Source organism: Benincasa hispida, chromosome 11 (genome assembly GCF_009727055.1).
Source record: "Benincasa hispida cultivar B227 chromosome 11, ASM972705v1, whole genome shotgun sequence".
NCBI lineage: Eukaryota > Viridiplantae > Streptophyta > Magnoliopsida > Cucurbitales > Cucurbitaceae > Benincasa > Benincasa hispida.
Genome location: NC_052359.1, coordinates 958,809 through 1,030,897, shown reverse-complemented (window position 1 = coordinate 1,030,897; position 72,089 = coordinate 958,809). Strand labels below are relative to the sequence as shown.

At 30.9% G+C, this 72,089-nt stretch overlaps 4 protein-coding genes across 5 annotated transcripts; 2 read left to right on the top strand and 2 right to left on the bottom strand.

Annotated features, from left to right (window-relative positions):
- Positions 1 to 17,937: 17,937 nt before the first annotated feature.
- On the top strand, positions 17,938 to 22,734 carry LOC120090383 (palmitoyl-protein thioesterase 1-like). 2 transcript variants are annotated; one of them, XM_039048007.1, is made up of 12 exons: positions 17,941 to 18,198; positions 19,969 to 20,053; positions 20,571 to 20,622; positions 20,749 to 20,769; positions 20,847 to 20,900; positions 21,064 to 21,114; positions 21,226 to 21,288; positions 21,453 to 21,518; positions 21,620 to 21,658; positions 21,850 to 21,972; positions 22,094 to 22,186; positions 22,362 to 22,734. In XM_039048007.1, exons 1-12 carry the CDS (start codon positions 18,099 to 18,101, stop codon positions 22,503 to 22,505), a joined length of 891 nt encoding a protein of 296 aa, XP_038903935.1. In that variant the 5' UTR covers positions 17,941 to 18,098; the 3' UTR covers positions 22,506 to 22,734. The 2 variants fall into 2 exon arrangements, with proteins under 2 accessions (XP_038903936.1, XP_038903935.1); XM_039048008.1 differs by lacking the exons at positions 21,064 to 21,114; positions 21,226 to 21,288 and having other exon boundaries at positions 17,938 to 18,198.
- Positions 22,735 to 22,766: 32 nt separating this feature from the next.
- On the bottom strand, positions 22,767 to 27,306 carry LOC120090382 (phosphatidylglycerophosphate phosphatase PTPMT1). The gene is made up of 7 exons (XM_039048006.1): positions 27,026 to 27,306; positions 26,540 to 26,780; positions 26,315 to 26,437; positions 24,252 to 24,345; positions 23,991 to 24,073; positions 23,803 to 23,892; positions 22,767 to 23,289 (listed from the first exon to the last, which is right to left on the bottom strand). The coding sequence occupies exons 2-7, from the start codon at positions 26,759 to 26,761 to the stop codon at positions 22,900 to 22,902; spliced, it is 1,002 nt and encodes a 333-aa protein (XP_038903934.1). The 5' UTR covers positions 26,762 to 26,780; positions 27,026 to 27,306; the 3' UTR covers positions 22,767 to 22,899.
- A 19,783-nt stretch (positions 27,307 to 47,089) lies between these two features.
- LOC120091581 (uncharacterized protein DDB_G0284459) lies at positions 47,090 to 49,352 on the top strand. Its single transcript, XM_039049676.1, has 2 exons — positions 47,090 to 48,953; positions 49,076 to 49,352. Exon 1 carries the CDS (start codon positions 47,243 to 47,245, stop codon positions 48,914 to 48,916), a length of 1,674 nt encoding a protein of 557 aa, XP_038905604.1. The 5' UTR covers positions 47,090 to 47,242; the 3' UTR covers positions 48,917 to 48,953; positions 49,076 to 49,352.
- A 4,402-nt stretch (positions 49,353 to 53,754) lies between these two features.
- On the bottom strand, positions 53,755 to 55,792 carry LOC120092042 (homeobox-leucine zipper protein HAT4). Its single transcript, XM_039050232.1, has 4 exons — positions 55,601 to 55,792; positions 55,198 to 55,505; positions 54,996 to 55,075; positions 53,755 to 54,404 (listed from the first exon to the last, which is right to left on the bottom strand). The coding sequence occupies exons 1-4, from the start codon at positions 55,713 to 55,715 to the stop codon at positions 54,068 to 54,070; spliced, it is 840 nt and encodes a 279-aa protein (XP_038906160.1). The 5' UTR covers positions 55,716 to 55,792; the 3' UTR covers positions 53,755 to 54,067.
- Between the last annotated feature and the right edge of the window lie 16,297 nt (positions 55,793 to 72,089).

Sequence of the window (72,089 nt, the reverse complement as noted above, 5' to 3'; positions counted from 1 at the left end):
TTTGTTTTCGAGTCATTTTAAAAATGAAAAAAAAGTGACTTTTGATGATTTTAAAATCACTCCTAAACATGCACGGAAAGTCTAAAATAAAATGGGTTGTAGGTTGGGGTTTTTAAATAGTTGGGCTTAAATTTGAAACAAAAAATTGATTCACGTATCCCCTTTATGTATCTGGAAGCAGATACGCGTATCTAAAAATTTAAAATAAAATAAAAAAAATTAGATACTTCAAATCACGTATTAGACATGTATCTGCCACGTATCTGGTCATATCCGTATCTGATACCGATTCTCTACACAATTAGAAGTATATGTGCTTCCTAGGTCTTACCTGAGTAATCCACTTATAATAACTTCTAACGAGTCACTAACCTAGCATTAGAATATAACTAGTGCATTTAGGCTAAACAAATATTTTAATGCACAATTACCATAAAACTTTTAATTGATAAGACATACCTGGCGATGACGAGGAATTCGTTCATGGGCTATAGGAACAATATATACTTACATAGTAAGTCAGGCTCTGATACCAAGAACCTAAAACATGGGCTCTGATACCAACGGTAACGACTCGACCCCCTAAAACTCAAGTTAGGCCATTACTAAATACATGCATGCATGGACCATAAAACGACACCCTTTTATGGTGAAATAAATGTTAAATAAATAAGGTAAATTCATAAGTCCTTCATTAAATTCAAATATTAAAAACAAATAATAGGCCCATAAATAATAAATGATAATAAATAAGTCTAAAAATATATCTTAATAGTAAGTTTCAAACATCAAAACTGAAAGTTGAAAAAAAAACATGAAAAAAAATATAAATATCATGAGTAGAAGCATAAAACTGGTCCCAGTGGCTCGATCACAAATTCCGCTTGTTAATTTTCAATGCATCTCTACCCTTACCTAAAACAACAACATGAGAAATGATGAATATAAAATACTCAATAACTACTGGGGTTAGGCTAGGCATCTATGTCCTCTAGATGCCTACCTATGGTGTAACATATAAACTGTTCTAGTCCTCATGGGACACATACATACATGAAAAACTAATTTCTATCCTACTGTAGTTAAGTATCCCCACTATCTCTGGTAAGTCCCATGAGACCCACAACCTCTGGTGAATCTCGAAGGACCCACAACCTCTAGTGAATCTCGAAGGAAACACAACCTCTGGTGAATCCTGAAGAAAACACAACCTCTAGTGAAAGTCGAAGAAAACACAACCTCTGGTGAATCCCGAAGGAAACACAACCTCTGGTGAATCTCGAAGGGAACACAACCCCTGGTGAATTCCGAAAGAAACACAACCTCTGGTGAATCCCGATGGAAACACAATCTCTGGTGAATTCCGAAGGAAACACAACATCTAGTGGACATCTAACTAATCAGTAAGGACATTATCACAGTCTCAACATCACACGTATCACAACATGGTTCTATAACATATATATACACCTCAATATCATGGCTCTACAACATACATATATGCTTCAATATCCTCATATCAAATACAACCCCATGGAATCAAGTATCATCTCAGCTAGCATGCAAGTATCTACGTGCACAAATACATCTTTCAGATCCTCATACAAGAATATACATCGGTCATACTACACTATCCGTCTATCATACTATCGTTTTGTCATAATATTCATCTATCATGCTAGCATATATCTAGTGTCTGGCCCGTGGGCAGTTCTAGTAGTAAGATTACTTACCTCGATACTAGATTCAGATATCGATCCAATCAACAGTTTTCAATAATCAATCTTTAAATTCAATTCCCCAACGAAGCCTAAGCAACAACCACTCTTAAGATTTCAATCTCCAAAATCTTCCTTGTTTCCAACTTTTAATCCCTTTCTCCCTTAAAATTTTCAATTCACAAAGAATTTAACTTAGCTCCTTCCACAATGAAATTAATTCTTGACATTAATTTCAAATTAAATGTGTGTGACATAATCTCCTTCCAAAATGAAATTAATTCTTGACATTAATTTCAAACTAAATTTGTGTGACAAAACCCCCTTCCAAAATGAAATTAATTCTTGACATTAATTTCAAACTAAATTTGTGCGACATAATCTCTTCCAAAATGAAATTAATTCTTGACATTAATTTCAAACTAAATTTGTGTGACATAACCCCCTTCCAAAATGAAATTAATTTTTGACATTAATTTCAAATTAACTTTTTGTGACATAATCCCCTTCCAAAATGAAATTAATTCTTGACATTAATTTCAAATTAAATTTTTGTGACATAATCTCCTTCCAAAATGAAATTAATTCTTGACATTAATTTTAAATTAAATTTTTGTGATACTAAAAGTCCAATTTCCATAATTTCCCTCCGATTAAACCATTAAATTGAAATACCTCTTCCTTCCAAAATGAAATTAATTCTTGACATTAATTTCAAATTTAATTTTTGTGACATTAAAAGTCTAATTTCCATGACTTCCCTTCGATTAAAAACACCCCTTTTTTAGCAATTAAATCACAATAATTACATTTTAAATTTCTAAAATTCCAAAAATGCCCTCTAATACTAAAAAATATTGAAATTACATTAAGAATAAAACTCGGGGTGTTACAGTTTAGTTAAGATTTAGCTAGCTATTTTAGGTTTCTTGTATAGCTATTTATACTCTTGTATTTCAACTTTTAATCAATGGAAAATACACACAAAAGTTAACATGGTATCAAAACCCTACTGCCTTCCCCGTCTGTGAATCTGACCCACCTTCAGACCCAGTGCACCTACGTCACTGCTTTGCACCTCCGTCTCATCGTCACCGTCTGTGAATCTGTTTTGTAGTCGTTACACCGTCACCACTGTGCACCTCATGTCGCTTCAGATCCGTGAATCTGGTCCACTTTAGATCCGACAGAGCTGATCGCTTTAGGTCTGTGAAACTCACCAGCCGTCGGCACCTCCGTCTGATTCATATCCAAAAACGGTTCCCAGATCCGTCCAACGAAAGAAGATCTCCTGAAATCAGTCTATTCTGTTTCGTTCCATTTTGTTCGTTCAGATCCAAAAATCAGTCTGTTCCGTTCCGTTCTGTTCAATTTCAGTCGTTCAGATCCAGAAATCATTCCATTCCGTGATACACCTCAGATCTAAAGAAGAGCCATGTAGCCGAGTGAGCCGAGTTGAGCCAAATGAGCTGATCAAGACTAGTCTGCATGTTTCTATCTAATCTATCGGTTTCTGTGATCTGCCTGTTTCTGTCTAATCTATTTGTTTCTGTTTCTCTTTATTATTGTAATGGAAAAAATGGCATATTTCGTCCGATCAGTACTATATTTGATGGCACTGACTACATTACTTGAGCCTGTCAAATGAAGAGCTTCTTGATTGGTTGTAAGTTGTGGCGAGTTGTCACCGGTGATGTCACTAAACCCGTCAAAAGAATACTGAAGAAGATGACAAGTTTGTGGAAAAACTAGAGAACTGGAATAGCAAGAAACATCAAATAATTACCTGGTTGGGTAACATTTCCATCTTGACTATCCACACCCAGTTTGATGCATTTGATACAGCTAAAGCTCCAAACTGTTGGTCTTGCTCACTATTATCAACTTCATATTACTCTGGTTAGCACAAGTATCAGTCCAGATCACCTACGACTTATCAAAGTTCTCATGGGACTTCGCCCAGAGTATAAGTATGTTTATGCTACCTTATTGCATCGCAGTCCTCAGACATCCCTGGATGTTGCAATTCAAGAAATTATATTTGAGGAGAAGGGGCTTAGGCTTGTCTCCTCACCGTCCCCAGATGTTACTCTCGCATTCACCCATTCACGATTTCCAATTGAGTCGGTTTTTTGCAAAAATTGTAAACAGCATGGTCACAAGTTTTCTAATTGCCCCACAATTGAGTGAAGGTACTGCTACAAACGTGGTCATATTCTGGACAACTGTCTCACCAAAAAGAATTATTCTAAGATTGCTGCCACTTATCTAGCATGCTCTTAACAAAACAGATAATTAAAAATAGGGTTTAGAACTCACACCTTTGAAGAATGAATCTTCAACGGAATCCCTTGAAGCGAAGAACATCACCACGATAGTTACTTGGGTATTCTCAGGGTGAGAATCCAGAAGGAGTGGGCTCTGACTATTTTGGTGAAGGAATGTAGAAAATTTGAGAAAACTAGAGCAAGGACAACACACACAGAACCCTTCTGTTTTTCTCTAGATGAAGGAAGAAGATTAACTCTAAACTGCAGCCCCCCCAACGTGATGGAAATAAAGAATGAGGAGGGAGTAACAACTCCCTCCCAAAAAAATAATTTTCAAAATAAATAAACTAATTAAATTAAGTGTTGGGTTTTATGTCTTAAAATTCGCAGTTTGTAAAAGTTAAACATATTCTACTATCAATAAAAGATATTATTCAATGATTCTTCAATAAAGGTATTGAATTTATTAATTGCATTCAAAGAGACTAAATCCAATAAACTAAGATCCATGACTATTATATGAATACTTGAACTGACATAAAGATGGATCAAGTTCGAGTAAATAGCCAAAACGGTCTATAGTACATGATTAAGGTTTGGTACCTTATTCTGGTAATACTATTGGATGTGGCCTACTTGTAGCTGTTACAAGTTGTTGTAAAGATTCTACAAACGAAGTGATCAGGAGTGGGGGCGTCCTATGCAATGAGTTTGCATAATATCGGACCAAGAAATAAGTCACTCTTACTTTATAATGTTGTTTATTGTATAAGACTGACTATTTCACTTAGATGATCTAGGTAACTCGATCTTAATCTTAAGCTAACTATAAACTCCTGTTTATTCGGGATTATCCTTAGATTTGAATAGGTGAGGGTTGGCTCAACAGCGCCAGCTGATAGAAGAAAGGTTGTTCTCTTAAGTACTGAATCTAGGTCTTGAACAAGGGTCCTACCCTCTCATTGGATCGAGAGAGATCTGGTTTAGTGATTGTATCATAAACCAATTGTTCATTAGAGGATCAGTTGGAACTTAAGGAACAAGACGTAATATCGAAGGTAAAATAGCACATTGACCCAGTCGGTATTAGAAACAACCTGTGAAAGGTCGACTTACTGATGATGATTAAAATATGTGGACACAAATATATCTAAAGTGAGGAGACTACAGCTATCGAGCTATACTGGTGTGACTTGATAGTTAACGCATACTAATAATTTGGTCTAAAGAGTTTTAGCCAATTAATCTTATATCATTGAAGCTCATGATCTGTAGGTCCATAAGGCCCCTCTACTAGCTCGTAAAACATAAACACCTTGAATTATTAAATTAAGTGAATTTTTAAATTGAAGGGTTTTAAGTTTGAATTAGTTCAAATTCAAATTAGAGTTTGCATAATTATATTTAATATAATTAATGTTTAATTTGTTGAAATTAAACAAAATTGGAGAGTGTATAATATTTAATTGTTTATTTAAATATTAATTACATGAATTAGATTCATGTTTTTAAATTAAGTGTGTGATTAATTTAATATTTGATATTAAATTAAAATTAATTAATTAAATATGTTTAATTAATTAAAATCAAATTTATTTCCAATTTTAAATTCAATTTGAGAAATTGAATTTTTAGATTTGATTAATTAAGAATTAATTAAATAAAAATTTGATTAATTATAGAATTAATTGAATGAAAAAGTTTGGAAATGGAAAAAATATGAAAGTGGGTTTTTCCCACTTTTATCTTGAAGCTTAAGGTGTCCACTCCAATTTGAAAGCAGTTGTTGGCCTTGATTCAGATGGATAATGCATGCATGCTTAAGAGTGATAAAAACACTCTTAAATGGATGAGAGGTTAGAGGTTGAACTAATTTTTTTTAGGCTGAAAGAGAGTTTTTGTTGGTTCATCTTCTTCACTCTTCAAACCTAGAAAACACTCATCAAATTCACTTAAATCAGAGTTTCACCACTCAAATTCAAGGCTGGAAATAGTAAAGAAGACCTCTTGGTGGTTCACGGACGGATTTAGAGTGGAATTGGAGTGAAGAGTAGCTTGGATTTGAAGATTTCATCACAAATGGTATGTAACTTGAAACCCACTTGAAATTTCATGCTTTAGAACTCAAATTAAATGTAATTAAAGTGCTTAATGATTATGTTTGCTTCCATTGCATGCTTATGTATTGTTTCAGTTGGTATCATAGCGTGATTTAAGCACTCAATTAACGTTAATTTGAGTTTTGGTGGGTGAATTTCTGAAAAATGTATGTTTGGACTGATATGTATGGTTTTTTTAGCTTTGACATTAGTTTTCTCTTTGATTTCGAAGTTAAATTTGTAATTGGCTCTTGATTGATGAGCTTATATGTGTGCTCTAGATCTATAATTTATTTGGAGTCATTAGAGTCAGTTTTAAGCTATAATTTGGAGATTGAAGCAAGCAAGGTCGTGAGAAAGCTGTTGCAGAATTGCCCACTGCCCAAGCAGCGTTGCAACATTGTGACCAAGCGTTGCAATGCTGTTCTTGGTGAAAACTGAAGCATTATAACACTGGGATGAGCGTTGCAACGCTACTAATCCCAGCTGTGCAATGCGCGGTTCAAGCCGGTTCGTGCGAGAGACTCATGGTTCGACCAATTCAGCTCGATTCCAATCCGGTTCAACACATTTTGATGCTTTGGAGGTCCGGTTCAAGTGGTTTGAGTCCAGTTCGGGTGATTCTACACCAAATTGAAGTTGTTTTGGACTTGTTTTTTTGTAATAATTTAGTTATTATGCTTGCTTATGATGCCAAAGTTGAACCATATCAGTGTTTATTTAAATAATTATGCATGTGATGTATGTTATATTTAAATTCAAATATGTTTTTGCATATCGTATGCCATTTAGATTTAAAATCCCACCATAGGAAGCATGTTACATGCATTAAGTATATGTTACAAATTGTTATAATGTATAGAATTCATGTTTAGGGTTTCTTTTTTGATATAATTGTTATATTAAATTTGAATGTCTTTGATGCATGTTGTGGATGTATAAGAATGTCTAAAGTTTTATAAATTATTATAAAATTGAATCAGACATTAAAATCCATAATAAAGATAAGTTGCATGCTCACGTAAGTTAATCACCGATTTTAAATTTGTTAAAATAGGTCGATATTTTGTAAAACATGGTTACAAACTCAACGGGTATATAATCCTGTCTAAGGCTGAAGGTATTTAAGTTGACGGTCTACGGAACACCTCCTATCTGGGGGATTATGGCCGAATAATTGAGTATTGTTAACCGGTTTTATAAGCATACGTGAGCGCTGTGAGGTAATAAAATAGTTTATCACCTAGACATTGTAGGTTAAAATCCAATTATGAACATTATACTTGGATAAACCACATAGACTTAGGGTTGCTTTAATTAGCTGTAAAAAGAACCTAAGTATAAATTTACCCAAATAATTAGAACACTTTAGTGGAAGTTCAATAATTTATATATGATAAAATTATCAGAGCACTTCAATAGGAGATTAATAACCTATACAATACGGTATTTTTAGCTTTCACGTCCCTAAGAGTTCACAATCAAGATTAAGGGGAAGTCGTTCAAACATAAATCAAATATACGATTCTGGTGAATAATGGAAAGCGGTACTTCGTGTCACCCTAGGAGTGATCTCCATTCGGAAAGTATTTGCATAAATCTAGATTCCGGTGAATAAGGGGAAGTCGTTCAAACATAAATCAAATATACAATACAAAGATTCCAAATTCCACGTCCCCACATAGTTCACACCGTGAGATTCATATGACGCTTCATGTCACCCTGGGAGTGACCTCCATTCGGAAAGTGTTTGTATGAGTCAATAACAAGGTGAACGGGGGAAGTAGTTCATAGTAAACGGGTGAAGGATTTGTGTCAATATATCCTACGATCTCTTCCGTTAGTTTGGACCGTGAGATTCCTATGTTGTGCCTGCCAGTTGCTTTAGGAGACCCTTGCTAGTCATTTAACGACGGTTATCCCTTCGAAGGATTGTAACATAGAATTCGGAACAACACAAGCTCCAAAAATAGATAGGATTTCTTAGGTCCATTCCCAACCTTGACTCTCCATTTCGGTAGCATAGTTGGGGCCGACCTTTGACATCTGAAAACGGAGAGTTACACTTACAGAATTACTAAAGTGTTAGTAATTTCTGGAAAAAAAAATGGTAACTAAATGACTATAGGAATAAGAGTTATACTGGAGAAGTGTTTGGTCAAAATTGTTTTCTTTAGAGAAGGAGTATCTGACTGCCCCTCAGTAGTACGTATTCTAACTCACTATAGTATTATCGCAAATAGATAATGGTTATGGATACATTATTACTTGTTTTGCTAAAATTTTACTTTGGATTTAGTTACAATTTGCCAATAAGAATTTGTTTAAAATTTTCAGCATATCGAATTCTTCTAGAATACTCGCTTCTGAATTAGTTAACGATAAAACCGATTCTATATACAAATTATTAGCGGTTAATGATTCTAAAATGGTTTTAACAGAGGATTGTCCTCAATGTCCCAATTCATCTAAAGTTTTGAACTATATAGATAAGAATGTAAAATTCGAAAAACAAAATGAATATGATTTATTTGTTATTAAAACATGTTTAGTGGAAAACAATAAGACCTGGATAATTGATTCAGGTGATGCTAATCATGTTTGTACTTTCTCTCAGGAAACAAGTTCCTGGAGAAAGCTGACAAAAGGCAAAACAATCTTTAAGGTAGGGACCGGGGATGTTGTTTCAGCTAAAGCAGTGGGAGATATGAAGTTATTTGTAGGAGATAGATACATTTTTCTTTAAAATGTTTATTGCATTCCTTCTATGAAAAGGAGTTTGATATTTGTCTCTTATTTGTTGGAACAAAATTATAAAGTTTCTTTCAAAAATGATGAAGTGTTCATCGTCAAGAAATAACAATATTTATTCTGCAAAATTAGAAAATAACTTATATTTGTTAAAACCAACTGAGGCAAATGTCGTTTTGAACATAGAGATGTTTAAAACTGCTAAGACTCATAAGAAAAGTCAAATCTCGCCAAATGCCTATCTTTGGCACTTGAGACTGGGTCATATAAATCTCAACAGAATTGAAAGATTGGTTAAGAATGGTCATCTAAATAAGTTAAAAGACAATTTATTACCGCCATATGAATTCTATCTTGAGGGTAAAATGACGAATAGATCTTTTTCCGGAAAAGGTCTTAGAACCAAAGAACCCTTAGAGCTCATACATTCTGACCTTTGTAGTCTGATGAATGTTAGAGCTAGAGGAGGGTATGAATATTTCATCAGCTTCATTGATTACTATTCAAGGTATGGGCATATTTACCTAATGCATCAAAAGTCTGAAACATTTGAAAAGTTCAAAGAATATAAGGCTAAGGTTGAAAATCAATTAGGTAAAAAAAATTAAAACACTTCGATCAGATCGAGGTGGAGAGTATATGGACTTAGAATTCCAGAACTATTTGATAGAACATGGAATCCAATCTCAACTCACAGCCTCTGGCACACCTCATCAAAACGATATGGCAGAAAGGAGAAACAGAACCTTGTTGAACATGGTTCGTTCCATGATGAATTATACTTAGTTACCAAATTCTTTTTGGGGACACACAGTTAAAACTGCAGTGTATATTTTGAACATAGTTCCCTCGAAAAGTATTTCTGAAACACCTTACGAGCTCTAGAGAGGACGTAAAGAAAATTTACATCACTTCAGAATTTGGGGTTGCTCTGCACATGTGTTGGTGTAAAATCCTAAAAAGCTGGAACACCAATCAAAAGTATGCCTATTTGTAGGCTACCCAAAAGAAACGAAAGGTGGTTTCTTTTACGATCCTCAGGAAGACAAGGTATTTGTATCGACAAACACAACCTTCCTGAAGGAAGACCACATGAAGAATCATCAACTTCGCAATAAGCTAGTAATAGAAGAAATGTCTAGAGAAACGACAAATACATCAACAAGAGTTGTTGACAGAGTAGGTCCATCAATAAGAGTTGTTGATGAAACTGGTATTTCACATCATTCTCAAGAGTTGAGAATGCCTCGTCGTAATGGGAGGGTTATGCAACAGCCTAATCGGTAGATGGGTTTAACTGAAACTCAAGTCATCATACCAGATGATGGCTTAGAGGATCCATTGTCTTTCAAACAAGCAATGAATGATGTGGATAAAAACCAATGGATTAAAACCATGGACCTTTAAATGGAATCTATATATTTCAATTCTGTCTGGGATCTTATAGATCAACCTAAAGGGGTAAAACCCATCAATTCCAAATGGATCTACAACAAAAAAAAAAAAAAAAAAAAAAAAGACCAAGCTGGTAAGGTACAGACCTACAAAGCAAGACTTGTGGCAAAAATCTATATCCAAAGAAAAGGGGTAGATTATGAAGAAACCTTCTCTTCGGTTGCCATGATAAAGTTGATTAGAATACTCTTGTCCATAGCTACAATTGATGATTATGAAATATGGCAAATGGATGTCAAGACAGCCTTTCTAAATGGCTATCTTGAAGAGAGTATCTATATGTCTTAATGAGAAGGGTTTATCAAACAGGGTTAAGAGTAAAAATTTTGCAAACTTAATCAATTTGACACTGCGATCAAATCTTATGGCTTTGAATAAAATGTTGACGAACCTTGTGTTTACAAGAAAATTGTTAACAAAACTGTCGCTTTTCTGGTGTTGTATGTTGATGATATTCTACTCATTGGGAATGAAGTGGAATTTCTTGCTGACGTTCAGAGATGGATAGCTATGCAATTTCAAATGAAGGATTTGGGAGAAGCACAGTATGTTCTTGGGATCCAAATAGTTCGGAATCGCAAGAACAAAACATTAGCACTGTCTCAGACATCTTATATAGACAAGATGTTGTCTAGATATAAAATACAAAATTCTAAGAAAGGAACGTTGCCTTTCAGACATGAAGTTCACCTGTCTAAGGAACAAAGTCCTAAAATGCCTCAAGAGATTGAGGATATGAAACGAATTTCATATGCATCAACGGTGGGGAGCTTGATGTATGCCATGTTGTGTACACGTCTCGATATATGCTATGCAGTTGAAATAGTCAGTAGATTTCAATTCAATCCTGGATATGATCATTGGACTGTCGTTAAGAACATTCTCAAGTATCTTCGGAAAATGAGAAATTACATGCTCATATATGGTACTAAGGATCTGATCCTTATTGGATATACTGATTCTGACTTCCAAACCAATATTGATTCTAGGAAATCAACTTTGGGGTCAGTATTCACTCTGAATGGAGGAGCTGTTGTGTGGAGAAGCATCAAGCATAGTTGTATTGCAGACTCCACAATGGAAGCTGATGTAGCTACAAGTGAAGCAGTAAAAGAAGCAGTATGGCTTAGAAAGTTCCTGACTGACTTATAAGTCATTTCTATTGCAACAACAATGGAGCAATTGAAAATTCAAAGGAACCTCAAAGCCATAAATGTGGAAAGCACATCGAGCGAAAGTTCCATCTCATTAGGGAGATTGTACACAGAGGAGACGTGATCGTCACGCAGATAGCCTCACAAGACAACTTAGTTGGTCTCTCTACAAAGGCCCTCTCGGCTAAAATGTTCGAGGATCATCTAGTAGGACTAGGCCTACGAGATCTTTACTACTAGGGCAAGTGGAAGAATATATGGGTATTTAATGCCCTAGTTTATTATATTTATACTTGTGGTTCTCTCGATGTAACTCAACATTGTATATATTTGTATATAATGAGCCACTGGAGTTTTAGTCTAAATGGGAGTATTGTTGGATTTTATATCCTAAAACTCACAGTTTGTAAAAGCTAAACATATTCTACTATCAATAAAAGATATTATTCAACGTTTCTTCAATAAAGGTATTGAATCTATTAATTGCATTCAAAGAGACTAAATCCAAGAAACTAAGATTCAAGGCTATTACATGAATAATTGAACTTTATGTAGAGACATAAAGATGGATCAAGTTTGAGTAAATAGCCAAAACGGTCTATAGTACATGATTAAGGTTGGGTACCTTATTCTGGTAACACTATTGGATGCGGCCTACTCTGTAGCTGTTACAAGTTATTGTAAAGATACTACAAACAAAGTGATCCAGATTCGTTCATGTATTAACATGAGGAGTGGGGGCGTCCTATGCAATGAGTTTGCATAAGATCGGACCAAGAAATAAGTCACTCTTACTTTATAACATTGTTTACTGTTTAAGTCTGACTATTTCGCTTAGATGATCTAGGTAACTCGATCTTAATCCTGAGCCAACTATAAACTCTTGTTTATTCGGGATTATCATTAGATTTGCATAGGTGAGGGTTGGCTCAACAGCGTCGGCTCAATAAGCCTCTCATTTCAGGAGTAAGACCGGATAAATAGCTGGGGACATAGGATGCAAGATGAAATTCACGCCTACCCAATTTAGGGATAGGAGAAAGGTTGTTCTCTTAAGTACTAAATCTAGGTCTTGAATAAAGGGCCCCATCCTCTCACTGGCTCGAGAGGGATTCTTTAGTGATTGGATCATAAACCAATTGTTCATTAAAGGATCAGTTGGAATTTAAGGAACAAGACCTAATATCAAGGGTAAAATAGAAATTGACTCAGTCGGTATTACGAACAACTTGTGAAGGGTCGACTTACTAATAATGATTAAAACATGTGGACATAAATATATCTATAGTGGGGAGAGTGCAGCTATTGAGCTATAGTGGCGTGACTTGATAGTTAACGAATACTGATAATTCGGTCTAAAGAGTTTTAGCCAATTAATCTTATATCGTTAAAGCTCATGATCTGTAGGTTCATAAGGTCCTTCTACTAGCTCGTAAAATATGAACACCTTGAATTATTAAATTGAGTGAATTTGTATGATATCAATTTGAATTGTTCAAATTGAATTTCAATATGAAAATGTTCAAATTGAAATTAGGGTTTTGAGTTTGAATTAGTTCAAATTCAAATTAAGGTTTGCATAATTATATTTGATATAATTAATGTTTAATTTGTTGAAATTAAACAAAATTGGAGAGTGGATAATATTTAATTGTTTATTTAAATACTAATTACATGAAGTAGATTCATGTTTTTAAATTAAGGGTGTGATTAATTTAATATTTGATATTAAATTAAAATTAATTAAATAAATATTTTTAATTAATTAAAATCAAATTCATTTCCAATTTTAAATTCAATTTGAGAAATTAAATTTTTAGATTTTATTAATTAAGAATTAATTAAATAAAAGTTTGATTAATTATAGAATTAATTGAATGAAAAAAATTGAAAATGGAAAAAATATGAAAGTGGGTTTTTCCCACTTTCATCTTGAAGCTTGAGGTGTCTCTCTTGATTACACACACAATTCCACTCCAATTTGAAAGCAGCTATTAGCCTTGATTCAGATGGATAATGCCTGCATGCTTAAGAGTGATAAAAATACTCTAAAATGGTTGAGAGGTTAGAGGTTGTATTGAATTTTTTGAGACTAAAAGAGAGTTTCTGTTGGTTCATCTTCTTCACTCTTCAAACCCAAAAAACACTCATCAAATTCACTCAAATCAGAGTTCCACCACTCAAATTCAATGTGAGAATAGTAAAGAAGACCTCTTGGTGGTTCACAGACGGATTTGGAGTGGAATTAGAGTGAAGAGCAACTTGGATTTGAAGATTTTATCATAAAAGGTATGTAACTTGAAACCCACTTGAAAATGTATGCTTTAGAATTCAAATTAAATGTAATTAGAGTGCTTAATGATTTTGTTTATTTCCGTTGCATGCTTATGTATTCTTTCAGATTGGGCAGGCGATCCTACGGATAGATGATCCACCACAGGTTACTATTACTTTTTGAGTGATTCTCTCATCTCCTGACGGAGTAAGAAACAAACAGTTATTTCTCGTTCTAGCACTGAGTCGGAATATTGTGCACTTGCTAATGAAACTTCAAAGGTTTTATGGTTATGTTGGCTCTTGGCTGACATGGGGGCTCCTCAAGATTCTGTCACTAATCTTTATTGTGATAATCATGGTGCTATTCAGATAACACATAATGATGTTTTTCATGAACGCACAAAGCACATTGAGACTGACTGTCACTTTGTCCGCCACCGTCTCCAAAGTTCTACCATCATCTTCAATCTATATCTACAACTGAGCAACCGGCAAACATTTTTACCAAAGCCCTCTCATCTATCCATGTTCGTCAGCTACTGTGTAAACTCAAGCTGGTCTCTACTCTATCCTCTTGAGTTTGAGGGAGGATGTTAAATTGTAAATTTGTTAGGTGGTTATATTTGTTAAATTGTAAATTTGTTAAGTGATTATATTTGTTCCTTGTTTTATGGTTTGGTTAAGATTTAGCTAGCTATTTTAGACTTCTTATATAGCTTTTTATACTCTTGTATTTCACACTCTTAATCAATGGAAAATACACACAAAAGTTAACACTAGTTAATAGCTTTTGATATTGTCATCTGATTGTCGTATGATTATCGTATGATTACCTTCTATTCGTTGTTACATAGTTAGTAGTTTCTAATATTGTCATCTGACTTCCATATGTTTACATTTTTTTTTATCAATTAGTTAGTAGTTTCTGATAGCGTTCTAGTTGTCTTCGGATTACCTTCTATTTCTTATCACATATGAGTTTTTTATATTGTCTTCTGATTATCATCTAGTTATCTTCTATTCTTTGTCATATATTAAGTAGTTTCTAATATTGTCATTTGATTGCCTTCTAATTTGTCATCTCACATGTTGTATCAATATACTCTCTTTTATATATACCTTAGCTCACTAATACACTTGGATATTGTATATATCAGCTTACAGATAAATTGTAATTCTCAAATGGAAATTATAGAGATTTTTCATATGAGTTCTTCCTCTTCTCTCTAATGTTCTTATTTCTTTTTGAACTCTTTTAATCTTCCCTTTTATATATTGATAATTTTTTAACTTATTTACTACCGTTAACTGATTTTATTTCAAATGAAAGACATATGTCTCTTCAAAATTAGACAATGAAAGTAAAAGTACACAAAATCTTGTTTACTTGAAATTATAATATTACTTACCATATATCAACCCACCGTCAAATACACAAACCTTGTTTACTTGAAATTATAATATTACTCACCATATATTATCTCACGATTCTCTCCTAATTCATTGTACCATATTTGTATCCAAACATTTGATTTATTGCCAAATATTTCTTCTCCCACGTATGGTAACATAATAAGAAAGAAAATAATATCATAAACAGAAAAGCTTTACGAAACAAAATCTCAAGAAACAACATATAAAAGAAATATCAATGCGTCTTCAACCACCAAACTTTACAATATCAAAGGAAAAAAATATCAAGAAAAGGAAAAATTTGTAATGTCACCGACAATCAAGAAGATAAAATCAATATAGCCAAGAACATTTTGAATGCAATCTTTTGATGAACGGAACGAGACAATGAAGATGATGAATAAATCGATGCAAAAAGGAAAGAGAATAAATCGAAGGAATCGAAGAAATTAGAGGACCTTGCGACAAGATGAATTAATCGAAGAAATTGAAGTAAAAACAAAAGTCGATAAACTTTTAAATGAAGAAATTAATCGATGGAGGGTTTTGCGAGAGGATGAAGAAATTGAATAAAAAAAAAAAAAGAAGAATATCTTAAATCGAATAAAAAACAAAAGGGGAGAAACTTAAGCTGGAAATGCAGGAAAAAAAAAAAAGGAATATGAAACATGGGCAATTTTGGAATAAATAATAAACCAAATTCCATATTTGAAAACCTTGTCATGTTTCCAAAATAACAAACATGGTGACACACTTGTCAAATAATACTTTTAAATTGTTAGCCCATTGTAAGTCCCTTTTTTTTCTAAATGGTAATAAATGTACCTAATTTCATGTTCTAACTTTTAAAAATCATTTGCTAAAAAAAAATATTTGTTACATGACAATTTTTTTATTAAATAACTACTTGAAGTGTACAAAGATAAGAACTAAATTTATAATTTAACCAATAAGAGAAAAGATATATTAAAAAAAAGACTTAAATATCAAATTAAACATAACTCAAGTAGTTAAGATATAATACGATTGACCAAAAGGTTAAATATTCAAATCTTCACTCTAAATGTTATTTAACTTAAAAAAAATAAGAAAAAACTTAAATATAGTTCAACAAATCAAATTATTACAAAGCATTTACGCCTCAACTTGCCTTGGGTTGGAGTTTCCAATTATTATAACTCATACATAATTACTTTAAAACTATTTGAAAACCTTCATTGTCTACCGTGTTTATTATTTGAAAACTTTTCTCATACGTTTATTACATAATGGTCTTCGAGAATCCCCACGCCATTATTGGAATTTCAAGCTCTTATCCATTTCTATAAATTCTCTGTGTTTTCTCTTCTTCTTCCTCGAGAATGCCCATGGCTGTTGTTCCCTCTTTACTGACCTTCTGCTGTTTGGCTTCGGCTTTCGCTGCGATTCCAGTTTCTCTTTCACTGCCTTTTCTTGTACTCCATGGTAAGATCTAATCTAGTATCCTTTTCTTCTTTATTCAGATGGGTTTTTTGAATTCTCTTCTTCATGTTTGATTCTTTTCATTTTAGGGTTGAATCTCGGTGCATCTGTGTCTATATGGGATGTTGGGATGGTTTTGTGGTTGGCTTTACTGTTTGAATGCTTTCTTGGATGGTTCACTCTTGAATTGTGGCATTTTTATGTGTTTTTGGAGTTTCATGTGTTTGAAGTAAGGGCGTTCAAAAAATTCAATAAATTTCCTAAGTTCGCTTAAAATAACTCAAATCAATCTAAATTAATTATTAATTTTAAAAATTATGTTTATGTTTCTTGTACAATTATATGTACATATTTTAATTTTAATTCTTTTTAATTTCATGATTTCTATTGAATAATTTATTCTCCAATGACTCCTAAAAATAATTTTGGACAAATATCAATTTACAACATGAATTTAGGGTTGTACCAATTTAAATCATAAATTCATAAGTGTGCTAATTTAAACCCTAAACTTTCATAAGTGAACCCTAAACTTTCATAAATGTATTAATTTAAATCTTAAAGTCTCATAAGTGTAACAATTTAAACCATTCATTATGGAAGTTTAAGGTTTGAATTAATGGTACCCCAAAGTTCAGAGTTTAAATTGATAATATCTCAATTTATGATTTAAATTGATACAACCCCAAAGTTTGGAGGTATAAATTGATATTTGCCTAATATATTTTTAACACTTTGGAAAGAAAATTAAATTGAGTCGTCAATCTTAATTCAATATATAAAAATAATTAAATAATTTTTTTATATTTTAATATTTTACTTATTTTTAAAACAAAAATTTAAATAAATGACCTAAAAGTTAAATATGCAAATCTCACTCGAAATGTTATTTAACTTAAATAGAGAAAAAAATTTAAATAAAGTTCAACCAATCCATATAGTTTGAGCCAACTTGCCTTGGATAGAGTCTCTTTAGACCTTCAATTATAATAATTGAAGTTTTCAATTGTTAACTCACACTTAGTTACAGTAGAATTATTTGAAAACATCTCTCCAATATTTATTACATAATGTTCCTAACCAACTAGAACAATTAATAATAACATAGAAAGTCAATAAATAGTTATAAATAAATGAATGATAATTAAGTTATTTATTAATTATCTTGTAATCAACATTTTTGTATGGGTTTAAGTGTCAAATCTAATGATTATTATAGGTTTAACAGTGTCAAGTTTAGCAAAAATATGGGCCGCATTGCCATTTGCCATCTGCCAATGCCACCCAATAAATGCCCACACCACACACCGCACCTTTTTAACAATCTTCCCAAATCCCAAGTCTCCTTTTCAGACGATATTGTGTGAAAACTCTTGAACTCTCAAATAATCTTGGGGGAACAACGATGAAATCCACACGCCATTTCTGGAATTTCAAGCTCTTACCCACTTCTATAAATTTCTCTCTGTTTTCTCTTCTTCTTCTTCCTCCACAATCCCCATGGCTGCTCTTCTTCCCTCTTTACTGTCCTTCTCCTGTTTGGTTCTGGTTTTCGCTGCGATTCCGATTTCTCTCTCACTCCCCTTCGTTGTATTCCATGGTAAGATCTAATCTACTGTCTCTTTCTTCTTTATTCAGATGGATTCTTTGAATTTCTAGACTTCTTATTTGATTCTTTTCGTTTCTGGGGTTCTGTATCTATAAGGGATGCTTTTGTGGCAGGCTTTACTGTTTTGAGTGCTAGTTTCATGTGTTTGAAGTAACATTCTGTAATTCAGTGAGATCATTATTGTGTTCAAGGATCTATGTTGTGGAGACGGAGAGACTTCGCAATATTTAAAAGATACTTGAGTTACTTTGTTTCTTGTTGATTTGTTTTGAGGTGCAACCTCATGTGGTATCATAGGTCATAAAGTCCAAATGAATATTCAGTAGAAAGAAAATGTCATCTGACTCGAGAATAGTAAACCTAAAGGGGCACTATCTTCAGGTGGATGATGAGGATGTCATATTGAAAAGATTGGGAGACTTCACAATCTTTAAAAGGGTGTTTGAGCCCCCAACTTGTCTTAGTTAGAGTGGGCTACTCAATATTGGGCCCTTCATTATAATTGAAATTTTCAATTATTATAATTCACCCTTAGGTACGGTAAAACTATTCAAAAACCCAATTGTCTACGATGCTTATTATTTTGTAACCCTCTTCGCCCCTTATTTGTTACCCATACCAAAATAGTCTGCAACCCTACACAGACCATTATAACCCACATAATATAATGAGTAATATTTAGGTGTAACCTCTCATACTTCCCTTTTTCTACATATCAAAAAGATAATATTTAATATTTTTTAAAAAATTAAATTGTCACATGACACCTCTTAATTGAGTGCAACAATGACTGCATAATAGATGAGTGCAATCAAGCTGCACCTAAATTTTTTCCTAATATAATAATCACTGACTACAATAATCAACTCAATACCCCAAATAGCTCCTAAAAGATACATGGGCTACTCTCATTATCAATTAATTTTGATATGAAAATTTATGTTTATCTAATACGTTGGTTTAGTTAAATTACTGGATTGTTTCCTCTATAAGAAGAGCCTTGCAGGGATATGCATCCGTTTGTGGAACTACAGCTCCAGTTTATGTTGTCATAAGTTCCTTGTTCATTGTATACTTGCCTTTTGCTTTTTCTAAGACTGAGAGAGAAAGTTTACCACTAGGTTGACTTTGGAAAAATTTCATGTACTACGAGTTTAGATGTTTCCTCCACTTATCGTTACCACAACGACATCATTCTAAAACTAATGGTGGGGTTCACTTGAAATAAATTTTTTTTTTTTTTTTTTTTTTTTGAAAAGCAAAATCATAGTGTGAACAGACGTAATTCCCGTAGTACTAAAAATTTTTTCGTTGATTATTTACATGTCAGCATTATTGTTCGAGGTTGGATAGATTTACTGTTGTCTAAGCGAGTCTTCTGTAAGTGCAAGCGGTTTAACTTGCCTTCGACCATCATAAATGGTTTAAAAAGTATTGAAGGTCCGAACATAGTTCATAATTTCTATGGGTTAGATGTGAGAAAAAATACACAAGACAATATCTTCATTTTCCATTAGCATGAGACATTTTGTATAACAGTCCGAAGACAAGACTTACATAAACTCAGAGTCCATCATACCATTCTTAAACCATGGCCGAAGGCTTGTTGTCCTTTAAAAAAAAGACACCATAATATCTCATAAGATAGCTCCATTGTTCCTGAATATCAAAGAATAACATAGTTCTCATTTCAGTCATATAAAATACTTGAAGGATTCTACTGTTTTTGTTTGAGATGGACTTCTTTTTTACTCATGGCAGGTATAGGAGATGAATGCTCACATCCTGGGGTTAAAAACTTCACTGAACTACTGAGTAACTATTCTGGTGTTGAAGGATATTGCCTGTATGTTTGCATAATACCCATCTTTCCATTTTTCCTCCTGGCTTTTCAAGTAAATCTTTAAAATAGTTGTTACTTTTGATAATGCATCATGAAGCTAAAATAGAACAAACTTGATTTGTTTAAGATCTTAGATTCTTATTTAGGGTGTAATATAAACTTGGTAACCTTGTAATAGCTCCTAAAAGTGTGGTTGCTACATTCTTCTAATTATTATATTGTCTAAAGTCTTAGGGATCTTGGGTTTGAATTAAATAATGTTTTGAGAGTAATCATTTTAAGTGAAGCAATTTGTGGGAAGTACTAGATTAGCATGTACTTCTTAAAGTAATTAGAGGTATTTTTACCTGTCTATTTACTTTTGACTATGCAACTATGAATCTAATCAATTCAAAGCACTTTTTACGAGCTCAACCTTTAATGAGCTCAAAGAAACTTGACTTTTACTATATTATATTTTGCTGCAAAGTTCATAAATCAAAATTGAAGAATAATGATTTTCAATTGCTAACTCTACCAGTGAAGTTGGAAATGGAGTGTGGGATTCTTGGTTTATGCCCCTTGAGAAACAGGTAAAAATTTATTGAAACTTCTTATTACTGGGGCTCGCCCCACCAACTCGAATTAACTTTTCTTTAACGCTCCATAACTCTTCCTTAATAGTTCTCATTCTAACTTAAGTTTTCTCCTGCTTTCAGGCTGGAATTATTTGTGACAAGGTGCACATGGCTACTTTATTCACTTCATCTCTTAAAAGTTTCTTGATGATTGAATGGTTTGGTACGAAAAAATGCAGGTGAAGAAAATGGAGGAGTTGAAAGAAGGTTACAATATAGTTGGTCTCTCCCAGGTGATTATCAAAATTAGATTTACATATTTAAATACATGAGTCCAATGAGTCAGTCAATTGACAAGACATATTTTGAAGTTATCGAATTAGTGAAGTCTTATACATTATTGCTTTTGCATACTTCTGCAAAAGATTGTTATCATATTTCTGTTTGGCTGATCAGGGAAACTTGGTCGGCCGAGGAGTCATCGAGTTATGTGATGGAGGACCACCAGTGAGAACCTGACTAAAGATCTTTTCTAGTCCTTTGATTCTGTTTGAGAACTCAGTTATTATCTATGTATCTCCTCACTGTTCATGTTCCTGTCCTACTCTGTGTCTAAAGGTTAGGAACTATATATCTTTAGGAGGTCCTCATGCTGGTATTGCTTCCGTTCCTCTTTGTGGTGTAAGTTCTGAATTTTCCTTTCACCTTCAGTTTCTGGATTTTTTGTTTGTGTTCATGTTCAATAAGAGTATGACCAAGAGTACACAAACATATCTAAGTTATGTCACTACTTTGAACTTTCCAATTGGTATGGTCCTTGTTGAAATGCGTTTTGGTTTCTGCAGTCAGCCATTTTCTGTCGCCTTGCAGACGAACTCATCAAGTCAGAGATCTACAGCGATTATGTTCAAGTACAACTCTGCCCACCTATAGCTTTTTCTTTTTCTATGTGTCTTTTTAATTTCAATCCTTCAGCTCTAAACAGGTTTTCCTTCTCTGCTGACCGTTGCAGGATCATCTAGCTCCCAGTGGTTATCTCAAATTACCAAACGTGAGCACTACTTCCTAAAGCTCATTTCTTTTTCCTCGATTGATCCTCCCGATCACAAACCTTCATATTTGCTGCTGAAATTTTGCTTTTTCCCACTTGAAAGTTGTACACACTGTGTTCTTGTTTCCATAAGGACATTGGTTTCTCATCACAACATGAGCTTAAAGTGACTCATTAGCTTTTACTTTCAGGCTATCCCAAAATATTTGGAAAAATGTAAGTTTCTACCAAAGCTCAACAATGAACTCCCACAAGCAAAAAATTCAACGTACAAGGAAAGATTTAGTAGCCTACAAAACTTGGTACTAATTATGGTAGGTTTGAAACGCTTTAGTTTCATGTCAAAGACATCTCTAAACTCTGTTTCCTATGGCTACATGAAAAGTCAGCTAATCTATATCTCCTATCCTAATATAATCTTTTTCTCTTGTCCAGTTTGAGCATGACACTGTTTTGGTCCCCAAGGAAACCTCCTTGTTTGGTTACTACTCGGATGAGGATTTTAATTCAACTATACCTGCACAGCAGGTAAGGGGATAAAACACATACGCATGGTGTTTTCTTTAACAGGCCATGGTTTAGCCAAGCTAGCCTACATGGCAATCATTTGACCTTACAACATCTGGTTTTTATCAACGTCTATAGTACTTACAACGATCTATGTTTATATACACAGTATGATCCCTTCTACTGATTTCTGCAGACAAAACTCTACATTGAGGACTGGATTGGTTTGAAAGCCTTGGATAAAGCTGGAAGAGTGAAATACATAAGTGTTGCTGGAGATCATGTTAAAATTTCTAACAGCGACACAAGAAAGTATGTGATACCATACTTGCAAGGATAAAGGGTCACTCAGATGGATCTGGGAAAGTCAAAGAGCACCATAATATTGATTAAATATGAGCAAAGCAGCAGTAAAAAAAAAGAGCAAGATAGTTAACAAAACAAAGTTCTTTGAATCCTCATGAACTATGCAAAAGCCTATTTTACAAATATATATGGAAAATATAAAAGTATTTATCCTATGTATTCCAAGAGACGAGTCAATGTTCAATGCAAAGAGTCAAATTTATGAAGCATGAGAATTGCATTAACACATTCAGAATGAAAACATATTGGACAGTACAATCTCACTTATAGATACGTATTAACAATTTCAATTCTGCCTGGTACATATTTTGCTATATTTTATCATATATATGAGGTAAGTACAGAAAACTTGTGACCTCTGAGTTGGTTTAATAGACATGGATGTCCACACTGAACCCTTCCAAATGAGTAGCACTAAGTGAACAGCCCTTCCCCACACCTAGATCATCTCCTGAAATCTTCTGGCTATGGTGTTTTGCTCGATAGCTGAGCCACAAACAAGAGATTCTTGTGAGGGCTGCCTGACCAGCAACACGAACCCTGCAGACTACGCTTAAATCTGCCCAGATATCACCCATGTCACTTTGGCTGATGCTTTGGTCATATCCATCAAGATCGGATTCTTTTACAACAACTACAGAACTATCATCAAATGTGATAAGATCATGCGATGATCCTGATACTTTCTTTCCTAGATCATCTATGTGACAGAAGGAAACATCCTTCTGCACAATTAGGTGGTAGAAGTCCAGGACAGCCTGCAATAAGAAACTGTCAATTAACATGCACGTACTAGAATTGTCATCAAATCCAAACTGGGATGAAAGGATTTCCAAGTTGGGTATGAAATATGGCATGCATATGTGCAGCTTGATTTAGGTCACTTTTCAGCTCAAACCAACATCGGTTTTCAAGTACTATCCACAAACCACCCCCCCCCCCCCCCCCCCCCCCCCCCCCCACACCAAACAAAAAAAAAAGGCCAAAACAAATTTTCGAAGTCCAAACTGACTGCCCAATGAAAAATAACCAAACCAAGCAACTAGTTTGGCCAATGTCTTCATTTTTTTCAGTTTCTTTGGTTTCAACTTCCACCCCTATATTTGTCCCCAAAAAAACCAACAAGAAACTTACAGCCGAGTTAGATAACTGTCATCTAAATGGTTCATCATCAGAGTAAATAACAAGTTCACTTATCAAAACGAAGAATTCATCATAATGAAAAGCCTCACAAAGTTAACAAGCCACAAGGTAGAAAGGCCTCAGAATACCTGCCACTGTGATGATGCTAAAAGCACTCTTGGCCTGATTGATTTCACATGTTTATAAGCTTCATCTGGCGTCATTTGCTTGTATTGCACCTGTACACCACCATAAAGACTGATTTATAAATTTAATTTATAAAAAAATTATTTTTTTTTAAAAAAAAAGTTATTTTATTTATGTTCAAAAGACTTACCAAATAGCAAATAACAATGGTTGTGCTACGCCCTCGTCCAGCTTTACAATGAACATATGTAGTCTGTCCATGTGATGCATTTTCTTTGATAGCAGCATAAGATCAAATAACGAAATTGTTCAATCAGGAAAAGTTTGTTTGACCCCATAAACTTAAAGGTTGCACTTATTCACATTTAATGAACATAGACTACCCTTTCACTAAAATAGAAATGAGCAACCTAGAGATGGAAGCAGCATGAGTTTGGTAGAAGATACGTACTGTGGATGAAATTCACAGCAATGCAAATGTCACTCAATAAAGGTGCAAAGCAATAGTCTCTAGTTGGAATGGTCAGATGATCAATTCCATGATCCTGCAATAGTAAAAAGGCAAAAATCATTTTCAAACCAATTTAAGGCACAAGTAGGTTAAGGGAAAAAAACCTAGAATAATCAAATCAAGAAACTGGTCAATAAATGTCAGCTGACACAGCCTCATATCAGATGATATTAACACTTCAATTTTCCAGACCAAATTAAAATGCTTCTTATAATTATAGAAATGGCGTCGGAAGTCACTCAAACGCCTTCTTATAAGTCCTTCTGGCACCTTGTTGGTCTGGTCATGTGGAAGAGAGGCGGAAAGGTTTTAGATTCCTAAAGCAAAGGTGGATTTCATCATTTCGAACAGAGATGCTGAAGAAAATTACTTGCTTACCAAGCTACAGAACAAGGTTAAAGAAGCACAACGTTTGGTTGAAAGATTGAAATAGATGAGTATTTGGGGATTGACACATTTAAAAATAGGAGACTATAAATTAGGTGAGGTTTTTGAATAGTTTGGATGAAAATAAGACTCAAGTTAGTACTAATTAATGATTCAAAGAGTGAAGAATTCCAGGAGACAAACGTCCAGAGCGAACTGGCCTTTGAACATTGTGTTTTTTATTTCCATAGGATGCCCAGTCCGAAAGAAGGATGCTTTCAAGCAACCATTCACACTGGAAGAAATCAAAAGTGTAATATTTTAATTTGATGGTTATAAGACTACTGACCCAGTAATTTTTATACAGCCTTTTATCATGAGAGTTGGGAACGGGATATTACAAGGGTATCATCCAAGTGTAGTTCAATAGAGGCAATTATTGATGTCTCTCTATGGATGAGACATTTTATCTACCTCGTTCCTCAGAAGTCTAATGTGCAAAATTATGGACCTTTGATCCATTAGTTTGGTTACAAGTATCAATGAGATTATTTTAATAACTTAGCAAAGATAATGGAAGAAGTGTTACTAGACACAATCACAAGTTCTTAACATTTCAAGGAGTGTTTGATAAGTGTGCAACCACAAACGAATTTGATTTCTTGAACAAATTTCTTTGAAGAAAAAGAAACTCACATTCACTAAACTTTCCAATTGTAATCAATTGTAGTACAAGAGGATAAAAAAAATCGTTGCTGTTACAGGTGTTATCCAGGGGTAATTTTCATCTCCCTGTCCCTTCTTTTTCAGTAGTCCAACTTCATGGAATATGAAGAGAGGCCTGAGTGAGGGTTTCAAGATTATGAAGGATAATGTTCATCTATCTCATTTTCAATTTACAAATATGTCACTCTCGAATATCTTCCTTCCATTGTTTAGGAAGGAGGCCCTTTCAAATTAAGTCTAACCTTGTAGCATAACATATTACTTTATTATCGAGTTTGAAAGAGAATAGAGACAAGCAATGATAGGTGAAAAATGCAGTGATTATCCAAGGGTCCCAAATGGGCCTGTTGGTGCGTCCTTACCTTGTTTGTATCTCCATGTGTCCTTAGGACACAACCCCATAGCATCCTCTTTCAAGATGCTCTGGTTGATAAGGTCCAAAATAGACTCTCCTACGGGAGGAAATTTTCTTTTGAAGGGAGGAACACTTAACCGTGACTCATTTGGTGTTGAGTGAGATCTCACTTTACTTTCTCTCCCTTGAAGATGCTTGAGACACATTGAGAATTGTGAAGGCATCAAAGAAGGGGGTGGGATGCATTTACTTTGAAAGAGACTATCCATACCCAGCGAGGAAAAGGATTAGAGAATTAGATAGGAAATCTTAACTGTAAGAAGTAGCCTTTTTAGCCAAGTGGCACCAAGTTTTGGCGAATAGAAATAGGCTTATATCCATACAATTATACAAATAGGATCCCATATTAGTTGCTAGCACTTGGCAGCACCATCTGAAATCCATGGAAGGCACTTTCCTTCTGCCTCCCTCACTTTCATAGTTCCACTTAACACAACCCTAGAGAATCTAACAGAATGCATTTAGTACAAGACAAGAAAATTCAAAAGACACTTACACGATATAGAGTTGAAGGAACCAAAGTCTCATATGGCTCATTTAGTGTTATCACTCCTCGAACGCCAACCTCCTTCAAACGGGGAACATCAGCAGGGAATGGAACAGCACCTAACAATATAAACTGAAAGAAAAAATACGATTACAACGTATACTTGCACTCTGATAATAATACATAATTTTGTTTTCTGGTTTGGGAAGAAATTGACAAGATGAAAACACATACCTCGTCAACCTTGTCCCACCAACGAAACTCCGTCTGAAGCTTATTTCTAAAAACATTGTAAAGCAAAGTCGGGTAGAAAAGTACACGAGCCCCAACTCCAACAACGATCCTTTTCACATCAGACCTAAGAATGCTCTGACTCTCCAGATTACTAACAATGACACCTGAATTTCCCTCTTCCCCATTCTCCAACTCCCCTTCATTCAGTTCCTCAATATACATAGCCTCAAATAAAAAGCCCCTAAAATCAAACTACAATAAACAGAATAACCAAAGAACACCAATTATCTCAAATACATAAACAAACCAGCAACCTATACCCGTTTTGCCGCAAATAGACAAATCTTCAACCAATACGCATGATTATACACAAACAATTAACATCCCCCATCGCGAAAACCTAACATTCATTCCTAAACCAAACCCCAGAAATGGAAAAATCGGAGAAGATCTCGACGGAAGAAATACAGAAAACGAAATTCTCACAAAAGTCGCCACCGTCCCGGCAGCCGGAAAAGAAGAAGTTGATGGAAGCTGCGATTGACCAACAGGAACGACGATCGATTTGGGGAAGAACGAAATTGGGAAAAATCGATGAAATATTTCGAATACCGAACCCTAGATTTTGCTTTGGGGATTGAAAAGCTACCATGGATTGGATTCTACTCCAACCATTTGCTTAACATTCTTTGAAACCGATTGATGAGAGAGAGAGAAACAAAGTAGAGAGAGAAGAACTCCGGCAAATGCTCTAAGGACAATCGACGAATTGGTTCGCAATAGTAATGTTAAAGTAACCTGACAGTCAGAAATGTTGTGTCGCAGCGCATTGATTTACGGCCACGTGTATGCAGGTCCTTTTGCCTTCGTGGAATTGTACCTCACAGACTGTCATTTTAAAATTTGAATTGTGAATCCAATCCGATTGAATGACAATTCACAATATTAATAATCGATAATGTACGAACCAATAGAATGGAGTTTTTTTTGTAGGAGACAAATATTTTTTAGTCCAAGTTATTTTTTGGGTGTTTGTCCGGACCTTTAATATTAATATTGTTGTTTTCAAAACTTATTAGAAGAATATTGTTGTTTTGAAATTTATTAGAGAAATATTGTTGTTTTGGGAATTTGAGGCTAGAGGTCGAACGTTGAGAACTCAACTAATGTGGAAGTCGAACGTTGAGAACTCGATAAACAAAAAAAAAAACTTGGAAACAATACATAAGCCGAAACTTCAACCCTCGACAAGAAAAATCTCACTAATCTCGCTTAGGTTGTCGAAGGTTGAAGTTTCGACACACATCCACCCTTGAGATTGCAGGTTTATTACTTTTCTTTTTCCCTCATAAAGGAAATAAAGTAATGAGATGGTATACTATATATATCTGTGTACTCGAGCTGCTTCTAACAACCTATGCATTTTGTTATCATTTCGAATTAGATGGAGGCTTGTGGGATTGACGTGAGGGGGTGGGGATGCTATATTTCTGGGAGCGAACTTCAGGCGAATATGAAGCGCATGGATACAAGTTATGTCTTGGAATGAAAGACAATTCCGAATTAGCTTTGTCTACGAACAAAAAAGTGTTTGTGATTGTTCCAGAAGAAATGAAAGCTAGTTTTACAAATGAAAGCTATCTAGGTCAAATTTTCAACCCTCAACTTATTTAAAACAATAATATTTTTACAAATAGTTTGAAAACAACAATATTTTCCTAAATAGTTTCTAAAAGTACAATATCCTTTTAATTTTCCCGTGTTTGTCCTGAAATTTTAAATTAGTTATTTTAGTCCTCGTATTTTTAATAATAAGTTTAAAAATAGGATTGGCAAAAATTCTCGCGAGTCCCCACCTTTTGGGGCGAGAATCCCTGGTTTGATTGGAGATGGGGATCGAATTGGAGATTTTAAATCGAGTTCCCAACTGGGGACGGGGAGGGTACCCCGGCCCATCCCCGTCCCCGATTAATTTTTTTATTTTTATATATATATATATATATATATATGTATGTATGTATATAAATAAAAATAATAAAAAAATGGGGATGAGTCCCTGCAGGGACCCGTTTCCCTGATGGGGATGGGAAAATACCCCATAGGACGGGGATGGGGAGTCCCCTCGCCCCGCCCCGACCTTATTGTCAACCCTATTTAAAAGGTCATTTCATTAACGGAAAATATATGTCCAAGTAGTTATTTAAATGGTAACGTGCTTTGTTGACTAATTGATGATTTGGATTTAACTTTTTTGAAAAGTAAATAAATAAATTTTAAAAAAAAACCAATTTGAGCCTTAAAACAACTAGCAACATGAACACAAATCTCAGAAAATCTTATTCCCTATTTTGTTCATCGCTCGTTCACTAGTACGGCTATCAGATATGCATACGACACGCAACACGCTTGTTCTTTGTTCATTGCTTGTTCACTGACCATGAATGGCCTAAAATTGAATTCTCTATAGCATGTAAATTTCAATTTGTAAGTTCGAACTATCAAAATACATTTGAGAGACTAAAATTTTGGATTAATGGTAGATTCTTGGTGGATTAAATCTGATTCTAACCACTTAAACTTTATGAATTCGAATTGGGCAACTCCATTTTAAGGGTTGACATTGGGTAAGAGGTAACTTCACACCCATGCAGATTCAATTCAATTGGGTAAGTGTAATTAGTAGTTCTTAACTTCTTACTTGTGAAGTTTGTTTGCTATTGTTGTATAATTTATATGTCTTGCTATTTTTACAATATATAATTTTAATTTGGGTTGCTTTGAATTTGATTCAAATCATAAAACTCCATTTCTAAGGCAAGCTTAAAATATTTTTGCTGTGTTGTTTGACATAGTTTTCTATTATTTGCGGAGAATTGAGTTGCTAGTTTGTGTATTCCTAAGAGGCATTGGAAATAGTTAATATACCACATGAAAATGGAGATTGGTTGAACAACCAATGCCCGAAATGTGCTATTTTTTTTTTATTTGTTTTAGCTTTGAGTTTGTTACTTGCTAAAATTGTATCGTTATTATATGTTTAAATAAGATGTAATTTTTATATTTAGGCTTTAGCATTGTAAGATATATGCAATTGAGATATGGTTTAACTCTCAAGAATGAGATGCATGTCAGTATCAAGTTTCAAGTTCCTTCTAGTTGTGAAGTTTCACATCTGATTACAAATCTTGTATCAAATCTTGGACTAAAAGTTGAAGAGAGTACAAGTTTTACAAAATTTGGAATTTTCTTCTTTTGCAATAAAAGAACAAACTGAATGATCCACAATGAAGGGATTCTTGAGTGGAAGCGGATCTCCTTCAATTCTTTACATAATTACATTTTTTACAGGGAATAAGAAAAGATTATGCATTTAATTTTAAACATACAACATGCTTTTAAGAAATACATGATAAATTAAAGGGTTTTCACGATCTTCAATGGAATCCCCAAACACTACCACGAACGGCGACCTCGGTATCCTCAGATAGGGAACCTAGGAGGAGTGAGCGTTATGGCTATTTTGGATTTTGAGGGAAAGAAGGAGATTGAGAGGAAGAGAGATCTAAGATGTTTTAAAAATACATGACTATTTTGAATCTTTCTGCAGGATTAAGAAGAAGAAGTTGAGTTGAATTCTGTCAACAACCCACATTAAACGTGGATGAAGAGAGAAAAGGGAGGGAAGTTATTTCCCTCCCATTAATTCAAATTAAATAAACAAATTTAAATTAAATTAATATAATATAATTATATATATAATAACTAATTTTATTATACATATAGCTATTTGTTATATCATATATAACATATAACCTATAGTTTCTATATTGTATTAAATACAATATAGTCTATAGTTTCAATTCTTCTCCCATTAATGGCTTTTAATATAAGTCACATTTATATTAAGTTTAACCATACGAATCCAAATCATATAATAATATTTGAATCGCATTCAAATATTTATTTCCTTTCAAATAAACTTCATATTATAATGTATCAAATACATTATAACAATTATATCATATATAATTAATTCCCTCAATTAATTTGAACCATTCAAATTATTCTAAAAACTGATTCTCATTTAGTCCTATTGAGCTACCGATGGGACCTCATGGACCTATAGCTTGAAGCTTCAATGATACGTAAATAATTAATTAAATTATTCACCATCGGTTAACTGTCGGGCACTTCACTAAAAACCAACAGTTGTACTCTTCACACTACATATATATTTTTGTGTCCATTGAATATGACCAATCAGCGATACGATGACCCTTCACAAATTGTTCGTAAGTACAGTTGTGCTAAAATTACCATTTTGTCTCTATAGTTACATCTAACTCCTTAAGTACCACTGATCCCTTTAATTAATAATAAATCATAGTCCAACTATGATCGAATCCCTCTCGGGCCAGGAGAAGGTGTGGCGCCACATTGTTCAGCCCGAAATTAGTCCTAAAGGGAGTAATTTATCTACTTGCCCTGACATTCATGTGAAGTTGTGTTCCCAACTCCCCAATCAGATGAATCCCAAAATGGTAGGCTTGTTGGGTCGGTGATCTGGCCACTCTCACCCATTCAAATCAAAAGACTGCCCTCATAGGCAGGAGTTCACAACTCACTCAGGATTCAGGTTATGTTACCTATGGTCATCCTGGTGAAATGCAAGTCTCTATTATGAACAGTGTTATATAATGAGATTAAAGATTTCATAGTCCGGTTTTATACGAACTCCTTTGTATAGAATATCCCCACTCACATATCCTCACATCAATGATTAAGATCAGATCGTTTGTAGCACTTTACAATAATTGTAACACCTACAAAGCGGGTCGATTTAGGGCATCAACCCCAACAATCTCCCACTTGACCTAAACTAGTGGGGTGTACAATAAAATAATATACAAAGTACAAAAAGCAATAAACTAGGGCATAACACGCGTCCAATACAAATCTTCCACTTGCCCTAATTTAGACGTGGTCTGTCCTATAAACTCATGCTCTACAGGTGATCCTCAAACACCTTAGTCATGAGGGCCTTCGTGTTGGGTTGTATGTCCTAAAACTCACAGTTTATAATGATTAACATATTCTATCATCAATAAAGATGTTATTAACGTTTATTCAATAAAACTTGAATATGTGAATTGCACTTGTAAAGCCTAAATCTAATAAACTAAAGATCCATGGCTATTATATGAATACATGAACTTTATGTGCAGACATAAGAGTGGATCAAGTTCAGTAAATAGCCAAAATAGTTTATAGTATACAAATAAGGTTGGGTACCTTATTCTAGTAACACTGGATGTGGCCTACTTTGTAATTGTTACAATCTGTTGTAACGTGCTATAAACAAAGAGATCCTGATTCGTTCATGTATTGACATGAGCAGTGAAGGCATCCTATGCAATGAATTTGCATAAGATCGTACCAAGAATTAAGTCACTCTTACTTTATAATGCCGTTTACTATTTAAGACTGAATATTTCAAAGCGATGACCTAGGTAACATAACCTTAATTCTGAGCTAACTATGAACTTCTGTTTATTCAGGATTATCCTTAGATTTTCATGGATGAGGGTTGTCTCAACAGTGTTGGCTTAATAAGTATCTCATTTCAAGGGTAAGACCGGGTAGATAGCTAGAAATATAGGGTGCAAGATGGAATTTACTTCTACCCGCTTTTAAGGATAGTAGAGAGGTTGTTCCCTTAAGTGCTGACTCCCGGTCTTGAACAAGGGTCCTCACCCTCTCATTGGCCCGAGAGGGGCTCGGTTTAGTGTTTGGATCACAAATCAATTGTTCATTAGAGGATCAGTGGGATTTAAAGAGCTAGATGTAATCTCGGGGGTAAAATAACTTTTGATCCAGCTGTTATTACGAAAAACTGTGAAGGGTTAACTTACTAATCATGGTTATATCGAGTGGACATAATATATCTATAGTGAGGGGAGTACAACTACTGGGCTTTAGTGGAGTGACCCGGTAGTTAACGAATTGTGGTTAATTAGGTTAAAGAGTTTAGCCGGTTAATCGCGAATTGTTGGAGCCCATGATCTGTAAGTCCATGAGATCCCCCTACTAGCTCATATCGGACTAAACCTTAGAACAGTGTGACGAACGATTTTAAAGTGTTCAAATTCGATTTTTGTAACAAAGCGTTCAATATATACGATATATTTAACCTAATGTTTAATTGTAAATTAAACATAAAGAAAGAGAAAATAAGAGATATTTAAATAAGATTTAAATATCAAGATTATGAATAGAGATTCATATAAATTGGGATTAGTGTTGGATTTAATATTAAACTAAATTAATTAAATTATTTAATTTTAAAATTGATTATTAGAATTAATTTTTGAAATTAAATGGATTTGGTCAAAATTGCATTACAAGTCAAACTGTTGACTAGGTCAAAAATGCAATGTAAGTTAAATTGTTGGCTTTTGATTTTTGAAAGTCAAAAAGTCAAATTTGTTGATTTTGGACTTTAAGAGTCAAACTTTGACCAAGTTAGTGGAAAGATCCAACATTTGTGTGTCGGAAATGCCAACTTTTGCATGGCTAAGTGTTGTCTTCACTTGAAGACACTTGTCCCACTAAATGCCACTTTGAGTTAGTGGAATTTTGAGTGTCAAATTCTCATCAAACTCAAAATTGCATATTTGCATGTAATGGTCTTTAAAAGGAGTATTTTATTGCTTTTGAAGAACTTTTGGCCATTGTGAGTTTTGAAGAGATTATGTGATAATCTCATCCATTTTTTTCTCTCAAAGCTTTAGCTTTTTTTCCTCTTCAAATTAGTCACTCACCGGATTCCACCATCCCGTTCTAAGGCCAGACAATAGTCAGGAAGACTCTCATGGTTGTCTACGAACCGTTCGTGAGGAGATTGGAGTTGTTTGGAGAAGATTCAAAGACTACAAAGGTTGTATTCTATTTCCCCCTTTTTTTTCTTATTTTATTGCATGCATGCTTATCTTTATAATTAATCTAATTAGAGTACTTTAGATCTCTTTTTCTTCCGTTGCGCATGTGTTTGTCCCATCACTTCATAAATGGATCAGCAACATTGTGCTCCAAAGCGATTTGCGTGACGACCATGTCTCCTCGATGCACAATCTCTCAAATGAAATGATACTTTACTTACTGTGCTCCAAAGCGATTTGCGTGACGACCATTTTGGGAATTCGTCTGATTTGAGAGTTGGGAACACAGCTACACAAGACGGAATTCACTCATTCTCTAATATCTAGGTAAGTAGATAAATTGCTCCTTAAGGGCTAATCCTAAGGCTTGAACAATTGTGGTACCACACCCTCTCTTGACCCAAGAGGGGTTTAGTCATAGTTGGACTATGACTTTATGTTCATTAGAGGGACTTGGAGTACTTAAGGAGTTAAATGTAATTAATGAGGCAAAACGGTAATTTTGGTCAACTGTACTTCGACCAATTTGTGAAAGGTCATCGCACTATCGACTAGTTATATCCATAGACACAGAAATATATTTGTAGTGCGAAAGTGCAACTGTCAGTCTTTAGTGGAGTGACCGACAGTTAATGGATGTTGAATTATTTAATTGAAGGAGTTTAATTAATTATTCAAGTACATTGTAGCTTTAATATACAAGTTCATAAGGTCCCTCTGTAGTTCAAAGGCATTTATGAGATCAATTTTTGGATTAATTTGAATTGTTCAAATTAATTGAGGGAATTAATTATAGATGATATAATTAATTTAACTTAATTATACATTATATAATTAATATAATGTATTTGATACATTAATAATATAAAATTTAATTGAAAGGAAATAAATATTTGAATATGATTCAAATATTAATTATGTGAATTGGATTCGTATAATTAATTTAGTATAAATGGGATTTATCATGCATTAATGAAGAGAATTAAAATTATAGGTTATATTGTATTGATACAATATTAAACTATAGGTATGTGTTATAATATATAGTTATATATATATATATATATTTATTTAAATTAAAATTAATTTAATTTAATTTTAAATTAAAATTTAAAGGGAAGGAAATAACTTCCCTCCCCAATTATTTCTTAAACTCACGTAGTGAACGAGGGACAATTGGAGGGTGGTGATAATTTTCTTCATAGAAGATTTTTGTAACAAAGATCTTTCTCTGGGTTTTTTAGATCTTTCTGATCTTTACCAAAAACTTCTCTTCTCCTATCAATTATTTTCCTTTCTTCCAAAAACTCAGAGCCCACACCTCTTGAGGATTCTCTACCTAGAAGAAAATACATAAGGTTCCAATTGGTGGTGTCACTTTTGGGTATTCGTGATTGTACGAATTGTTCGTGATCAGTTTGGAGAGAGGAGTTCGTGAAGGTTTCGGTATCTACAAGGGTAAGTTTCTTGAAACCCTAACCCTAATTTCATTTTTTCCTTCTTCCTTACATGTTGTAATTTATAAAATTTTGCATAATTTTGTTCTATAAAATTTTTGTTATGTGAAAATAAAAATTGGACCAATCCCCACTTCCACTATAGAACTTCATAGTTCCTTCAGTGGTGGTCAACATGCTTTGCCTAGACAATGAATGAAGATGAATATTGATCTGCTTCTACTCGAAATTAGTCAAAGTCAGTTGATGATCACCAATCATTGAAGTTTCAGCATTGGATGAAGCTTCATTGATCGAATGAAGAATATTTTTTTTTTTTTTTTTGGCATGGGATTGGTTTGAACGAGACGGTTCATTATGTCCTAGAATCTCAATTAGGTCATCAAGTATGGGATCTTCTTTAAAATTATTTTTTAATAAAAATTAAAAATAAATAATCCAATCTCAGCAAAGCACGTCAACGATTAATTAGTCTACTTGGACTGATCTGTTAAATTAAATATTTTTGTTGAGGAAGATGACTTTTTAAACCTATTATTGAAAACTAGGGGACTAAAATGGCTAATTTAAAACTTCAAGGATCAAATGCACTTATTCCATAAAACTCGGAGACTGAAAATGTTTTTTTTTTTCATTTTTTTTTTAATTATTAGGTAATAGAGAATTAAGAGTACCTTTACTAATTCTTAGTGAAAAATTGTGTAATCGTCCTTAATAGATTAATCGTAAAGGGCTACATATACAAATATAATTGAATAGTTTTTTTAATCGCGTTTACTTAGAATTATAATATGTCACATTTACTGTTACCATTATTATCATAGTTACCGTTTAAGATCAAACAATAACGGTAACAATAAATGTGGCATATTCATAATTCTTATATTCTGATTGTAACAATATCAGCTAGAGAGTCCTACGTAAGTTTGAAACGTAATCGGATTAATCGTCATCCGCTCCTCAATCAGATTATGTTCTTGGATTACAAATTTCGAAGTGGACCTCGCATTTGCATTACAATTATGAGAGACGGGTAAACAACGACAAAGGTAATTAAATGATATTCACTTTTCAAATTACTATTGATTTATTATGTCTTTCTTCGGATAAATATTGCCTAAATAAAAACTCTAGTGTTAACAAATTACAAGCCATGGTCACAGCAACCCATGAAGGGTGATCTTCGAATCAAAAATTATGTTGATTCTTCAAGCATGAAAAGCTATACCTAAGCAATAATACGTTGTTATCGAATAGCTCAAATTAAAAGTGTTTAAATAACTCAACAACCCAAGAGCTATACCCATAAGGGTTGAGTTGGGTTAGTTTTGTAATTTTTCTATTTTGTTAGGTTGGATTGGGTCCCAAGTTGAATAAAAAAAATTAGGTTGACTCATCCCACCTTGAATTAATCATAAATATACACTATAAGTCTTAATTTTTAGGGTTTGACTCTCGGTTGGATTTTTAATAATGATTTTTTAGGATTATTATGATGTTTTTCTTTATTTAAAGTTTGTAATAGATATTATGGATATTTGGTATATAACCTTTGAGTTTTATAAGATTTTAATGAAGGGAAACCAATGAAGGTTCCAGTACATAAGCGGGGATCGATCTCATTTTTAATTTTCACAGAATACAAAAATTACAGAATAACAAGAAGAAGATTATGCATTAATAAATCTAAAGTTACAACATGCATTTGTATAAGAAATGGGGAAGATATCGCTTACCCTTGAAGCCAATTTCTTCACGTTTCCCTCGATCTAGATCATGGTCTCTTCTCCGATCAGGACACCACCACAAACAAACCTTCTGTATTCTCTAGGGTTGAGAATTGGCAAGAGTTGTGGGCTCTACCTTAAATTTGAAAGAGGGATGAGAGATTGAGAGGGAACAGAAGAACTTTTCTTCTCCGTGAATTTTTTGGAGAGAAACTGAGAGAGTTTTTTCAGTTCCTCAAAATGGTAGAAAAAGACATTTGAATTCCCAACACACACACTGCACGTTTTTCTTGAGAGAATTGGGGGAGGAAGTTGTAACTCCCTCCCTTTAATTAAATTAAATATAAAATTAATTTAATGAAAAACATTATATATATATATAATAACCACCTTATTATATATATATATACTATATGTTATATCAAATACAACATATAACTTATAGTTTTTTATTATATCAAATATAATATAACCTATAGTTTTATTATCTCTCAACAACACGTGGTATTTAATATAAATCATATTTATATCCAAATTAATTATATGAATCTCATTCATATAATTAGTATTTGAATCATATTTAAATTCCTCTCAAAATACTTTATATTATAATGTATCAAATACATTATATTAATTATATCACGTATAATTAATTTCTCTCAATTAATTTGAACAATTCAAATAACCAAAAATTAATTCACAATTAAATCCCTATTGAGCTACAAAAGGGATCTTTTGGATCCGTAGATTAAAGCTTCAATAGTGTTTGGATAATTAATTAACTCTTTAATTAAATTATCAAACTTTCATTAACTACCAGTCACTCCACTAAAGACCGACAGCTGCACTCCTCGCCCTATAGATATAACTAATCGACAGTGCGATAAACTTTCATAAATTACTTATAAGTATAGTTGGATCAAATTACCATTTTGTCCCTATAGTTACATCTAACTCCTTAAGTACCATTGACTCTTCTAATGAACAATAAATCATAGTTCAACTATGACCAAGTCCCTCTTGGGTCAAGAGAGGGTGTGGCCACATTCTCCAAGCTCCGGAATCAACTCTTAAGGGAGCAATTTATCTACTTACCCCGACATTAGAGAATGAGTGAATTTCGTCTTGTGTAGCTTTTGTTCTCAGTTCCTCAATTAGACGAATTCCTAAAATGGTAGGCTTGTTGAGTCGGCGATCCGGTCACTCTCACCCATACAAATCAAAGGACTGCCTTCATGAGTAGGAGTTCACAACTCACTCAGGATTCAGGTCTTATCACCTATGGTCATCCTAGTGAAATGTAAGTCTCTACTATTAACGACGTTATATAATGAGACTAATTATTTCGTGATCTAGTTTTATAAAAACTCTTTGTATAAGATACCCCCGCTCACATGTCTCCACATGAATGATCAAGATCAGATCATTTGTAGCACTTTATAACACCCGTAACAATTACAAAGCAGGCCATATCCGTAGTGTCACCAGAATAAGGTACCCAACCTTATCCATGTATTACTGACCGTTTATGTTATTATTTAAACAAGATCCACATGTATGTCTCTACATACTTATTTAAATTACATAAAATAACCTAAGATATTAGTTTATTGGATTGAGTATATTCTCATAAAATAACAATTATTTTATTAATAACAATTTGTTTATACAATATTTACAAACTATGAGAATATAAGAGATTTAGGACACCAATTCCAACATTTAGTTATTAGTCATGTGTTATTTTAAATTAAATTAATAAGAAAATAATAATAAATCAATAACTCAACTAGAAAAATTGTTTGAGAGGTTGGAATGTAATCAGGATTATTGGAAATTAGATGAGTGTTGAAATGCGTGAGGAATTGAAAGTAAAATGGAAATGGGATCGTGAAACGTAAAAACAATGGAAAAGAGAATTAGGTTAAAAATTATCGGAATGAAATGAGTTGAATATCACAAGACGGACTTAAAACGCTCAATCCAAACATAAATTTTGGATTTCATTACAATCCAAATTCATTCTATTACAGTTCCCCACACAGCTCCTTATTATCTTTTGGTTCTAAGTTACTCATTTTTATATTAATTAGTTTAATCCTTTCAACCTTACACATTATTGAAATATTTAAAATTAAAATATATATATTGACATGGCATGAATGTAGTTAGTAAAATCACATAAAAAAAAATAATGATAAATGGTTAACGTCAAAAATTAATGTATTAGATGATCGTATAATTACAAAATATATTTTGTTCATTCAAACATTCGAGAATCATCTATGAAATTCAATTTACTAATTTTATACATTTTAATACATGGTGACTTACTTGACTCAACGTTACTTGTTATATAAATTTAATCAATTTAAATATATACTATATTCGATGAACGTATAATAGGAGAATTTTTCAATACCCATTTCACTCTCAATTTCAAAGGAAATGTACATTTTACCTTCACACATGGATTCGTTTTCTCCTAAATCTCAAATCGTTGCGTTATGCAAAATACAAGAAATGTCATTATGCATGATTACTTTAATACCCTCGATGTGAAACACATTAATGTTCTTGATCTTTTAATAAATATTGCGATCAACTAGGCCATATGAAGTTTTTGCATAAGATAGTGGAGGAGGTATTGAGAAGCTTGAAGTAATAACTCCTTCGTTGACATAATTTTATTTACATTATTAATATCTAATTAGTTTAAGATTTATAAACAGATAACAATTTAACTTCAAATTTTGATTTATTACATACTTATTTTAATTTTTTTTCTTTTTAAATTGCGAAGTATATGATTATTATGAAATATATTCTTCTTCTTTTTTTCTCCAAAGATTACTTTCTTTCCAGAACCACAAAAGAATTGCCTAGAACAATAAGTTATGTTTTTTTAGGATAATAAATATTATGTTATTATGTCATTTTGTATCATTATTTATTTAAAAAGTTTATTTCAGTTATATATGTATTATATTTTAATTATCCTTCTATTTTTATATTTATTTATTTCTTTTATTACTTCTAAATTTGTTGTCAATCAATTAAAATTTAAAATTAATTATTAGTATATTCATTCAAAAGAAAGGAAAAAAAAAGTCCTTTTTTTATTTTTTATTTTTTTGAAAAATGTGCCTAAATCATTTTCAACCATGATGGCAAATATGGTTGAAAATATTTGAAGCATAATTTTGTCCACAAATTAACGATAACTATAATTAACTTGAAATAATAAATATAAAGTTTTAAACAATATTATTTTAAATTATTTAATCTCATGATAAACATTCAATTAAATTCAATAAATATTTGATTAAAATTAAACGTTATTGTAAATATGTTTAAGCCAGGTACATCACACGTGTATTTCATCTAGTATTACTAAAAAAGACATTCATATTGTCAAACTCATTGAAATCACTATTTAAATCATATATCACCACTCCTTTAATATATTTTTTATTGTAAGGCTTAAATTGAGATTTTTAAATTAAGGGAATGTAAGTTAAACTTCACAACTATTTTAAAAACAACCCCAATATTAAATACTATAAACTATATTTTGCCTAAATTATATTACAATAATATTAAAAAAAAAAAATCAAACGTAAATCAAATTTTCAATTTTAAAAGAGGTAATGCATTTAATTAATGTCGGTCGAATTAATCTCGTCTTGACAATATTTCTATGAATTAATCATACATTGATATTTTTTTAAAAATATGTGGATTTTACAAGATCTAATAGGATCATATATATTCATTAATTCATCTAAAGTCAACATTAATATCACAATATTGACAAAATCATCTGTATCAAAATATTTTGATGACAAAAGGGAAGTAAAGGATGTAGATGAATATTTTTATCGTCTAAATTTCAAACTTTATTGACATTTTATCCTTATATGAAAAAATAATCGTTATTTTATCTTGATTCTTTTAAGATATGAAATCTTAAAATATATGTCTAAATGAATGACTAAATAATTAAAAAGACATGTTAGTTGTGACAAGAAAACATTGTTTAGTTTTGAATGATTGTATAATTAAAAAAAATATTTCAATTCAATTGATTGTCAGTATGATTTTTGTTTGTTTTAATCTCTTCACTTTGTCCGATTTAAATATTGATTATTGTCCGTTTAGCGGTTTATATTGGGTTTTGTATAGATAGTCTTCAATATGTGCTCACATGTAGCTAATTATTGAAATATCGGAATTTTAATTTCTCATATATATCAATATTTTGATGGTCGGTAGATATTTTTGGAGACAATAACATTAAAATCAATAATTATATCGTTTTTACTTCTTAAGTCAGTCATAGATCTTATCATTAGTGAGATTTAGATATAGTGATATTGGGATTAGTACACTAAAATAAAAAATAAAAAAAAAATAACTGACACCTAAAACAATTGTTACTTAAAGGGACATCGGGGGTTATCAACGACTTTTGACGTCGTATGGGTGTCGTCGAGAATTCTTACGAACTCTTGATAGATAAGAAATACGTGTTGGGAGATTCGACCCGTCTCCCGATACATTAATGAAAACGTCAGGAGTTTGGTCCAATCTCCCAACGAATTAATAAACACATCGGAAGTTCGGACCAAATGTTTGACGGTTCATGATAGCCCGTCGAGATATGGATTCTAAAAACCCCAGATTTGCAATTCAGTTTGCAGATCTACTTTCTTCTTCTTTTCAAACCATAGCATACATCATAGTCACCGCCACTAAGAGTGTCATTCGTCCATTCGTTCGTCATACAGTCGTCCATCGTCCGTTCGCACATTTGTTCGTCGCCTTCCTCCCAGCTTGTTTCTTCGTTGACAGCAAGGTAAGTTTCATTTTTTTTCTCCCACATTATTCTTTATTTTCTCATTTACTCATATGTTTTCCTCTTATCAATTTCATGTGTAACTGATGGGTATGTTATCGTTTAATTTTTTTTAATCTTTTTGTTTTAGAGTATTTCGATTATGGTGTGTATTTATGTGATTAGAGCTTGTTTTTGTTTGATTTATGAGAGATTTGTACATGTGTCTCGTTTTAACTTGAAATTTTTGTTTGTTTGATTTGATAATTTTTCTTTCTAAGATTTAAATTTTGACTAGTTACTTAGGTATTGTTACATGGACTAATATTCTCTTCTTTGGCTTCACTTAATTAAATAACAACAAGCCTATATCATTTTCTAATAATGAGTATGATTGATTATAGATCCCTTTACTTCCCAACAACACATTTGTTCCATTAAAATTGTTATTAACAACTTAACTAACATTAATCTCTAATATTTAGTGATTCAATATTTTAATAATGTAAAATGAAAAAGTCAAACAATTGAAGTTTACTAAGTTTAGTGACCCAACAAATCGTATGAGTGGATAAATTTCCAAAGTATAAATAAAATCTGCAAATTGTGCAAAGACGTATTTAATTAAATGTAATGAATGCAATGAGACCAATCAATTTACAATTTACACCCAAATTACAAGAGTGAATCCAAATTATAGTTTGAATGTTGTGAGGGTGGGTTAAGCTTAGTTTTACTTGTTTTGGAGATCTAAATGGAGTTTTTGCGTGTTTGGTTGAAGTCTATGAATTTTGAATGTTGTGTGGGGTGGTTGAGCTTAGTTTTACTCGTGTTGCATCTTATAAATGGATTTTTGTATGGTTCGTTTAAGTCTATGAATTTTGAATGTTGTGTGGGGTGGATTGAGCTTAGTTAAACTTGTTTTGGAGCTCTAAATAGAGTTTTTGCATGTTTTGTTGAAGTTTATGAAGTATGAATGTTGTGTTTGATTGAAGTTTATGAAGTTTGATTGTTATAATAATGTGTTCTAATTAATGTGATTATAGGTAAATTGTTATTTTGGAGATGATGTATGGAGTTGTTGGAGATATCATCACATTTTCTTCTATATATTTTTCAAGGCATATTTGTTTTGGACCGGACATTAGTCCAAAATACAGAAGCAAAGAATCCATATTAGTATTTTGGATAATGTCCAATCCACATGGAAACAATGAAAGCCCATCTCATTTTCTACCTATTTGAAGCCCATTTGAGACTTGCAAGTGAGAATAATCAATTTTCCTTCCTCTAAAAAAAAATCAAGTTGTGTTTAGATTGACTAAAGAAAAAAAAATCTAAAGAGTCGTTTTTATTTCAACTCATAAAAATATATTACTCATAAAAATTATTTAAAATATACTTTGAAAGTATTATCAAAGTTATTTCGACTTTTGAGCGGTTGTCAAACATTTTAATTTTTTATAAAATGATTTATTTCAAAATTAGAAAAAGTTAAACCAAACACATCCAAAATCAACTAGAAAAATTACAATTTTTTAACAGTATGCAGAGTGGGAGAGTTGAATTTATGACCTTAAGTCGGTGAAACAATTTTTATGCTATTTGAACCATACTTTAGTTGGCATTCCATTAAAATATTTTAGTCTCGTAATCATTATTTTTCATTACATTGTAGTTTCTTTTTATCTCTATCAAATCTCTTGAACTTTCCTCTTTATTTTATTTTAGTACTTCAAAATCATGCTTGTTTTCTTATAATGATTTGTATTTTTAAAGATTTGAATTCTTAGTCAAATTTCAAAAGAAGAATCAAATTTTTAGAAACTACTTTTTTTAGGTTTCAAGTCTTTGAATTATTTTTTAAAACACTCATAAAAAGTTGGAAAGAAAAAAAAGTCCAATGAACAGTAGTAATATTTATCAACTTAATTTTTAAAAACAAAAACTCAAAATAACTTTCAAATGAGACTTCACGAAATTTAAATAGAATTTTTGGTACTACAAGCACATGCGAAAAAAAAAAATAATAAACATAAATGTTTATTGAAAAAAAAATAATATCACAGTGGAGTAGAGATTTAAAGTTCTAACATTTTCGTCGAAATTAAAATGTCTAAACTAGTTCATGGAAGAAAAAAAACCTTATAAACCTTTTTAAAAAAATTCAATGTCTTTAAAAAAAAATACTAAATTTTATGAACAAAATACACATTAGAAAACTGATTAGGGATTTAAATTAAAAATATATATCTCAATAGTACCTACAAAGTAAAATTGCTCAATCGTGCATACTTAATCACTGTGGCAAAGATTAACTAATAATTTATTTATCCCTAATCTTCTCAACTATATATTTCTTTTTTAGGAATTATCAATTATACTTGATGACATAATTCATATGAATAAAGTTTGAACAAATGAGATAATGATCAAATTAATTATGCCAATGTCATTATTGAATTGATTGAATAAGTTCCAAACAACCACAAATTTGCATATTTAGATTAGAGGGTTCTCCCTTATCACCAATGACCTATCAAATTCAAATCCAATTGAACTTATAGAATATATTATTCTTTGATTCTTTGTCCATTGAGAGGAGGGATTATTAGAAAGTATTTCAATGGCAAAAATTAACCAGCCATGGAATTTACACACACACACACAAAAATAATAATAATAAATAAATAAAAAGGAACCCTCATTGGCCTAAATTTAAATACAATATTGTGTAAAATAAAAAGAATAAAACCCTAAACTTTATTTCTTTCTTCCTCAGCCAAGGTTGGATTCTCCATATGCATTTTGATGCTTTTCATATAAAAAAGAAATAAATAAATCAAGTGGGTGGAAAAAATCAAATCAAACGAATCAATTCCTTTTATACTCTCTATTAAAACATATATGTTAGACCTCAACATGAACTTGGAAACAATAGGACCTATGCCACCTTGACATTATCAAATTATCCGGATCAATGTTTTTTTTTTTTTTTACATACTTGGTTATGTTCGAGTTTGATCTAACAATATATATGTACTTGAATTGATTCAATAGGATTAAAACATCTATTAGAAAGAATAAATAGTTATAAGGATGTCACTCGCTTATTGTGGATCTTTTTTAAATCAAATTAAACAACGAATCAATCCACCCTAGTGAAACCAAACGCGTTCAATTTATTTCTTAAGTTGATTTAATTTCGTGTTGAATACAAAAACGTATGAAATCAAACCAATTATTAAAAACAACAATTAATTTAAAAGTTGTGCAACGTCTTATTGTATGACTTTTGAAAATAAATAATCGACGAACATTCTAACCAAAGCAAAATCAATTAATAAAGTTACTGTTACGAAATCGACAAATAAAGATAAATAAATAAAGCGTAAAATAAAAAAGAATGTACATAGATTTAGATTTATGTGGTTCACTAACAATGTGTTAGTTATATTCACGAGCAATAGAAGAATAATTTTAGTAGAGAGAAGTATTCAAAAGACATAATAAAGACTCTCTAGAATGAGAGAATTTATATATCGCACTTAGAGATTTTCATTTACCGAGCGGGGATCCACCTCGAAAGAGGCGAGGAATCTCGATTAGAGGAAAAATGGGGGAGGGAAGGGGAAGGGGAAGGGGACGGGAATGGGGATGGAGAAGCCTTTTCTAACCGCACTTCTCTAAATCTTAGGATGATAAATGTAAGTAACACAAAGAAGAGAAAGACACGAATAATTTAGGTTTGGAATTAATATAATAAATCGAAGAGATTTGAACAAACTATGAATTAATGAACCCAAAAAGGGTGAACATAAAAGAAGAAAAGAAAGGAAAAAGAGTGTGGGTGGGGTTTAAGGGGAGGCTAGGTAGAGATCCCAAATGCATCAAGTATTATGCAAAGTTGTCATTTTTATTTTTCTAAAAAACAAAAAGGGAAAATTAGAATAAAACATTTATTTTTATTTTTATTTTTAAAATATGAGCTTCCACTAAAAAGCTAGCGTAAGCAGTCCAAAAGAAGAATCCTGACCATTTCTACGCAACCCATTTGCGATTTGCCCCCTCCCTTTTTCTCTATTGCCATTTCTGTCCCCTTCTTTCATTTCCAATTATACCCTCTCCTTTTTCTATTTTTCATCTTTTTTTCTTTTTCTAATTTCTTTTTTTTTTCTTTCTTTGTCATATTTATATATATATATATATATATATATATATATATATATATATAGATATATGTACTTCGATAATTATATATATATATATACTCGTAATTTTTTAATCCATTGTGGTTCATGTACTTTTAAGTTTCTTCAATTTTAATCCATGTAATTTTTTAAAATATTAAACTTAGTCTATCAAAGTTAACTTTTATCAAAATTGGTTCAATGATAATAATATTTTTATGCAAAAAAAAATATAATACTAAATATATTTGTAAAATTTGTAGTAAAAATGTTAATAGATCATAAAAAGTCTTTAAGAACTTAAAAATAAACTCGTAATATGGAGTATATGGACTAAATTTAAGATTTATTTAAAGTACAAAAATTAAAATTGAACAAACTTCAAAATATAGGGACCAAAATGTTATTTTAACCTAAATAAAAAGGAAAAATATCAATTTATTATATTTGTAAACTTTATAGGTTGAATTAATCTAAACTCTAATAATTATATCAATTTAAACTCTAATGCATTAATTTACCTTCCATTATGTTTTGTTTAGCTAAATTTCATGTGAGACTTATAATTTTATCAATTAAATCCCTAAATTTTCATGAGCGAATCAATTTAGACTCCGAATTGAGTCTTCCTTTGAAAATTGTACATGCATCAATTCTAATTGTCAATTTTATTAATTTGATATTTTAAGAAGTTTATGCACATGTAAAAATGGAATGCACTAGCGAATTTCAAACACATATAATTGTAATAAAGGGTTTAAATTGATTAACTTATAAAAAGCTAAAAGTATAATTGAAACAATCATATCTTTCACATGATATATTTCGAATTAAAGCCACATTTACCTAGGAAACGTAATAAATCAATGGTAAAAAAAAAAAAAAAAAAAAGGTAGGCCCCATTATATTATCTTTGGTATTGTCTACATATATTCATACTCGTATTGACATCTGGAGGCCACTTCCAAATTTGTAATTGAAAAATGAAAATTGATTGACAAGCGGAGGGTGTTAATCCAATTGCGTTTAGAAATTACGTCGATATAGTTACCGTTATGATTACCATTATTGTTACTGTTACAACATGAGAATTATGAGTTGTCATGTTTATTGTTACCATTATCGTTATAGTTATTGTTTGACCCTAAACGATAACAATAATGATAATAGTAAATGTGACCGATTCATAATGTTAAGTAAATATAATTAATTTATCAATGAAATCTGTTAAGCGTATAAATTGATACATTTTTAAACTCGAAAGTTTAGGTTTAAATAGATAGGATATTAATTTAGGTAGTTTGGAGTTATTGGTTGAAATTTTCGTTGATTAGAGAGAAGGGTAGATTAGTAAATTGATAAGGAACCGTTAAAAAGCAGTTCGAAAAGCAAAGCTTCAAATTGTTCTTTGTTCCTTCTCCAAACTCCTTTCTTCTTCTCTACAATTCTCTCTCTCTCTCTCTACTTTTTTCCTTCGCCATTAAGTCTTCACCTTCATCTTCTTCATCCATTTTCCTCTTCTCTGCAACTCCGATTCATTGACATCCTTCTTCAATGGCGGAATCAGAGGTCCTCGCGCCACCGCTAAATCAACCTACTCCAAGTAAGTTCCATACCCATATCTTGTATAAAGTTGTAACCGCTATTTTCTTTCTACTCATTCTCCCTTTAGTCCCTTCCCAAGCCCCTGAGTTTGTTAATCAAACTTTACTCACCAGAAGCTGGGAGCTTCTGCACCTTCTTTTCGTCGGAATCGCTGTTTCTTACGGTCTTTTTAGCCGAAGAAGTGACGAAAAAGAGGATGAAATTAGTGTATCTAAGTTTGATAATGTTCAATCTTATGTTTCTGGATTACTTCATGTTTCGTCTGTTTTTGATGATGAGCCTGAAACTCCGTCTGCTAATGATGAATCCATATCTTCGTCCGATGAAAATAAGGTTCATACATGGAATAGTCGGTATTTTAGGAATGAATCTGTGGTTGTTGCTGAAGAACGTCCTGCTGTTAATGAGCAGAGAGTTAGGAGTGAGAAGCCTTTGCTTCTCCCTGTTCGTAGCTTGAAGTCTCGTGTTGTTGTAGATGATGAGTCTAGATATAAGCCGAGAGTGAGTTCGAGAAGATTATTGAGTAATTTGAAAAGGAGTTCGAATGGTGAGTTTGGGGGAGTGAGTCTTGAAGAAATTGAGGATAAGTTGAATGAAAATGTTGTTCTTCCATCTCCGGTTCCATGGCGGTCGAGATCGGGGAGGATGGAGGTGCAAGAAGAGGCTGATATTCCTTCCATGGAGGATTCTGAATCGAATAGGATCGACTCTAGGTCTCCTAGGCCTCAAGCTTCAAGGTCTTCCCGAGCCAGTGCCATTTCTCAGAAGCCATCTCCTTCTCCATCTCCATCTCCAAGGAAACCATCTCCTTCCCATAATGTGTCACCAGAATCACAGGCCAAGAGTGCTGAGGATTTGGTGAGGAAGAAGAGCTTCTACCGGTCTCCTCCACCTCCGCCGCCACCTCCCCCCCCGCCACATGTTCGACGAATTTCCTCAATGAAACCGAGTTCATGGGTGAACGAGAATAATGTACCTCATCAAAAGGAATTGAAAAGAAGCTTAACTAGCAAGCCCAGAAGCTTAATTCGTGATACAGGAGATGATACTGATGTGATGATTGGTGCTAATTCAAGTGGTGAAGCTCTGTCTAGAAATTATGTTGATAATCTATCAATGGGAAAGTCTGTTAGAACAATCAGACCTGGGGAAGTTGTGAATGAGCCACCAAGAAGAGGGAGAGAATTTGGTGGGAATGATCAATTGAAGGGGAAGATGATGGATCAAAATACCCATGTCCAAGATTTTGAAGAAAACCCCATTGAGTTTCCAGATGAAGATAAAGAAGAATTGGTGGAAAAGCTAACCATGGACACCGACGATGACGACGACGACGACATGGAAAGCGAGGAAGAAAACAATAACATGGTGGGGCGGTTTATTAGGGAAGACAATGGAGAACCTTTTGATGTGAAACTGAGAGATAGAGATGATGGAAGAGTTTCGAGTAATGAAGAAGAAGCAGGAAGCTCTAGTAATATGGCTAATGATGGAGGACCGGATGTAGATAAGAAGGCTGATGAGTTCATTGCCAAATTCAGAGAGCAAATCAGGCTTCAAAGGATTGAATCAATCAAAAGATCAAGTGGACAAATTCGTAGAAACACTGCAAAGCAAACTTGAAGTTGAAAGAGATGTATCATATACGTAACCTTCTTCAGTAAGTTCATCAAAATTTGAACTCCAAATCATTCAACTGACATCTAGAGTCATTTTCTAACACTTCTTTTTTTCTTTCTTTCTTCTCTCTTTTTTACATGATTTTCTTCTTTGATCATCAAGTTCAATTCCTGGAAAGTGTTTCATCTTCTCCAAATATTCATCCTCTGGATTTATATGATAGATGATTATGTATTTCAGCAGACATCTTCTCATTAGTGTGTTTGTTGATCTACAGCAGAAACAAGAAGGCTAATGACTTTAGTGGTGTATGTAATTGTAATGTGCGTGAGAGTTCTATTTTTCTAATTTGCCTGTTAAATTAGATGGAATAGGTTGTTTCACTTAATTAACTATTTCTTCTATATATTTGGATATATAAATCTTTTGGCCTAGAAAATTTAGTGCTCAATGTCAAATATTCTTTATCCATTCCATTTTCTTCGATTTTTTTTTTCTTCTGGTCAAAAACTAATTTTGAATTTAGTAAAGTTAAAATTCGATGCTCCGAATGACTAGTCGAACATTGAACCTTAGCTATAAACACACACACAAAAAAAAAAAGAAAAGAAAGGAACAAAAACTAATACAAATTTATTAAAAGCGTGTGAACAAACCATAGTCAAGGGTTTTTTTTTTTAATTTTTAATAAAGATCATATCATACTAAGGGAAATCCATCACAGCCTTCTCGGTCCCAACAAGATGATTAAGCTAATCAAGGAAAGCAACAGTCCAAATACAGGAAGAAAGAGATGTAAAAGCCTAGTCGGTCAAATTATGGGTCACCCTATTATAGCTTCTTGAGGTAAACCTATAGCCCACAATTCTCCATCTAAGCTTATAAGTCATTTTAGAATTGGGACTTGGTAGGGTTCTACTTCTAATGTTTTAGTCAACTAGAAATCGAGTATGTTTGGAATATCTTCTAATTTAGACACTTCTAAAAAAAAATAAAATTCATAAAAATATAACTATACCCAACATTTTTTTTTTTTTTTTTTTTTGTTCAAAATCGACAGAAAGGAGAAAGTTGAGAAGAACTAACCTTAAGTTGTTATCATTCATCACATTTTAAGATGTATAATATAACTACAAAGAGCACAACTACATCGTGTAAAAAAAGGACTTTTTTCAGTACAACAGCATATAGGTTGAGAGGATTTGAACCTTTAATCCGTATATTGTCGAAAGTCAATTGAATTATGTTAAGTTTGGTGACTTAAGTGGGCTAAGCCCAGTGGCCCAAATCAATTGACCAAAACTTATATGTGGGCCCATCAAACCTGAGAAAGATAAGGCCCATGACCTACCCTAATGGGCTTGGGTTACTGAGCTATAATTTGGAGCAGCCTGCTAGATTGAGACTTTTGGATAGATCCATTATATTAATTTATTTCTTTTAGGAAATCCAATTATATTGATCTCTTTAAAAATTACTTGTAAGCTAAATTTTATTACAACTTAGTGAATTTATATATTTTTTAGCTCAACAAATGTAAAGCTGAAGGATCGGACCTTCAATTAAAAGAAAGGTAATATGGGTATTATCCACTTAGTTGTGCTCAAATTAGGAGATAGATTAAATCTAGAATTTTTTTTTTAAAAAAAACTAAATTATAAATAATACTTTTATTTATGTATCGAACAATTATATTTCATATTTATTTGACAAAAAAAATGTACTCACAACACATATTTTGATGTCATAGCCTAATTCGAGGTCTGAATTTAGGCTAGCCATTTGATTTTTGTTTTTGAAAAGTTAATAAACAACTTTCACATATTGATTTCTTTTTTTAAAAAAATTAGAACTTGACTAAGAATTCAAGTATTTAATAATAATAATTTTTTTTTAAAAAAAGCTCATAAATACTTGGTTGCTCATTGGGCTATCTTTCAGTTGTTCAATTAAAAATTATCATGTGACAAGGAATTTTAATTTTAAAAGAACAATAAATTATTTTTTTACTATGTAATAAATGAGAGAGTCGTGTGGGGATAGGTTGAACTTGGAATCATTACACTTTTCAAAAATTAAATGGACCTTACCAAATTTCAATATTTTGATGAGAATTTTCGACATTATAGGGTTTGAAACATTGCTTCATGTTTCCTTCTAACACTTCAAAAAGGCATATACTAGTTTAATCTTCAAAAACACTGTTCTTCTTCTTCCTCCTCATAGTCAAAAAGTGAATTTTAAAAGATCCCCTAAAATAGGGAAGATTATTCAACAATTAACAATGTTTCGGTTTGGTCTCCCTTTTCATTTTAAATTTTCTAGAGCCAATCACATAAATGTTGAACCTACCACTAATCCCTCAATTTTTGGTTGTTTTGTCCCATCAATACACAATTCAATGATGAGATTCATTCAGAAAACTTTTACAAATCCCCAAAGTGTTTGCTTCATCCACTAGTTTTCTATGAGAATTATAAATATACACTCAAACAAGTTTACCTTTTAGGCTACATAATAATTAACTATATTTAAATCTCTCCATCTTTAGTATTGTTGAATTTTTACAAATTTAATTTTCCCAACATTGAGATTTGAGTCTATTCAATCCACGAAACGTCAAATATCTTATAGATCTCTAAACTTTTAATTTTATGTCTAATAAATTCCTGAACTTTTAGTCTTGTGTCGAATAGTTATTTCACAAATTCAAATTTTTTAAAAAGGTAAGTTGATCCATTAAATATTAAACTGAAATTTATGTCTAAGGAGAATCCTTCAAATTTGTGTCCAATAGATCAATAAACTTTAAAATTTTAAAAATTTAAGGACTAAATTGATGATTTAACCAACTTTTATACAAACTATGAACCATCGAACCAAAATAAATACAATATTGATTTATGAAAAACTTATAGATGAGTCGATCTCTCTCTTGCACGTCTTAGAGAACAAATTATCCAACAATTTTAAATTATTTTAAGGAAAGTTCATTTGTGTTTTTAAAACCATTAAAATATTAATGGAATTTAAACTTATGAACTAAAATTTTTGGGCTAATTCAACAAAAACTTTCAAAATTTAAATATAGAATTAAAAAATCACAAATATAATATAAGGACAAAACTGTCAGTTTAGCACATTGAAGATCCAACACAAATTTGACTATTAAAAGCTATACTTAGATTTGAAAAACACAATAATAATAATAACAATAATAACAATAATGATAATGATAGTAACTATGCCTCAGATTATAATTTGGTCTGTGATTATTTTTATTCTAAACTTTGACTCTTGAATTTTTATTGAAACTTTATATTTGATTTATAATTTAGACAACATGATGGGGCATCATTATAATATATATTAATAACAAAGAACTTTGTGAATAGTGTACGTAATCTATTAAAAATATAGTATTTTATTAATCCAGATAACATCATTAGAATATACATCAGTAAACATGTTTATAAATTGGCTACGTAATGTTCTAAAAGAAATAATTTCGATGATTGGACTCAATATAAAGTTTTAAAATAGTGTAAAAACTTTTCTAAAAAAAAAAAAAAAAAAATCTTTTTTTTTCTTTCTTTAAATATATATAAAAACTATTCCAAAAAAAAAATGCATAAAACATTATTTTAAAAATAGTATACAAAATCAAATCAAAAGTCCAAAAAACTGCCATTCTCGCTCAGACCTTGCACACGTTCATTGTCATCGCAGGGCACTTCTCTTGGTTTGATCTCACTTTCTAGGTCGACCTGTATGAAAGATCCTTGCATCAGTGTGGTGTCGAGCCTACTATACTCTAATACCTACGTTAGTATACAAAGTATATAGTTCATCCAAACACACAAAAATAAGGTCATGACTCTCATTTAGAGATTCCTCACCCTCCCATTTGAGGTTATCGAATGAGATTATTTATAATGTCATTCCTCTAACCGCCGTCTATAGTTACCAGTAACTATGACAATGTCATGGTAGTTTAGGTGCTCGAGGTTGTAGGGCATCAGGCAGAGTACAATTCAGTTATTTGTTGATTGGTATATATTCACCGATTCAGCTTGTCGATTTGGAACTCAAGGCTCTGTCTTTTTCCTTTTGGGACGCGCATTTCCCCATGTCGCCTCCCAATTTCCCTTAAGGTTTGACCCACTTATGAGTTTTAGATTGGCCCGAAGCAATCCTCAACATATGTTAACAAAATACTAGAAGATAAGTAAATTAAAGTACAAGCATGTCGATTCAAGTCTTACCTGATTTTTTTTAATCTCCGTGATTCATGATGTGGCATCATTAAATTATATATTAATTAAAAAAAAAAACACTTCATGAGTGTCTATTAAAAATAGTATAAAAGCTATATATATATATATATAGAACCTACATTAGTAGACATATTTATAAATTGGCTACGTAATGCATTAATACTTTTTAAAAAAATTTGATGATTATACCCCACATAATATTTTTAAAAAATAGTATAAAAACTTTATTTTAAAAAAAAAATAGCATAAAAACTCAAACCGAAATGAGAATTATATAGAATTACTCCTTACTTTTGTTTATCTTGCCTCATCATACATAATTTTTAAGCTCTCCATTTCACTTTATCGTTATTGTCTTAAAAAAATAGTAAAAGTCTTTTTCCAAATCAATGATAGATAAAGTAGAGATCTTTCCCTAATCAATATCGATGATATATAACATGTCCTTTATATATATATATATATATATATATATATATATATAACATTGTAGAATCAACGAGAATTATTTTAGAAATGACAGTATAATAATAAATTGATTTCAATATTAGTTTAAATTTGAAAAAAAAAAAATTAAATTAAATTAGGCATCTCATACTTCACTTTACAACTCAAAACCCCTTTTTCTATCACCTTCCAACCCCATATATATATAATTATTTTTTTTTTCCCCCACTTCATTTTCCCTAAAATATTACAAAGAAAAAGAAAAAAAGGGTATTGCTTGCCGCTAACACAAATTAAACTACTCAACCCTAATTATAATAAGATGGGCCGAACATTACAAAACACAAAGGCCCACCAAATCCTGGCCCAACAACCGGATCCTAACGTAGGTGAAAAGACGGAGTTGCCCTCGTCGGTGGGGAAGGGGTATTTACGAGCGAGGGTGGAGGGCGTTGAAGGGCCGGGCCGGGATGGCGGAGGCCCAGGGGTTGATATGGATGGGCCGAGCGTGGTGGGCCTGAGATTGAGCCTGGCCCATTCGTGTGACTGTAGGCTGGGCTGACGTGGAGGGTGGGACCGCAACTCGCTCACATGAGGGGCACATGGTGAGAGTGGTGGGTGGGGTCATGTGCATGTAGAATTGTGGGGAAAGTTTCAGTGCTCTCAGTTCTTGTACTTCTTTTTGCAACCGCCTATTCTCCTCCGTTAGATTCTCACAACATCTCTTCAGAAACTCGCAATCTACTTCCGTTTGCTTCAATTTTGTCCTGTCAAATCCAAATTAATACCATCAATTATTAGCTCTAGCAAAGACAATTTCTTTTTCTTTTTTTTTTTTAAAAAAAAGGTTATTTGTCTTATTTTACTGATAATTAACCTTAAGATATGCTCGAAATGACATAATCAACTTTTTCATATTATAAATTAAATTCTTTCGTCTTACTCTTATCCCTGGAAATGATTTTAAATTCTAAGATTGATAATCATTTTGATTCTTTTACTTCATAGATGGTAAGAGCAAAAATAAAATTAAGAAATTTATTGTTGAAAATTTCCGAAGTCTCATGAAATCCACTAAAATCCGATCATGTTACGCATTAAAGATCTTTTTTTCGTGAAAACAAGATTTGAAATCATTCTATTTTTATGACGGAATCTATTTAAAAATCCATTATGATTTAAAATCCCTTGAAAATGGATCAATTAGATAATATAACGGCTTAAGTGGGTGAAAGTAGAAAATTTTGAAAATATAGGGGTGATGATGGGAAGATCAAAAAGTTTTTAGGTCCAAAAATGGATATACATAATTATTATGTGGACTAAAATGCCCTTGTAGGTGAAGGAAAATTCCTCACCTTGCCCTTCTGTTTTGGAACCAAACTTCCACTTGTCTCGGCCGGAGACCCAACTGTTTCGCCAACGCCAATTTTTGCTTCTGCATAAATTTACCAAAACACCCCCATAAATTTTCCCATCATAAAAACCGTTTGGTTAACGAGAAAATTCCAAAAAGAAAAACCCGGTTCGGTTCGAACCGGTTTAGGTTTTCTGACTTACAGGATTGAGAGTATTGTGTTCTTTGAAGCTTTCTTCCAAGACGGCGGACTGATCTTTAGTAAGCCGAAGCTTTTTTCTAGAAGTTTCTCCATCTTCTTCATCACTAATTCCTCTAGAACAAGCTCTATCGCCGTCCAGATCCTCACCGTTCATCTCTCGTTCACTCCGTTTCCCACTCACACTCGAAACCGTACTGTTGGGGCTCGACATCGCCGCCTCCTCTTCACAATCCGCTGCCGAAGACGACGGAGGCATCCGGTTCACATCTATGCCTCGGAGAAGCGATCTGCCAGTTTCCGATGTCCGATCTGCAAAAAATGAACATCTAATTTCAAAATCCAAAACAAAAAAAAAAAAAACTAAGGAAATCGTGGAGTGTTACGATGGGAGAATGACATGGAACCTGAAGAAGCGTCGTTATTCCAAGAAGAAGGCATGAGATTGAGCTGTAAATGATGAGAATCGAAGCTCAATCCAAGGCTTAAACCAAGATTATGATCATCTTTTGCAGCCATCATAATTGTTGTTCTATGGAAATTTCTTGAGTTTTTAGAGAGAAGGAAGAAGGAAGAAGAAGAGTTGTGGTCCAAGTAGAAGGGGAGAAGAAAGGATTATATAGAAAGGAAGATTAAAAAAAAAAAAAAGAAAAAGAAAAAAAGAAAAATGGGGAATTTTGTTTTCTAAAAATTAATGATGAAAGGAAACAAGTGAAAGAGTGTCAGAGGAAAGGCCCTCCAATTATCCCCAATCATCACTTTTGCTTCTTCAAAATATGCCCCCCTTCCTTTTTTTTATTTTAAAAAAAAAGTTTTTTCATTTTAATCCTTCTAATTTTGTTTTATTTTAATCATTGTACAGTCAATGGTTTACTTCTATCTACTAAATTTTAAATTTAGTCCATCAAAATTAATATCTTTCAAAATTGATTAAATAATCAAAATATTAGGATTCACAAATGATATAGAAGATGATCAATAAAAAATTTAAATACAAATACTAAAATTAAATAATTAAAATTACAAATAATAAAATCCTATTTTTATAAAAAGAAAAAAAAAAGTTGAAATATCATTTTGATGATATTTCACCTTTAAAAAAAATAAAAAGAAAAATAGGATTTTGATCTCATCAAATTTAGCATGTGTATTTCTAGGAGTCATTTGTATTTTTTTCCTATAAACTTTAGTAAGAGTATAATGATTTTAAGAGTGATTTTGAAAGACTAAAAATCTCTTCTTTTTTTCATGTTTAAAATCTCTCAAAAATCTATTTTTGATAACTCCATAATCAATTCAATACTTAATTTTGTATTTTTAAATACAATTTTTATACTAATAAAATTGATCATGAATGATTCAAAGTATTTTTCGAGTAATTTTGAAAATGACAAATTTAATTTTGACCATTTTGGAAACACTTACATACATGCCATAAATTTGGATATTTGAAAGTATAGATTAAAATGGTATTTCGTTTAAGGGGAAAAAGGAAAGAATAACCATGGTTAGGATTGGGGTACGGGGGGGTTTGGTTTAACTTTTAACTAGGGTTAAAGTCTCTTTCTTATTTCTTTTACTAACTTTTTCACTTTTTGCCTTCACCCTCTTCCCTTTGGGTATCATGTCTTTGGCTTCTTTGCTTTTGGTTCTTTTCATGAGTGCGATGAAAAGCCTCCCATTTCCTATGTTGGTTTTTTTCTTTTCTTTTTCTTTTTATAAATATATTTTACCAAATTACATATTATCACGAAAATGTTCAAATTCATTGGAAAAAAGTTTACATGAAGATGCCTCCTTTCCCTTTTCCTTGAAAAAAAATGCTAAAGTGTGAAAATTTGAAAAACAAATAAAATGGGGATTGTTTTTAAATATAAGAAACTCACTCAACTTATTTATAAATACAACAAAATATCATTGTCCATTGTAAAAATTTGAAAAATAATTAAAACTAAAAATATTTTTAAATATAAGAAATTGTGTCAACTTATTTATAAATGTAGTAAAATATTATTATTTATCAGTATTTATTAGTACCTATCATCCTAAAAATCGTAATTAGTGCTTAATCCAGCTATAGAATGTTTCATTGTCTAATTTATCTAAAATGACATATTACCAAAATTTAGTTAATAACAATTTAGCCATGTATTTCTAATTTTAAAACGATTAAGTTTCTGAACTTTAGTGAATAACAATCTAGTCCATAAAATTTACAACTTGTAACAATTTAGTCCTTCTTATGAAAAATAGTAGTAAAATTTAATGAAATTCTTAGACACATAGGTCAACAAATTGATCAACACATGAAGTTAACACTTAGTTTTGAAGAGATTTTTAATAATCAATAACTAAATTATAATAAATTCGAGAATAGGTAAGTTAAATTGTAACGGATTGAAGTTTAAAGATAAAATTATTACTTTTTTATAAAAATTTAGAGAGTAAAAATATATGTTTAAGACTAGTCAACGGGGTCATTAAAATGATTGATTTTGTCACAACAAAAACAGTAATCCTCATTTAGTATATAGTTTTTTAAATAATAAATAAATGATTTGATCCAGACATTATTGATAATACTTAATATATTGATTAACTCAACCGTTAAAACGTTGATAATTAGAGAAATAAACACATAAATATATTTTCAAATATTAAAAAACCAACAAATAATAGAAGGGGTTGGGGAGATTAAATCCTGATCGTTGAAAAAGGAAGAAATGAAAGTAACGGCTGGGATAAGGGAAAATGAGTGGGGCCCAGTGCATAATTGGTGGATTAAATAAAATTTAAAATAAATAAATAAATAAATAAAACAGCGAAGCTGAGACAACCATCAAACCATGAGTGAATGGCTATGATTGGAATCAGACACTCAAGCTTTTCATTTCGTTCATTCAGTCTCCTTCCACTCTCCCTTGTGGGCCCTACCTTATCTTTCTTTTTCTTTTTTCTTTCTTTCTTTCTTTTTTTTTTTTTTGCTTACACTAAAAAAAATTACCTTTTTAAAAAAAATAATTAAAAAAATTTCTTTTTCTATTATGAGTTTAGAAAAAGGGTTTTAGATAAAATAGTCTCTTTTTTTTTGCTTTTCCCCTATTATATAATTACTTATCTTTATATATGTATTCTTTTTTTTCCTTTTAGGATAAGAGCATTTTTGAATACTTTTAACTTTATTTGAAGTAATATTTTAAGGTATTATTTGAAGTGATCTTATCTTTAATATAATGATTTAGTTTATATATTTTTATAGTTATTGAACTTATTAATTTGTTCTTAAATTATGGCGATATAATTTGAGGCATATAATTATTTAGATGATTATTATTTTTCTAATATAATAAGAGGTGTGAGATACAAACTATAGAGTTCAAAATTGTTATGATTTAATTGGTTTTTTTAATTATTTTTTTGGGGTATTTTCTACCTCTTTTCAGTCTTTAATCTAAAGCTCCTTTGTGGATATTAATTAATAAAAAGAATCAAGTGAAACGATGTAGTGATATTAAAAATACAATTAAAATGTGAATATGTTTCGAAAGTTTGTAGAGGAAAAGGCTAATATAAGTAAAGTAAAATGAAAAGCTTAACTATGACGAGATTTTTTTGGGAGTGCAAAAAGTAAATTTAAAAATTTAATGTTTCATTGGATAATTATTTCGTTTTATATTTTTTATTTTTGAAAATAAAGTATATTTTATCCTCATTTCTTACCATAATGTGCATATTTCTTAAGTATAATGATGAATTCTTAGTTAAATTCTAAAAATAAAACAACTTTTTTTTAAAAAAAAATGTTTTTAAATTTTTGTTTGGTTTTTTAAACCAATTGGTAAAAGCTATGTAACAAATAAAGAAATTTGGAGGTGAAAGTAGTGACTATAAACTTAATTTTCAAAACAAAAAATTAAAAATTAAGACTGCTTGATAACTTTTTTTTTTTAAAATTAAGCCTATGAACATTGTTTCCACCTCTAAATTTTTTCTTTTGTTATCTACTTTTCACCGATAATTTAAAAAATCAAACCAAATTTTGAGAATTAAAAAATAGCTTTCAAAAAATTATTTTTATTCATTGTAGTAAAAAAAAAATACAAATTATTATAAAAATAGTTGATGAGTTAGGTTTAATTTTAAAAAATAAACAAAAAAAAATGAAATGATTATCAAATGGGGTGTAAATAAATATTTAACAACAGACAAAACAATTTTTAGCCCTATTGTAATTTTTTTAAGGAAAATCTTATTGTGATTAGGAAGCTACAAATGAAGCAAAATAATTGAGCTTTGCTTAATTAGTGATTTGGAATGCGTAGGGTACAACTTTCGAAAAAAGAAATAGTGTTTAGGAGAAATTTCTAAATTGAAATTTGAAACAAAATAAAACAATAATTAAATAAATTTAAAAAAAAAAATGGAACTAATTATTGTAAGCGTGGAACTTCAAAGACGGTGAGCCGACAGCATCCTATGGTCGCCATCTAAATCTCAAGACATGTTACCCCTCTATTCAATTTAATTATTCTTCTTTGTTTTTAATCTAAACTTTCTTTCCTTATCCAAATATATTTAAATATATATATTTGAGTTTGACTATTATTTGTGTAATTATTCATACTTTGTGAATTCGAATCCCTAATTATACTATATTTATAGATAAAAATCTATAATGATTGTTATAAAAAAAAGATAATAACTTTGTTTTAATATAAATAAATCAAAAGCATCTAAAAACTAAATTGATTTAAAATTCATGGTTGAAAGAAGTACCTCGGAGATATATTATCTAAAAATGACTTTAAATCGATTGGCAAAAACGAAAAGACCTCTACAAATCATGTAGTTAGAAAATAGAACATAGAGTATTTGTAATTAATAAAAATGTTGCTGATTATAGTGCCAAAAAAATTGTTATCCATTTTTTATAGGACAATTGTTTTAAATGGTAGTACTGCTATATTGTTGAATATAGTAAAATATCATTGTCTTCTAGTGATATACTTTCATGGACTTATATTTTTTTATAAACAATGACATTTTACTATATTTATAAATAAATTAATTAATTTTTTTTATTTGAAAATAATTATTTTTTATATAACCAGGGTACTTATATTGAAATTACCTTTAGAAAAAAAGTGTGCTTAAAATATAATGTATTCTAAAAACTATTAATCATGTATTCACGTTGTTAATGCATAACTTTTTATTTATGTTAAAGTTTGAATACATAAATCTCATACTTCTTTTTTTTCGTAGTTCAACAACATGCATGAATGAATATTTGAGCATCTATTTATTTGATTATTTATATATATTTCTTAATTAGTTGAGTTATGATTAAGTTTGAAAATTTATCTGTATATATACTTATAAGTTCGATTGATATAAAATTTAGAGATTAACACTTCAATTTTAAAATAAGCACAATAAATGTGATAAATGAACTTATTCACTGTCCATTTTCTCTTACTATATATAATAAATCACTAAGATATATGATTTATTAGTGAGTTATGTTTGGCTTGACATCTATTCCCTCACTTTGAATAAAAGCGTTTTAACAAAACCTGTGAAACTATTTTTTTTTTTTAATTGACCGTGATATTTAAAAATCGAAGAAAAAGAAGCGAAAAGGTGATAATAGATGGAAAATAGAAAAAAAAAAATGTGAGGGGACAACAATGATTGGAATATCATTTATTAGAATATGATTTTTTCTTATTTATTATTATTTTTTTTTTCTCGGGGAAATGGTTTATTAGAATATGATTCATGGAACCAAAATAGAAATAATTTAAAAGAAGAAAAGAAAAAAGGGAAATAATTAATGAGAAATGGAAGAAGGGGTCAGAATGTTTGGGAGAAAAATAGGGGAGGGGGAAGGAGACAAAGGGAGGTGGTGTTCACGTGGGAAGGGGGATTAAGAAAAGCGTGATTTTAAGGAAAGTCACGTGGGGCAGCAACATGTGACACGTGCGCTCACACCACGGACAACTGTTTTTTAACTTTTTTATTTTAAATAAATAATTATAATTTGAGAAGAAAGTGGGTCCCACGCGCGAGAAATGGGAAGTGGTGGTGCCATGTCATTTTGTCGCGGCAGGTCCCGACACTCCCCTTCTCCTCAATCATTTGAACTAATAATAAATTTATTTTATTATTATAAAAAAATCTCACTCCTTTCCAATCTCTTCCCCTGCTGCGCGTCCACCACACGCGCCCTTTGTTTTTAGAAATCACATTTGTTTATTGAGCTTTAATCTCTATATTTTTTTATTTTATAATTATTTAATCTTAAATTTTGACAAGTAGTAATTTATTCCTTATACTTTCAAATTAGTAACAATTCTACTTCTATTGTGAAAATCTTCATAAGAATTAATGGTAAGTTTTTGTTATTAATGAGTTAATTTTTATAATTTATAAATAAATTTAACTTTTAGGCCACATTTACTAAACCGTGATGAAAATTAATGTAATTCTAATGAAATTTTATTAACAAATCCATTGTAATGAACTTGAATTGCAAATCTAATTGTATTATTTTTCATCACATTTACTTAAAGGTATGAATTTAAGGCCACGTTTACTAAACCTAATTGTATTGATTTTGATTGCATTTACTTAAAGTTATGAATTTTGTAAAATTTATTATTATCGTTACTTCTACCTCTACCCCTAAGAATCAAACAGTAACAGTATAAATGTCAAAATTGATAATTTGTTAGCTGTAATAGTAACAATGATGGTAGCAGTAATGGTAACGATAGAACGTAATTATGAGGTGTGATCAGATCGAGTACTTTTTACTCATCAATCAGATTGCATTGTTTCATTCAAGATTTGGATGTGGAGCTACGTATTAGTATAAATGCATAGAACAAGTAAACAACACCAAAAGTAATCAAATGTGGTCAACTTTTTTTATTCTCATTGTTCTATTGTATTTTCAGTGGGATAAACGTGACCTTAATCAGTTTATTAATCTACTTGTGTAGGAATTTTATTAAATTTTGATATTATTTTTTTACGATACATTATAAATCGCAAAGTATAAAGACTAAATTGATATCTATCAAAATTTATAGATATCTTATTTAAATTAACCCCTACATATATAGGGAAGATATCGTTTTAGATTGAAGGTCAGATTAAAACATTAATCTTTGAATTTACTTTAAACGTTATTTGTAATAAATCTCTAGGCTTTGTGAATTAAAAAGTATATAATGGGTTGTTGCAATGTTGGCTTTGGTCTTTATATGTCCTCGTAGTATAAAATTGCATTTAATGGTTTATTGAAAATTTTGTTCTCGAGAATTAAAAAAAAGTGTATTGAACTTTTTATTTATTGCATTTTTAATAAGGGAATGTTTCGATTAATTAATTTTGTAAAAATATTGTTTAAAAATCTAGAGTGTTTTTCAACGTGCTTTAAACAATTTTTTTATTTTGAAAATAAATAATTTTTTTTTAAAAAAAAAAATTGAAATGTCTGACTATTCAAAATAGCTCTTGAAATACACTTAAAGTACAATTTAAATAAATTTTATAAAATATTTTTTTTAATAATAATAAAATGTTAAAAAAAAAATTCTATAGTTGATCCAAACAGTAAATTTATTTAAATTTAGCTTTGAACTTAATATGTTATTTATTTATTTTTTAATAAGATAAAAAAATACATTCTTGTTAATCTAAAATTACTAAATAACTTATACTTTTAAATTAACACTTTTTCCAAACGTGATTATAGGAAAAAGAATCATTCAAAAATATTTTTTTCAAAAGGTATTGCACACATTATTTGATAATGAAAAAAAATCACTTTTGAGCTTTAAAATAAATTATATTAGTTAATAATCATCCAACAACCCTAAGTTTAAATGCGATTATATATTTAAAAAATCCAAATTTATAATAATGATTAAATAATTGAAATTTTGGAAATTTAAATATTTATAATAATAAATTAAGAGATAATTAAAACACCAAACATAATGTTGAAAAGACACTTGTGTGTTGTGTCAAAAAACAAAAAGAAAAAGAAGAAAAAGAAGACATTTATATCTCCATGCTCAATTAGTGTAGCAATAATAATATTTAAAGTGGCAAGTCATTGTTAAACACTATTTCACTTTTCTTTTTTTTTTTTCTTTTTCTTTTTTTTTTTTTTTAAGATTCTACTAATTAATAATTTATGACATGACCACAACCACAAGAGACCTTGTGAAAATATTTTTTTAAAAAAAGTCATTGTTATTATTATTATTATCATATGTAGAGAATGGAATATAATAGACTAGGTTTAAAAGATCAATTTTTAAATGAACACATCTATGAAATAATATTCCAATATATAATACAATTATTCTTTTAAAAATATGGAAGGAAAATATATTGTTTTTTGGTTTCATTTTTTATTTCTAGAACATATGTATAAATAGAATATGAATGTTTTCCTATGAAAAACAATCGTATATGAATAAATTACACTTTATATCTATAAAATTTAGAGTCGGTATCTATAATATAATCATTAAAATGTCAAGACAAACACATATTTATTGGGTTTGAGATATAATTATAAATGATCTTTTTAATTGACTAATGATAAGAGATGCGTTGGTTTGACCATACTTTACTAATTTGAAAAAAATAAATTAATTTAATAATATTTTTAGTTGATGTGGGACATTTACCTCATCTTTCGTTCTCGTTAATGCTCTAGTAACACTGCTAGTGTTGTCATCGACCACCACGGTCTCTCGTGTGATTCAGAATCAAAGATATTGTACTTGATATTTAGAAGAACGATGATAATATACATGAATAGATAGACGATAATGATAATGGACATTGAAGGAGACGATCGTGAAGTTTTTCCGATAAGGGTTGAAAGAAAAACTTAAATTAAATTAATATATTTTGTTAAGTCAGCTAGTCAACTAACAAATTCGTCAATTTAATTGCCAAACCATTTTATTATTGAGACTCATTAACTATTAGCTATTTAGAGTTATTTTTCAAACGTGGTCATGTAATTGAGAGTCTCTGGAAATGAAACACTATGATGCGATAGTGAAGTTTTATTCTTTATATTATATTTTCCATGGTTTTTGCCTCGTCTATTTAATTAGATAATGATTATATAACAATTTTTATAACTATTTAAACACCATTACATATTTTCCAATGATTAGAAAAAGGAAAATTTTCAATATCAAACTATTTATAGAATTAGTAAAAAAACATTGATAGACAATAATAGACTTATACGACGTCTATCATTTATAGATTTTTACCCGTTTCTATCACTAAAAGATACTAGTAAACTTCTATCAGTCTCTATCAAAGAAGATTAAATGTTATTTTGTATAAATAGTTTCTTTTATTTTTTCTATTTTTGAAAATAACAAAAAAAAAAAAAAAAACCATTAGATGACAATTATTTTAATTTTTTTTCCCGACAAAATTAGAAAAAATTGTCAGAAATAGTACACTTAAGTTTTCGCCTTCCAAAACTAGCATCATTTTTTAAAACACATAAGAATAGTTTTTCTCGATCTATCTTGGGCAAGATCGACCTCCGAGATTTAGTTTAAAAAATCAACCTTTTCTAACTTATTGATTGTTTTGGGTCTTCAGCGTACATTTCGTATGATTACACACTGATATTTGCTCATTTTTTTCATGTAATATTCCCAAATCTTATATATTTTCAAATTAGATTTTCCAAATTATCATGCTTAACTTTTCACCTTACAAAACTAGCATAATTTTTTAAAACTCGTAAGAATAGTTTTTCTCGGTCCATCTTGGAGAGAGCGACCTTCGAGATTTAGTTTTAAAAAAATCAACTTTTTCTAACTTATGAATTATTTTGGGTATTCTTGATACATTTCGTCTGATTACACATCAATATTTGCTATTTTTTTTAATGTAATATTCCCAAATCTTATATTATAACTTATATATTTTCAAATTGATTCAACATTTTTTAATTTTGGGAAAGATCAAATTTTACAAAAAGAAAAAAAAAAGTAAGATTTGGGATAAATATAGAATCTCGGTGTTAATCATGCCGAGATTCCACCGAGAAAACTCAAATATATGAACTTTGGTGTTAATCATGCCTGTGATTTCATCGAGAAAGCTCAAATATATAGAATCCTTATGTTATTTTGTCAGGATTAACCCCGAGATCCACACATTTTTTTTCCCAAATTATACGCAGTCTCTAAAAATCTTATACCAACTCTTACCTCTTCCCAAATTTTCTATTACAAATTTCTCAAATCTTATATAAAATCTTGCAAATCTTACCTCAATTTATGTTTACACGAATTTCTAAATTAATATATTAATAATTTACCAATTATCTTTTTAAATTTTTTGAAATTGTGCAATATTTGGTAGCGTGAGTTTTTTTAGTTTTAGAAAGATCATGAAGGATTATGCAACCTTTGGATTTTTTGCAATTCTTACTCAAATATCAGTGTATAATTTGGCGAGATGTACCGAGAAAACCCAAAACAATTGATAAGTTGGAAAGAAGTTGAATTTTTAACTAAAATCTTGTAGTTGATCTCGCTCAAGATGAACTGAAAAAAAAACTATTCTTACGAGTTTTAAAAAAATATGATAGTTTTGTAAGATGAAAACTAAAACGTGCTATTTTTTTACCATTTCCCCGAAATTAGTGTTAAAAGAAAACATTATTCCACATTCATATTCTTTGTGTTGAAAAATTGAAGATAATTATAATATTCAAAGTGGCCAATCGTTTATTTAGACATCACATACAGTTTCCATACACTTTTATTAAAAGTAATTGATGATATGACTTCAAGAGACCTTGTTAGATTAATTTGCAAACAGAGTTCCTATGTGAGAGCAATAGAATATTATAGACTAGGTTTTGAAAAAAAGAATTGTTATATATTCTTTAATGAACATATGTGACAACTCAATGTTATAATTAACTGTATCTAAGTCAAATAAATATTGTAATTAAAAGTGTTTTAGTGGACTGATTGAAATAATAATAATAATAATAATAACAATAGTAAGACCAAACTCAAATTTATAGAAATTAGGGGCATTTGGAGAAAGAACCTGGTTATTACTAAGGTTATTATAGGTGGGTTATAATGATTTTTATTTGAGATGTAAATTATTTTAATTTAGGTTAAACTTGTATTTTAATTTGAGAATGAAATAGTAAATACTGTAACAAATAATTAAAAAAAATTTGATGAATGTAAAATAATAAAACATATAGCAAAAAGGAATTTTGAAATAGTTTTGACGGTAGCTGATTGAGGACTATAAAATAGTATATACTATAGCAAGAAATGGTTATTATAGTCTTAGATAGTTATTGCCTCAAATGTCCTCTATGAGATGCTTTTAATTTTTATTGATTACTAATTATAGGAACGTTATTTATTAATTTGATTATTAATAAATTCATTTTAAAATGAGATGCATAGAGAAAATAAATTTAGGGGAAGATATGTTTCTGATCCCTAGGTTTTTAGTCTAGTTTTCATCTGGTTCTTAAATTTTAAAATAGTGTACATTTAATCCTTAATTTTTTTGTTAGTATAGTTTCAATTTAGTCACTAAGTTTCAAATTGTTACAATTCTACCATTGAGATTTAGGTTTTTCTTCAATTTGGATTTTAAGTTTCAATATTTACACTTTTAACTTTGGTTTTTTACTAAATACTCATTTTTCGTCTTTAGTATTAATATCTATTAATTAATTTTAAAAAATATAATTAATTAAATTGTACTAATTTTCATAAATATTGAAATTAAATTTAAAATTTCACTTCATAATTATTTTAAAATCCATTAAAAAAATTTAATGTCAATAACGGAACATGAGAATGTAATGAATAATAGAGCTTAAAAAGTACAAATCTTGAAAGCTAAGGACCAGGTCACCATAATGAAACAAAACTTTTTTCTAGTAAAAACTAAAATTCCAACGGTAAATTTGTAATATTTTAAAATCTATAAACTAAATTGAAACCAAAGTCAGAACTTATGGACATAGCATTTTACAATCTAGATATTTTATAAAAAAAAAAAAAAAAAATAGATTCAAAATTTAGGGACCAAAAATATATTTTTCATAAAATTGTTTTTTTAGTACAACAAATGTGAAGATAGGGAGATTTGAAGCTTGGATCTAACTAAAGACGGTATATATCAATTACCAAATTACCCTCATTTTGATGAAAATAAAACTCAAAGATAAAAATATTTGATTATCAAAGCCTCGAATATATTTAAGAAAGTATCCTAACTCAAAAAAGGTGTCCTAACAAACAATTTTAAATCTTTAAATATCATTTTCAACAATGAATGAAAACCTTGTCTATAACAACAATTCATGATACAATAAATTATTTTTAGAAGTTTTTTTTTTTTGATAAATAAATTTTTTTAACATGATTATTGTATTGTATGGACTCTACATAAATTAAAAACCAATTATTGACTACTAAAAAGAAAATTGCAACTAAAATAATTAATTAGATCAATGATGATTTTAGGGAAAGAATCAACATAAAATCTAATCAAACTAAAATGATTAATTCAATGGGATTTTCATTTTAAAAAAAAAAAACTATTTACACGAAATAACACAATTTTAATCTTTTTTTTATATAGGTTGATAGAAGTATACCAATATATAGTAATGATAGAGATTGATAGAAGTCTATCACTGATAGATGTTGATAGAAGTCTGTTAGTGTTTTTTTTTCATTTCTATAAATAGTTTGACATTATTTCTATATGTAAAAATTTTCTATAATTTTACGAGTTTGCATTTTGTAAAATAATTAGTAAAAAAAATGAAAGTAAATATAGGTTACAAGGTCGATTTAAAAAAAACAAAAACAAAAAACGACATTAGAGGTATCTTCTTTCTAAAACGTGATTTTTAACGAAGTATTCAATAATTAATTGGTATACCAATCAAACTATTTACGTGAACAAATCTTGATAAGATGCAAATAAGTGAGTTTATACTATAGAGATTTTTGCACTATATTTTTAGAAAGAAAAAAAATAGTGTTTAAGGCACGATATCCTAAAATAAAAAAATTGACTAGTTTTACAAGTAAAAAGATATTGATTTTATAATAGAGAATGGCGCGTGTTGGTAACTCTCCAACAGAGCGAGTGAGAGAAAGGAAGAGCAAATATCTTCTCAGCAATGATAGTAGCAATTCAAGTGTTTTAGATAACAATCAATAAACATTATTAAACACATTTAATTGAAGTTTATTAACTATTAATTAAAATGATTAAAATAATATAAGTGAAAAATAATTTTAAAAAAATAAAATAAAAATAACCCGACAATATGTTGGATTATGATTAAGGTGTCCCCACTAGTGCGTGCTAGCTGTCCCACGTGTCCCCTCCCTCTCCTCAATTATTTTCTCTCTCCTCATTTATTTTTTAATTTTTTTAAAAAATTATTGTTTTAAATTCCCCCACTACCCGACAAATTACCCCACACGTGGGACCCACTCCCCTTGCTTCCCCACGCTTCTTCGCAGCCCGTACGAGGCTCATCTCCCATGTGATTTGCACGTGAACTCGCCCCCACTTTTGCCCCTTGTTCCGTCAATTCCCTCTCCATTCCCCATTTTACCCTTCCCTCTTTTCCCATTTTTGGCCTAATAATAAATATTATTGTAAAAAAACATTATTGTGTTGGTTTTTTTAGGTCACACATTCAACAAATGGGCAAGACAAATTATAAGCTCTATATTTGGAAAATGATTCATGATTGTGTTTTCTTATCATCCAATTAACTCCCTTTAAATCATTAAATATATTTATTGTTTAGTCACCATCATTCAATAATTGAGAGTTAACTGGACCCCAATAATGAAATAATTAATTCGATGATCACGTAATAAAATAAGAAGATAATGGTAGTTTGTATTAGTACTGAAGCATTGAAGACATGAGAAAAAGTCGAGAAATGTCTTTCCTATCCTTCACTTTTATGAGAAATTTCAATCATTCTCTCGCTCCATTTTGTGATCTTATGAAACTAGGACTCTGGTCATTTTTCTTCTCGTTTGTTGATTATATGAAAATATCAATAAATGTATTAAGTGTTTTAAGAGTGAAGGGATGAAGATAAAATTAAAGTTGAAAATACATTCTTGGTCCCCATCTACTAGATTGAATCAAAGAAAAAAATTCACCCGACTCCAATCAAATGAGAGAATTACAACCAGTTTCGAGTAAGGTCTATTTAAATATGATGTTAATTGTCATCCTACCAAACATGTCTCGTGTCTACATGAGTTTGTCTAATCTTTTTTCCTAGAATCATTTAGAATCTTGGTGGATCATCTCATTGATATCATATTCCTTCAAACCACCCATTTTTATTGTAGCCTTTTTCCCCCTTGATGATATTAGATTCTTTATTTAATTAAATATATATCATTGAAGTTTCCTTTATTACCAATAAGCAAACTCTTCATATGCTCTACATTTATAATTCATCAAACAACTTTGATCAATCATGCTAAGAATATCCTATCTTTTTCCCTAATCATTAATAAATAATTTCATTTGATTTTATAAACTTAAACCTTTTGGTTTAATCATTTAAAACAACATTATTGTAAAAGGTCATGGATCAATTCATATTGATCTTTTTTCTTGGAGTAAAAAGAATTGATCTTATAAGGTTTCATTTTTTGTTTTAATTTCTTTTTACTTTGTGTTGCAATTAAGCACACACTTAAATGTTTAAATTTTTAATTATAACGGAATAAAAACTAGAACGAAAAGTCATATGCAATATAATTTCGTTCTTTATTTTAACTGGTTTACAATATATTATGTTATAACAAGGTTGAGCCATAATTTTTTGTTATTATCATTTTTTATTTTTTATAAGAGAGACCAAATTTTATTCTATAACTTTTATGAAGATATACAATTTTAAAATTTTGAAAAGACAAATTAAAAATAACAATTTACAATCTTAATTCTATTGTTTTATATTGTTAACCGATTGCCTACATTTTCATAAAAATAGTGATATAGTGACTGAATTTTATTTTGTAACAACCTAGTTATTATATTTTCAAATTTGTAACTTTTACCTTAACAATTTGATTTATTTGCTTTATATTTATATAACAATTTAATTCCTTTCCGAAACCATTCTATTAAATTAAGCACATAAACTTGAAAATTTACCATTGAAAAGTAAGATGTAAATGTCAATACGTATTGATATCAACACTTGGTAAAAAAAAAATTACTTGTAAACCCAACCAATAAACCCCTCAAAATTGAATCAATAAATACACTTGAAAGCAAATGTAAAAAAAGTCTCCATTATAATAATCATTTAAAAAAAAGGTCGAAAGTTTCTTGACCGTCCAAACGCACACATTCTTATCTGGCTATATGAGCACCTATAGAATAATAACAATAACAATAACAATAAATTTACTATAATATTAAGCCAAATACCAATATCACCCCTATGAAAAGGGGAAAATAATAGGCTATTTACTCAAATTCACTGTAATCTTTAAAACTTTTTTAGTCAAAATACAAAGAGAAAATGACCCTTTTTAGTCTTTCAATTTTCAATTATTCTAAAATTTAATATTTTAATCTCTAAATGTTTAAGACAAGCTTGAAATATATTTAGGTAATTTTTTTATTATTTTAAATCGAGTTATTTTTAAATAAAGAAAAACGAACCAACTTATATAAAAATATAGCAAAATTTCATTGTCTATAAGTGATAGGCCGCGATAGACATCTATCACTGATAGACAATGATATTTTGCTATATTTGAAAATATTTTTAACAGTTTTACCATTAAAAACAATTACCCTTTTTAAATATTGACAAGACGTTTTAGTTTCTAAACAACGATGGAAAAAAGTTATATTCTCTCCCGTCTCTTTGATATAAAATGTCGTGTCAACATTTGAAATAATAATTATAAAATTACTCAATATCCTTTAACTTATTCTTTGACATTATTTGAAAATTAAAATTGAAATGACAGAAACAATCAACAAACATACATGTTTATATGGTTCACTAACTATATATCAGCTACATTCATAAGAAAGAAGAAAAACACTTTTTATTATATTGAAAATCGATAAAATACACAACACTACAGGTAAAGATTAGAGGGTTTTTATATATTATCTTTATATTTGATCGTTCAAATCGTTAGATGATATATAGAATATTTTTAATGAAATTTAAAAATTCATGGACTAAAAAGATAAATTATTGGGATGAAATTAAAAAGAAAAAAAGGAGTAATGAGAAAATTCCAAAAAATTCACGTGAAGGGAAGAGGGGAAAAAAAGCAATAATTGGGAAGGATAAATATTGTGGAAGGGATAGCATCCGACAAGTGAATATTTGTAAGGGGAAAGAAAAAAAAGGGGGTCTCCCACTCTCAAGGTTTCCCCACAAAACATATATAGGTGGCACGTGAACCGCACGTGAAGCATAGGGACCACGGTGCGGTGGGGTGGTGGTTGGTTGGTCACCGAATTTTTTGTAATGAAATTCCGAAATTGCCCCCTTTTCTGGTTTGTCCAATCATTTGAAGGATGAAGACTGAGAAGGGGGGCCCCACAGGCACAGACAAGACCACATTAACAAAAACAAACCAATGTGTTTGATTGATTAGACTTCTCGGTTTCGGCTTAGTCTATGTCATCCTCATCCACCCAATCTTACTTTTTCTTTTTCCTCCCCTTTTTCTTAAAAAAAAAAAAATTAAAAAAATTAAAAAACAATTTAGTCCAAGACTTCAACGAAGTCACGTTTATTAACTCGTGATA

What these genes read in the sequence shown, in the direction of transcription:
- LOC120092042 (XM_039050232.1), bottom strand. Translation starts at nt 55,715, where the DNA reads ATGATGGCTGCAAAAGATGATCATAATCTTGGTTTAAGCCTTGGATTG. An exon ending in AACACAATACTCTCAATCCT is followed by an intron (nt 55,076 to 55,197) that starts GTAAGTCAGAAA and finishes AAATTTATGCAG; the next exon opens with AAGCAAAAATTGGCGTTGGC. An exon ending in TTCCAAAACAGAAGGGCAAG is followed by an intron (nt 54,405 to 54,995) that starts GTGAGGAATTTT and finishes TGGATTTGACAG; the next exon opens with GACAAAATTGAAGCAAACGG.
- LOC120090383 (XM_039048007.1), top strand. Translation starts at nt 18,099, where the DNA reads ATGGCTGCTCTTCTTCCCTCTTTACTGTCCTTCTCCTGTTTGGTTCTG. An exon ending in CTTCCGTTCCTCTTTGTGGT is followed by an intron (nt 21,289 to 21,452) that starts GTAAGTTCTGAA and finishes TGGTTTCTGCAG; the next exon opens with TCAGCCATTTTCTGTCGCCT. An exon ending in TCTACAGCGATTATGTTCAA is followed by an intron (nt 21,519 to 21,619) that starts GTACAACTCTGC and finishes TGACCGTTGCAG; the next exon opens with GATCATCTAGCTCCCAGTGG.
- LOC120090382 (XM_039048006.1), bottom strand. Translation starts at nt 26,761, where the DNA reads ATGTATATTGAGGAACTGAATGAAGGGGAGTTGGAGAATGGGGAAGAG. An exon ending in CCATTGTTATTTGCTATTTG is followed by an intron (nt 23,893 to 23,990) that starts GTAAGTCTTTTG and finishes GGTGGTGTACAG; the next exon opens with GTGCAATACAAGCAAATGAC. An exon ending in TAGCATCATCACAGTGGCAG is followed by an intron (nt 23,290 to 23,802) that starts GTATTCTGAGGC and finishes TTCTTATTGCAG; the next exon opens with GCTGTCCTGGACTTCTACCA.
- LOC120091581 (XM_039049676.1), top strand. Translation starts at nt 47,243, where the DNA reads ATGGCGGAATCAGAGGTCCTCGCGCCACCGCTAAATCAACCTACTCCA.